Source organism: Coffea arabica, chromosome 6e (genome assembly GCF_036785885.1).
Source record: "Coffea arabica cultivar ET-39 chromosome 6e, Coffea Arabica ET-39 HiFi, whole genome shotgun sequence".
Lineage (NCBI taxonomy): Eukaryota > Viridiplantae > Streptophyta > Magnoliopsida > Gentianales > Rubiaceae > Coffea > Coffea arabica.
In genome coordinates, this window is record NC_092321.1 from 60,100,286 (window position 1) to 60,170,342 (window position 70,057).

The following is a 70,057-nucleotide window of genomic DNA, read 5'->3' on the forward strand; positions in this document are numbered from 1 at the left end:
TTTGAACGCTTCGAAATAGCTGCTGGCCCATCATTAATACATTGCCATGAATATATTACAATCGGTTCCTGCTAGTTTTGCACTTTTGCTTCTATCCTGAATCGGTCAGCAAGTACCTTCACGGCTATTTTGTCAGAGGATTTTTTTTGTCATCTAGCGCTCTCCACGCTAATTTAAATTGTGCAAGAAGGACAAAGTTATATAGTAATAATATACATCCTTCTATTATTTATTCTTTTTATCAATGCCATCCCACGTACAGAAAGAGCATGATAATACCTTGGTTACAAATAATAAAAGGGGACCATAGTTGCGATTTAATGAGCATATTTTACAATGACGTTAATTCGCATGATTTTTTTAAAAAAATTAATATATCATATTTTTTGTAGGGTAAGATCAATTTCTTAAATGAAAAAAATCGTTCAAAACATTTTTAACATTTCGCTAAATGAATTTTTTCGTCATTAAATTTTAAAATATTAATTTTATATTTCTTACAAATTCAAGTTCACAAAATTTGGTGGCCACATAGGTTTCTAACCATTTTGTTGCCTAAAATCATTACATGACAAAAAAAGTTATATCCCACTTTTTTAGTGTCAAAAAAGGAATATAGATTAGATCCTCTCTCACTTTCTAGGGGAAAAATGAATATAGTTTGGGTTAGATCTTACTTTTTTTGGGACAAAAATAAATATGGACCAGATCGTTTGTTTAACTACAAATGAGATTTAACCTTTTTACTCCTAAAAAATGGCCATATGTAAGTTATGTGATGAATCCAAGATAAAAAGTGGTCAAAATCAAGATTGGAACCAAATTTTACCGACTTGATTTTATAAGAGATGTAAAACTACCATTTAAAAGTACATGATAAAAAAAGTTATTTTACAAAATATGAAGAATGCTTTCAACGATTTCCCCTCTTTAATCTCACAATTATCAAATTTGGGGCAAGCAGTCCTTCGATCCCTTGCTAGTCTATCCCCACACAAATCTCACAATTGTTGATACTTCTGATTTTTCTGAACCAAGTAAATTAACAATTCACTGGGACAGATCAGAGTCGTTGAAGTTCAAGTTTTGGCCTAAAATTAAGAAATAGAACATGTCAGTCGAACTCCACTTAACCCCAGAATTAACTTTTCAGACATGCACACTCATATTATTTATATGCAGCACGACCAGAGTAGTATAAAAGAAAGAAAGAAAGAAAGAGACTGCATGGGAGATTGTGTATCTGAATATTAATATCAAACCTTAAATTCTGAAGCCAGTGATCAACTGGACGGCAGCAGAAACAATGTTTTATCCATGAAAAATTGTTTACCCAGGAAAAATGGGTGCTTTGAATCTACTGTTATTTTGGCAATATGCATGGCTATCAAGGCTATCACGTTTTGTTATTTTGGCATTCCAAAACTGTATAATTAAAATTTGAAAAGTAATGATATTTTTTCTCCCATATCTTGTCGATGATGTTTTTCCCTGTACTTGAACTAGTTTAGGTGTACGTGTGCTGCACATCGTACGTATTATTTCTTCTGATGCTCATGAAACAATCAGTTGACTGTACCTACTGAGTATCACTTGAGTTTTTTACTGTAATTATTGAGTATCAATTATTATTTGATAACCTAAGAGGTATTTTGATTGGAAATTAGAAAAATTTTGCCTGAAATGTCCCGTAATTTTTTATATTGACCTAAAAGTACTTTCTCTCTCAATTAGTCATTTTTAATTATTTTACCTGGCTTTTAAGGCTAATTTCTCTAAATGACATTTCAATTACAAAATGACATATGCATCCACATACATCCACATCAAAACACAGGCATAAATTAAATTATGCAAGTATGTGTCCTACTGTTCAAACAATAGGCATAAACTAATTCAAAAGTTTGTTCTACTATTTTTTTTTTTGTCATATGGCCACGTGTGGTATCCTGACTCACCAGACTAGTTCACACATTCCACACGTGTCCCACACCAACCTGCCCAAGCCGTATGGGTTGTTTCAACCGGAGATTCGATCCTTAGCAGTGGTACTCACCTAACTAGGCTACTACCACCTAGCGTCGGGGGCGTTTGTTCTACTATTGATCAACGTTTAAGTTTGTCCAAACATCTCTACAATAATAAAGCGAGAGCAGGTGGTTTGGTATAAACAATCAGTTATCACTTTTTATAATTTCTTTTTAACCCTTAAAATAACTTCTCACCACTAACCCATTTCAAATCAACCACTAACATCACACAATCAATATCTACATGTTCATCACTTAAACATAACCGCTTATAGATAATTGCTTGATTTAATTTTTTAGTTAATTTTTATGATTTTTTTGTATTAACTTTTTTAATTTACTACTCCTAGATTTTGTTGTCAAATACTAAATCTACATTCATTAGTTCAACAGGAGATTTTTTTTATCACTTGCACACACGTCGAGTGTGCATCCATCACTAGTATTTATAAAGGGCTAAAATTATGCTAAGAAACCCTAAATCACTAGATCATGTTGATATTTTTAGTATAGTATGGATATAGATTTGTCCTGTGTTATTAGGTGGTCTTTTACACGCTTTATTTAATTTTGCTAATCACTAAGGATAAGCTACACAATGGACACAAACGTTGACTCCTTCGACTTTTTGACATTCTTATTGTCACCTTGCATACTTCTTATTGTCAGCTTACAACGACGAAACTTCTCGTATTTCTTTTTCGTAATAGTCCGAAAAATTAAAAAGAGATTAGGTGTAAAAAATAGCAATTAATTGAGAAACTATAGAGAATACATGCTTTTTCCTATTATCTTTTGCACAACTAGAATGCAAATCACTAAAGTCTAAAACAAGTGAGAAAAGTGCATCAAAGTTCAATAAAAAGATTCTCTGTGATAAAGGGAAGATATGCAAGTTAACATTTTCCATTTGGAGAATGAGAATTCCTCATAATTAGTTTGTAAGTTTAATAATCTCATATGACTCTTTTTACTTTAAGATGTTGGAATTCATCTCAAATTGCACGTGTCGTGCACGTGCACATATATATATATTTTTAGATAAAAAGGAGTTAAAATGCACTAAACTATGCCTTCTATCATTGTCAAGATGCAGATCTGTTTTGAATTTCAATTGCAATGCTTTTAAGATGACTAATATTTTCATGGCATGAATAGCATAACTTGTTGATCTCAAGAAGAAAAACAAGCTTCAGCATCCTTGTTGTGGACAAAAGCCAATAGATATCAATTATTGGTCAATGGATTGTCTTCATTTTAATGGTTAAGGAGAGATCTTCACAGTTCTTTAGATAGCCTAAATTGTTAAAAACAAAAGTTCACCCCAAAAGCAATTGGGATTTGTTCAAAAAGCTACCGTTTGATTGTTAAAAAGCACATGTGATTGGAGAATCGAAAAGAAGATGAACAAAGAATACGACACAGAGATGGAAGAATATAATAGTTTTTTGTTGGTCTTTTGATGCCAAACAAGAAGAACATCTGCGCCAATGATAATTAAACATCACTATCTTTTAAGGAAAGACAATTTAATAGGAGCAAAGCAACACATTTTTTTTTTTTTTTTTTTTTAAAGATGACAGCCCTCATCGTTATTATTCAAACAGAATCATAAAAGTTACAAGATTTGCAGCATGGCCATGAACAAAAGACTTGACCTATCCTCCCCTTTTCCCCCCATTTTGCTGAACGAGTACATGGAAACATCACTAAACACAAGCACGCCGGCGCTCAAGAAGCACGGAAGTTAGGATAGCCAAGCCTATCCAACCTAAGGTCTCCTCGAACCAAACGCGGCAATTGCGCAAACGAGTTATAGATAACAGTAGAGCGGGTATCTGTCCCAATCTTAGAAAGCCGATCTGCTGGCACATTCGCTTGGCGATAACAGTGGGAGACAGCTTGAAAAGCATTCCGAAAGGCAAGCAACTCGTCCAGCTCTCGTTGCAAGGCCCATGGGCATCTACCAACCCCTGTGACCATTTGGACTAAAAGAATGGAATCAGACTCCAGGTGCAAGCAACAAAAGCCTTGCGTGACACACAACTTAATCCCAAATAACAAGGCCTTCAATTCTGAATGTAGGCTCGTCGTCTCTCCCCAATAACCCGCAAAACCAAGTCTGAAAAAACCTGCACTATCTCGCAAAATCCCACCACCTCCACTCCTCCCCGGATTCCCTAAGGAGCACCCATCAGTGTTCAGTTTTAGGAGGGTAGAAGCCGGAGGCAGCCACCTGACTAAAGTGACCCTCATTTCCTTCTTCCACCCCATCAGCGAAATGTGTAGTCGATGCCACGAATAACGTCCCACCCCCATATCCTTAAAGTGCATCTGAAGAATATCACAGAGATCCGAAAGAATAAAGCCATGTACCTGTATCGCTGACAACACCTTTCCTTCCCACACCGCCACATTTCTAGCCTTCCAGAGATGCCAACAAATAAGCGAAGGCAATATCTGATACAACAATTTCATCAACTTGTTCTTAGCCGGGCGCATCCACCATTGAATGACTGCATGTTTTACCGTTGAGACATGTGCAAAGTCTCCTGCCTCTACCTGAAAAGAATTCCATACCCACCGTGGGACATCTCCAACACACAAGACATGATCAACTGACTCCACCGCTGGGTTGACACAGCAAGAACACCGAGATGGACCGCAGACACCCCGCCTCTGCAGCGATTCCATCACAGGCAGGCGGCCCGATAACATCCTAATCATATAAAAAGAGATTTTTACAGGCAAAGCTGACAACCAAATATTAGAGGAGAAGATGGAAATGTTGGATTCCTGTCGGACCAAATTATATGCAGATGAGAAGGAGAAGGAACCAGTTGTCTCCAAGTCCCACACCATCCTATCTGGGGTTGTAGAAAAAATGTCAGGAGGGCGTATTTGCATAATCGTAGAAACAATGCTATCAGGTAGCCATTGATGAAGCATCGAAACGTTCCAGCTCCCATTCAACACGAAGTCCGCTACGGCGTGATCACCAAAATTCTCAACCTGTTGACACAACGACCCTTCACCCATCCAATTCTCATGCCAAAAGTCGACCATTCCATTCTGCAACACCCACCGGATATGGGAATCTACCAGAGCCTGGCACCTGACTAGCCTCCTCCAGGTGGGAGATTGAAAGCGCTGAAGTTCCGCTTCACACACATGACCGCCTTGGAGGTATTTATCGTGCATAAATTTCGCCCAGAGGGATAAACATTGCCTGAAGGACCACCATAGCTTCACTGAAAATGTCTCCAACACATCCGCCAGGGACCGCACACCAATCCCCCCTTCATCAAGCGGTTTGCACATAGTCTCCCATCTAATCCAATGGTAGCGATTACCCCCCTCAGACCTTCCCCAAAGGAAATTTGCAAAAACCTTCTCGAGGGTATGAAGCACACCCTTTGGAGGATCCGTGACAGCAAGGATGTGCAGAGGCAACGACGACAAAACACTCCTGATTAAAACCAAACGCCCACCAGGCGACAATAACTTTTCCTTCCACGATAGAACCCGCTTTGCAACTGAGGAGCAGATGTCCAAGAAGTAGCTACATCTCCGTCTTCCGGAATAGAGAGTGCATCCAAGATACTTAAGTGGGAGGGACTTGGCCTGAAAACCAGAAACTTGTGACACCACTCGTCGACGAGCAGGGCTCAACTTATCATGAGTAACAAAGCAACTCTTCAGACAATTTACCTGCTGCCCAGACGTACTACAATACAACCCCAAAACCCTCATAACATGCCGCAAAGTACTCTTAACCCCGTTACAAAAAATAATTACGTCATCTGCAAAAGCTAGATGTGTAATGACAGGACATGTGGAAGGAATCTTAAACGGCAGGAATCCACGCTGGCCAACCAAAGAGTTAAGCAACCTAGACAGGACCTCTGCCCCAATAACAAAAAGAGCCGGTGAAATGGGGTCACCTTGTCGGAGCCCCCTAGTAGATTGGAAAAAGCCACAAGGAGAGCCGTTGACCAGAACCGAAAACCAAACATTGGAGATTAATCGCCAAATCATATCAATCCACCTCTCCGTGAAACCAAATCGACGCAGTACTTGTAACAAGAAAACCCATGAAATGCGGTCGTAAGCCTTGGCCATGTCCAACTTTAACACCACATTCCCTCCCCTATTAGAGCGACGAATACCAGATATAAGCTCCTGAGCCAACAGAAAATTATCAGAGATATGCCTACCTTTCACAAAGCCACTCTGCTGAGGGGAAATAATCTTCGGCAAGATCCATGCTAATCTGTCCGACAAGACCTTGGATATCACCTTATTGATAAAGTTACACAAGCTAATCGGACGGAATTGGGTAAAATCCTGCGGAGACTGGACCTTCGGAACCAGCACTATTGAAGTGGAAGATATACTCCTAGGCAGCACCTCTCCACAGAAGAAACTTACCACAGTCGCATGGACATCCTCTGCCACAATGTCCCATGCACACGTAAAAAACCTACCCGAGAACCCATCCGGCCCAGCCGCACTCCCACCATCCATTGCAAAAATCACTGACTTAACTTCTTCCTTAAAAGGGATCTCGTCTAGCATGTCATTATCCTGGTCCGTCAGCAATTTCGGTATAACGTCAAGAGCATTAAAGGATGCGCTAGGGGACTCTGCCGTAAATAACCGTTTAAAAAAGGATTCGGCTTCACTCTCAATGGCATCCGCAGACTCCAGCCAATCCCCAGTGGATGATTTAATCCGATGGATTACCGACCGTTGGTGGCGCTCTGCCACCACTGCATGGAAATATCTCGAATTTCGATCTCCATCCTTCAACCATTTGACCCTTGATTTTTGTTGCCAAAACATATGCTCCACCCCTTGCGACCGCCGAAGATGAGCCCGAGCCTTCTGTAATGCTACAAGCTTGTCTTCCGATGGATCAGTGTCATAGCTCAACTCAGCGTTGAGGGCCATGTCCTCTGCCACCCGTACCGAGCCAAAGATATCTCCGAAAACCTCCCGAGACCAGGCACGTAACGCCATCTTGACACTTCGAAGCTTAGCAGCAAGGACCATTAACGGAGGCCCCGAGAAAGCCACGTTCCAGTTGCATCGGACCACATCCAAAAACCCAGGCTTAGATGCCCAAAAATTTAAGAAACGGAATGGCCTCGGCTTGTTGTCTAGTTTTGTCGTAGCCGATAATAATAATGGCGCATGATCCGAAGGATCCCTAGATAAATGGCGAATGCTAAAATCCAGAGCGAAATTAGAAGCAACTTGATTCATTAGCAACCTATCTAATCGCTTCCAGATACGCGCCCGACCATGCCTGTTATTGCACCATGTGAAGCAAGAGCCCGAGTACCCCACATAAAAAACCCCTGCCTGAGACATAAAATCTAAAAAATCCCAACCCTCTGCTGGTCTAAAAGGCAACCCTCCCCTTTTCTCCTCCGCCGACACGATGACGTTGAAATCCCCCACAATCAACCAAGGGGATTGATCCGGGTTGTCCACTAGGAGACTAGACCACAATTCTAGCCGTTCAGTGTCTGTGCACTTTGCATGAGTAACTGAGAAGGTAATAGGTCTCTCAAATAACAAAGAGCTAAGATATAGAGACATGTGTTGACTCGATTCTCCAACCAAGCTACACAAGATAGAGGATTTGTAAAGAACCCAAATATCCCCCCTACTATTACAGATGGCTTGATCCATGTGAAGACGCATCCTAATCGAATGAATATCCACTGCTTGGACTTTCGGTTCACGGATAGCAACCAATTGAATCTCATGAAGATTAACTAAAAATCTCAATCTACGAAAATTTGGGGCACGAGACACACCCCTGATATTCCAGAAAAGGAACTTAATCATTGATTTACAGCAGAGAAAGAGTTCGAGGTTGCCTTAGCTTTCGATCGCAGCGACCTATTTGACGAAATTTGAGGTAGCTTTCCTCTCTTCTTGCCATACTTAACCAACTGGAATTCTTCCCCATGCTGGAGCTTGTCACTAACCTGTTGAATAATTGGGTCAAGGTTAAAAATATCTACAACCCCAGAGGAGCCCAAGCGCTCCTGTGTCTTCCCACCATAGAATCTATCGCCATCGTCAGCCTCCCCCTCTGATAGGGATGCAAACCCACCATCCAATAATCCCTCCTCAACAAGGTTCTCCTGTTTATCCACATCACCAGCAGACTGCTCCAAAACCTCTTGGTGTGTAGAATCCTTTCCTCCTCTCAAATGAACATAGAGATTCTCCGAAACAGAAATGTCGGCCATCAGTTCATGATCAGCATTGTCATTGTCAGCTAGCAAGTGATGTTCACCCCTCACATTGTTGTGGGTCAGATTATCTTTACAGTTTGAACCATTGTCGGTCAAATGTTCTGGTTCGGTGTTAAGAGGATTTTCAATGGGAAAATGGGACCCTTCATTTTGATGACTGTCCACATGCACTGGTTCGGTGTTAAAAGGCTTCACAATGTGGGAATGGGACCCTTCAAGTTGAAGACCATGATGATTATCCAGTTGGAAGTACATTTCTCTTTGTCCCCTATGCAATGTCGAACTCATCATGTTACTTATTTCTGTTTTTTCGTTAGCATCAGCGGTTTGGTTATTGGTTGCTTCAACCGCATGATCATCATGAATAGCACAATGTTGCAGAACATTTACTTCCCCTTCCTCCACTTGCACGGCAGACCCAGCAATAGTGGTTTTTGCTGCTAAGATATTTTTTCTTTTTTGAACCGTAGCAGTAGTTCGCACTTCATGAGAATCAGAAATATTTACTGCATTTTCGCTCCCAGTTGCAGCAGTTGCATTCGCAGCCGTATCTTTCGCAATATCAGCAGCCACTTCCGCCACCCTATCGTTTGCCATAGCAGCTGGATTAGTCTCAGGTTGATGATTAACCATTTGATTTCCATGTAATTGTAGATCTTGCTGCGTATTCATGGCCTGTTTAAATTTGAGCCAAGATTCATCCTTATTCAACTTCTTCTTGCACCCCTCATGATGATGTCCTAGCCTTGAGCAAAAAGAACAATATGGAGGGATATTCTCTGTGACAATACGTTGCCAGAAACCTGATTCACCTTCGACAGCAACCCACACCCTTGGCACAACAATTTTAGCTACATCTATCTCTACACATATCCTGGCTACACTAGGACGAGTCCCAGCAGCCGTGGCCGAATCTAAGAACAAAGGTCTTCCTACTGGAGAAAGAATTGAAAACAAAGAATGTTTATCAAAGTAATGAATAGGTAGAGATGGAAGATTTACCCATACCGGTACTAGAGATGATTCTTTATGCACATGAAATTCCCTGGTCCATCGAAACACACGCATTGGATATTTGCCCAATTGCCAAGTTCCTCTCGACCAAACTCTGTTAAAGTCTACTTCAGCTGAGCATTTAATAAGGACATGCCTATAATCCAACAATCCAATGGAAACTTGATCTTTCAAGTTCAAAGAGGCAAAAAACTTTCGAATATCTTCCAAAGAAGGTCGTCCGTGAGAGAATTTGCCAACCAAAGTCCATCTGAATGGCGCCGCAAGTCTGTCCGCATCTACTCTGGAAAAAACAACCGCAGCTTCACCCTTATAAACAGAAGCCTGTCGAAGTTGAATTGGAGATGTTGCCGGCTGTGAGAAGAGCTGAGAGAAAGATTTTTTTGTTGTAGGAGAAAATGCTTGCCCCTCAGCCGACGGCTGAAGGGCTGCCATGGATGAGAAAGAAATGATTTACTAGAGCAGATGAGAGAAAGGGTGGCGTAGAGAAAAAAGAATATAGATAATCTGCCTTTATTCACATTGCCGCATAATTAAGTCACCTGCTCAGCAAAGCAACACTATTTTTAAAGGAAAGACATTTTCACAGGAAACCTATAATTCTTAACACCCATGAAGTAAAAAAAGAAAAAAAAGAGACGGATTTTATGGAAAAAGAATGCTATGACTGTGAGTAAAAATACAACCTAGCTCATTAATTGGATGTGCATATTTTCACTCGAATCCTAGTTAATTAATTATAAAAGTAGTTAAAACACACAAAAACTAACTAATAAAATACACGTAAAATATATACTTATCAAGTAAAAATACAACCGAGCTCATTGTATGTGTGTCTATGTGTTGGGGTGTTAATAGATATAAACTTTTATTAACGAAAATGAAACTTGAGAACAGATTAAAGACAAAGAGAAAACAAAAATATAAAATTAATGGTAAGAAAAGAAAAAGGCTGATTAAGGAGGTTGTTTATCCATATGTGATTCCTTACAAAGTGTAAAAAAAAAAAAAAGATTGGATTTACAGAAGCTTTATTTGACAAAGAGTACACTCAATTACATCATTGTTATTCGAACATTGAATTTTTTGCATGCTAATGAGTTTTTGTGAGGTTGGAGGAATTAGAAGTTTTCTATCCTCCCCTACTTTTTAATTCCATCCTTCCCCCTACTGGAAAAAAATAATAAAAAAAAGGAATCTCGTACAAACAACATAACATATAACTGTAAACAAACTAATGCAATAGACAGGATAACCAGACGCAACAGCACAATTGCACCAGCTCCATTCTTGAGGGGTGGGGAGGGAGGAGTAGTCAAAGCTGTTTGATCATTTTCACACGTTCCAACAATGCTGTTTTTCTCCCTTCACCATCATCTGAAGGCGACTTGGCAGCTGTTTAATAATTGAAGCTCTCTCGTTCTCTCAAGGGTTTTGATGGAAGTTGCAATGCCATAAAAATCAGAAAGTATTCCTTACCAACCCCCTTCGAAGAAGTCGTCGCAAAATCTGCTCTTACTTTTCTCCTAGCTCTGGTAAGACAGAAACCCTTGCACCGTCTTAATACAATCGTCAACTAGATTATCACACGTCTTAATGAGATGAATATGGCAGCATATCTTTTGATCTTCAGCTTTCAGTTTCATTCTACAGTACTAGAGGATATCTGTTTCAAACTTTGGACGATTTGACTAGATTTATGTCTAAAAGTCTTCATATCATCTTTACTTAGATTTTCTTTTTTAATGAACTGAGATCTAAAGAAAATTCTTCTGCTTTTTTGCTAGATATTGTTTCCCACTTTAAATTTTATCAAGATTTGTATCTTGGCTGGTTTCTTCCAGGTCTTATTACAAGAAGGCCAATTGATATTTCTCAAATGGATCTATTACCAGAAAAATTGTCAAACGAGTCGGTGAGTTTTTGAGTTTTGACTTATTGGATTACTGAGGGAAATATCTTTTTTATTTTTTTGCATTTTCTAAGCTGTGTTTAAATTGAGTGAATTGATGAAAGATTTGAAATCCTCTCAAATCACTTTATCTTGTCGAGGTTTTTGAATTTGTAATCCACCAATTATTAACAGAATTTCAACACCATATTTCAATAGGAATTGGATGAGCATACGATGAACAAAATGAAGTTAACTACTGGCCAATCAGTTAATACTTGTTACCTCTCGTTTGCGAGTCCTGCCTCCTTCAAGTACTGCTCATCCTCTCCTTCAAACTCGGGTCCTCATAGAACTTCTCGAACTACCATTCTTAAACCATCTATTTCGAAGTTCTGCACCTCCGACCAAGAAACTTTCAAAAGACCCTCTTCTCTTCCTCCTACCAATACGATTTCATTTGGGAACCTCAAATCTCCAAATTCCGGCGACCATCAGCACCACGAAGAGCTAAGTTTCAGTACTAAGACAAAGGTAACTGTGTTGCCTCTGAACTTCTCCACTGGTTGTCCATCTTACTTTGAGGAACCTGATCAATATGCTGCAACGGGATATCAACTTCCTGTCAAAAGAACTGGTACTAGGACACCATCTCAGGCGCAAGAACATCTTGTAGCAGAAAGAAAACGACGAGATAAGATATCTCAGAGGTTCGCATGTTTGTCAGCTCTAGTTCCTGGCCTAAAAAAGGTACCGGTATTATAACTTACTTACCTTTGTTTACCTCAAAATTATGCTTTTTTATACCTAGTCCTTGTCCATGTGTCTTGACTGATTTAATTTCAATAGGCTTAACATATATGTACTACTAGATTCTCACGCTCAAGTTCCATGTATCCGAAAATTTGCATTAAGGCTCGATTATCTACAAATCTTATGGACAAGATAAACCCAAGTTTTTATATTTTAAACTTTAGATTCAAAAAGTGATGCTTTATGTTGCCCATCAACGTTGTACAGTTCTTGCATTCCTAATGATAGTAGTAGAGATTAATATGCTAAAGAATACCCTTCAAATCTTGTAGCAAGTGTAAATCTCTTTTTTGGCTGCTCTCCATAATTTTTGTCTGCAGTTGGACAAGTCTTCTGTCATTGAAGGTACTATCAAACACTTGAAAGAACTCCAGGAGCGCTTGAAGGCGCTTGAAGAGGGTAGAAATAGGGAGCATGGTCAGGAATCAGTTGTTTATCAGAAAAAACCATGTATTCGTTTTCACCAAGAAGCTTCATTATCTAGCTTTGACCAGTCATTGACAAATCTTGAAGTCAGAATCTTAAAAGGAAATGTTCTAGTTAAAGCCTGCTGCAGAAGACGCTCTGGATTCACGGATGCTTTTCTACATGCGATGGAAAAGCTTGATTTGGTTATCGAAAGCTGTAGTTTTATGCCATTTGCTGATAACTTGCTCGCTATATCTGCAGCTGCTAAGGTATTTTCGCTTCACCTTCTAAGGTTATTTCCAAATTTCATACTACACTGTAAGCTTGATCATTTGGTGTAGACATGACTTTGTATTATCGAATCATCGGTAAGAATAGGCAATGAACTTTTAGGGCTTGAGGCAAGTTTGGTTATGAACTCATGCTCATTGTAACTTCAACATCACTTGGTGTTGTCATTTGGTGTATATGTAACTTCAACTTACTACATTAAGTTTGTCTCTGCATGGCTGTAGATGAATGATGGATTCTCCATGACAGAAGAGAATCTTGCAAACAACATACGCCTGGCTATTGTAAAGCTCATCCATCCAAAGTGAGGGTAATGTTCATTTGATCAAATGGAAGGTGAGGAGCTTGCATGTTTCCAAATTTGTAGTCCACTTTTGAGTCACAAAAGCAAATGAGAAGGAACCCGAGTATAAAGTACATTGCCAAAAGAGGAAAATTCAAAGAAATTAAAGAACCTAAATCTGTTGATAGTTACTTAATTTCACTGTATTTTCATGTGTATATGTCAAAGTTAACGTTGCACTTTTACATTCTCAAAAATTGTATGTAAACATAAGTTCATTAATCCACTTATTATTCGCCTTTCTTTTTGTTCACTTATTAGTTGGTTAATATAAGACATTTTTTTCAGAAGTTTGGCCCTGAGAAGGGAAATTAGACAGTTTAGGATTCTACAGAGACGGCAAAAATGAACTCCTAGCCTAAAATGTGGTATAAAAAGTCCTAATAACAAAGCTAGATCCAATTTTTAATTTACGGAAACTTGGAAAAAATTAAGTAATATACATATACATAAATATTTCTTTATCTAACAGATTTAGGGAAGAAACACACACACATATATTTATACACACACAATGTGTGTGTTTCTTCCCTAAGTCTGTCAGATAAAGAACTTAATTAAAGTGAAGTACCACACCACTAAGTGCAAATATATTTGTCCCATGTCTCAAGAACAAAACTGGTAGAATCATTAGTCAGTGATTATAAGGTCCTTAGGTTCAATTGTCAACTCTCTTTTCCCCATTTCTTCTTATAAGATTTATAGTCCCTCAATAATAGTTTAAAAAAAAAGCAGTGTTTTTAAATTCGGACCGGATTGAGCAGTTGAACCGGGAATTAACCAGGCATCCGATCCAAATCTCTTTGAAAAACCGTCAGTTTAAGAATTGGTCAAAACTCGGGTTTGACCGAGAATCGCTAGAACCAGAAAGATCGCGGTTTTCTTCTTGTTTCCTTTGTGGTACTTCATACTTGCTTCTTCATATTGGTTGTTTCTTCCCTTTTCTTTTTCCATCTTTTGATCTTTGACCAGCTCCAAGAGAAATGAAATAATAACCTAGATTAAGAGAAAAAATTCCTTCCCTAAATTTTCTAACTTGATTTCCTGCAACTTAGTTCTTGAAATATTTGAAATCAAATAGGAGGAAAAAAAAGAATAGAGCAAAGAAGGGAAGAGGAGAGAGGAGAGAAAAAAGGAAAATAACAAATATAGAGAGAGTTTTCATGTGTATTTGATTTGTGGGGATAAAGGAAAAGAAAAGAGTTATGGTGAATGGGGAGGAAGAAAAAGGAACCAGGATAAAGTGAAAAAAGCAAAGGAACTGGGGCGGCGGCTAACATCACGTTAGGTTAGGTTGCTCCAAAAATTTTCTTATAATTTCATTTTGACCCCATATTACTTTAAGAAGTATAAAATCCACCCATTATATTTTTTTGAACTACAAATTTACCTATAACCTTTAAGTGCATTCCTTTTGGACTAAATCCAAACTCATCATATATGTATATAAAGTTGTAAACCACCAATTTAAAGGGAATTTTTATATATTATTTTAATTATCTATAATTAATATATATTTATGATGTCATCCGATTCGACCCCCGGTTGAATCCGATCAAACCCATTGACTCCTGACCTTTGAATTTAGCCAAATCGATACTCGGTCTGAGTTTGAAAATATAGAAAAAAAAAAAAAAGAGGTAGATGTATCCAGGAGTTTGCTGATACTTCTGATTTGCCTTATCCTTATAATAAGTATTCCTTGGGAACAGTTAAAGCTTAAGACTATCGAGCAAGGTACATGAATCTGAAACTAAAGATGAAGATGAAAGAGATTAAATGTTAAAAATAAATTATTCCTTGAATTTTACACAACACACATGCAAACTCATATTTAAGGTATCAAAATTTAACTCATGACATGAGAAGAAGAATTAAAAAATGCATGGGAGATTGTTTTTCTGAATACTAATTTCAAAGATTAAATGCTGAAGCCATTGATGAATTGGACAGCAGCAGAACTGTATTATATAGACTTTGGAGTCTAGTTCTACAACAAGCTCGGATTTCAAATCAATGTGTGCTTTGAATCTATTGTCATTTAGCAATGCAATGTTCACAGGGCAAACACGTTCTCTTATTTTGACAACCCAAAAACTATAGTTAAAATTTTCCATCCAAACCAAAAGAATAAAGAAACAGTTGTCGAAAAACCCGCCCTTCATTTTTAAAGAAAATTAGTCTGGTCAATTCCGTGAAAGCTATTTCTGATCCAAATCACCATCTAGTCTTGGCATCATTATCAAGAGCATCTTTAAAAAATAAAAAAAAAACTTTTGTGCTCCTTGAACGACTATCAACATAAAAATCAAATTCACAAGGAAAAAAGAATATAAAAATATATTGTTTACATCCTATATTATGTAAATGTTGAGTAAATGTTATTCTTTTTTCCTCTCTCTCTCTCTATATTGATTGCTATGTATAATTAGATGCCTAATTCGCTATAATTTTATTTGGATTAACTTTTTATGCACTGATGGGACAGTAATTTATATGTATAATTGTACTCTACGAAACTAATCATCAAGGATAAACTTATCAATTAAAGGTAAATTATACTTCTTGTGTCACATTCATTTTGTCATCTTTGGTTGGCATATCAGTTGTTTTGGAGCTGAAATTTATACGTATTCCTTTTTATATAGTTCAAGTTTTTTAATTACAATGTATAATCCAGATTATGATGTTGTCTAAAAATTTTGTTTTCTAATATGAAGTTTTGAATGCAAAAACATATCGTTAACCAATGATCACAATATTACTGCAAGATATGTAATTACACTTGGCTTATGTATCATTGTGCAGCACTCTTTTCCGTGCTATCTACAGGCAAAATTTTCCTTAGTTGATCAAAGATAGCTAGTCTTTTTTTCTGGGGTGCTAGGAAGAAAATTTTGAAAAAGAATTTCCATTCTAGAGACATTAAAATGAAGAAAAAAGAATAAGTTTACTCCTGCATTTTTGGGCCTCACAGAATTTGGTTTGTATAGAATGAGAGCTCCCTGGCTGTATGCGATCAATTAGGTAGGAGGCACACATTGCATTTTAGTTGGGGATGCCATTTTTTGTATTGTTGGTGCTGTAAAAAAATTTGTGATTTTTTGAGGGTCATTTTAAGCAGCAAACTAATAGAATTAAACACTACCAAGTGTGATGATATCCTATGTTGAAGAGAAAGCACCCAAAAAAAAGGTTTGTCTTGCTACCAAAATATAAATTTTTAGTATTGATCCAAGTTTTTTATTTGATCCTCCAAAATGTGAAAAAAAAATTGTGATTTTTGAGGTGCATTTTATGCAGCAAACCGATAGAATTTAACACTACCAAGTGTGATGATATCCTATGTGGAAGAGAAAGCACAAAGAAAAAAAAAAGCGCTGAGGCAAATTTTTTCCTTTTTGTTGCTCAGGAGAGATTAAGGTAACTCATTTAGGGGTGTAGTTGAGCATTTTGCTGTGGAACTCCTTAATTTACAAAGTAGGTGAAGGGTTTCTCCACATGTTGGATGCTGACTTTGTATAAAAAAATAATTTTTATTGAAGAATTTAATACATTTCAAAGTGTCATAACAACTTAATCCTAAGATTTTTCACCTTTTTTTCCTTTAAAATTTCACAAATCCCCCGCTTTCAATTGACCGAATTAATTCAACAACAAAATTGTAGATAGCTACACCAACAAGGCACCTTTCAATTCCATGCTGTCACTATTTTGTTTTGCATTGGAGGGAACATTAAGTTCGTTTATTTTAGAATGAATCTTGTCGAAGGTCTTGCAAAGGAATACAAATGTTGTTGGGCTCTGCTTCAAAACTACAAATTGCTTTTTTCATGTCCGATATGCAAAAATTATATAATAAAATAATTTAGTAAAGCATTTATTCCATCCTAAAGTGTGATAAAATAATGTTATCTAGGGATGAATCACATTCTTTTTCCTGCAAAATTTTACCCATGCCTCACAATTTAGTTTGCTAAGGAAAAAAAAAAAGGAATTAACTTCATGTAACTAGACCAAGAAGAAGTACGTCAATTCCAAATCACAGTTACAAGCAGCATGCACATTAAGCACGTGCATATCTTGTGCAATTTATCACATACATGTTGTCAGTGAATTTATTATTTTTTTTGAATCCTTTTTTCTTAGGCAAATTTATGAAGTTAAAATGTGTCAAAGCAGATTAATAAATTTTGGGTGCAAGGCATGTAGTAATATATTTGCAATGCAAAATTAGAATGAAGAAACTTTAGCAGTCTCACTTCCGTCGAGCTTCGATCTCATAGTTAAAAACTCAAACTCAACTCACACTATTATATAAGTTTCAAGCTCAAATCAAGTTCGGCCCAAACTCATAATTAAATACATAATTATATATGATATATATTTTATAATTATTAACTAATACAAATTTATATATAAATTATTAACATTTTATGTTGTAATAGATATTATTATATATATTTGACATATATAATTATACTCATACATGGGCTGGGATTTAATCGGACTTGAATCTAGCATAGTCCAACCTCGACTCACATTTAGTTGGAGTTTAATATTTAAGGCCAATCTCTACCCAATACAATTAAAACTTAGGTTCAGTGAGCTTTTTTTGTGAGTCAAGCTCGAGTTTACCCGACCCTGTTGACAGTTCTAATTTCGGTTCCACCACTGCTCCCTTTCCTTATTTGTCAAAACAAAGCTATGTGTACTCCAAGTGAACTTGTATGTTTATGCCAACCAAATCAGTGTGGAATGACTATGAAATTGAGGAAGGGAGGAAGGAAAGGAATGTTCGGCTCGTAGGTTAGGGGAAAGCAACAAAGAGTTGGTCAAGAGGGCAGCTGTGGTTTTAGTTTTTGATGATAATTTTTTTTTTGTAGTTTTTCCTTTATTAAATATATCTTTGGCAGAACGAGACATTATTATTGATTGTGTCAAGGTTACTGTAGACATTCCGTGAGATCAAGGGAGATGGGAACAATTTTTGAAAATTAATAAAGAGTACTGCCTGAAAGTATACCATAATTTAATAATTAATCTTATATATACTAACAGTATATATATATATATATATATATATATATATATATATATATATATATAGTGGAGCAGGGAGAGAGTATATTAGGCAGCTAATAAATCAGTAAAGCAGAAAAATGGAAAAAAAAAAGGAAATTGAGGATCGTTGTTGACGGAATGAATTAGAGAATTGAATAGGAGGAATCAATTCTGATAATTGATCCACATGCAGATGAGATTGATTAGAGATCGATGTTCATCAATCGAGCTTATTACAATTGAGAGAGAAGAACAAGAAGATTACAATCATCGAAAACTGTTTCTCTTCTGCATACTGACGGTTTTTATACACAATTGTACTAACTTTTTCTTTTAAAAAATTTTTCTAATAGGAGATGAGTGAGATTTAAGAAGTGCAGTGGAAAGAAGTGGATTTGAACCCAAGAACACAACACTTCTAAATCCTGGAACCACAACCTTAACACCAGACAAACTAAATACTTGCACGCCCGGCGCACGTGCTATAACTCTTGGAACAACTTCCTAACTTAAAAATCTAACTTTCATCATCTGCTAATGAATTTCCATTAACCTCAGGTAAGCAAAAATATGATGGTGATAAACATAAGACTCAGAAACTATAGCAAGTAGTTGCCAGACGTCCAAGATTGAACCTAGTTTCCTTAAGTCATTTCTTGCTTAGGACCAGTCCTTGGTTTCGTTGCATTATGGAGACAATAATTTCACCAGCGGCCGTTGATCATTGGAAGTCAAGATGAACGGAGCGGAGCAGAGAGAACTATACTAGGAAGCATCAAATGTATCAGTTGGCTGAGAATAAACGCAGTTCTATTCTCATCAAGCTCAGCAAAGCTCCCGTTCATGTCATTTGGCCTCTGCTTAGGAGGTTTGATCAGCCCTGGAAGTGTAAATCGTTTGTCAACAAGTGTGTTTTGCTGGAAAATTTTGAGATTTGAAGTCTTGGAGTATCAAAGATTAGTTAGTTTTTATATTTTAATTTTAACAACATCTTATCTGATAAGTTATTGTATCAAACTATTTGATTTGTAATTTAAATTCTAGTTTGATAGGATTATGGGTGTGATGCATCAATTGAGATATTTACATTGAAACATAGGAATAATGAAACTTTAACCACTTAGGTTTCTTGTGAGAATTCTTTTACTATGCCAAATTGCTAATGTTCTATCTTAGGTAACATTTTCACGACTTTATGTTTTTGTGATCATTAGCAGCAAATAACTTGTTATTTTGGGAAAGCTAGTGGCCCCCTTTTTTATCAACGCATAGTATTTTAATTTTATTATGTGAAATTCATTAATCGTATTTGTATAATAAATTTTCCTAAACCTACATACTCGCTTGGTTTGTTAATTAATCCAGTCATTATAGTGAAGGACCTTATTATATTGTCGAATTAACTACAAATCCACCTAGTTTAGAACTTTTACGCTATTGATGATGTTCAAGTTTTCAAAAGAATCCTCTTCTTCCTCATTATTTTAATTTAAACATGACTGAAAAATGTAAAACTGCTTTTCCAGGCCATCATGACATATACTAAAACCCAACAGATGAAATAAAAGCTCTGAACTAAGGAAATTTTAGTATTAATTTTCAAAGACAAGCATCAATTAAAAATTAATGAGTACTAGCACCTATATGCAAACCTTCTCTTTGCTATACTCACACTACCTTTACGATATGAGTTTGAAATAATGATCCATATACTTTCTTCAAAGTTCAGTTCTTTGCAACCTATTACTAACATTAGATAGGTTTTAAAATCGTGCATAAGAAGTGCTAGTGTTATTGTGGTAGCTACATGTCTATAAAGTGTTCTCAAACTTTATAAAACAATAATTAGTCCCAAAAGATAAGATGGATATAAAATAACACAATAGTGTAGTTGAAAAGTCGATATTGATAAATAAAATATTCCAATCACTTAGTAAGCTAGGAGGTCTTTTTCCATATAATTTTGATGACATGATTCTTAGATACTTGCTGCTATTTTTCTTTCAAACACTTAAAAAAGCCTTTGCAAGACCCTCCACTGCAATCACTCGCAAATGCACAAGCATAATGTTGTCTTAGATCATTGTTGCAAGATAGCTTCGAGGGGTTTGAAACCCCGTTTGGATTGTGTTTTTTTTTAACAAAAAAATTTCATCAATTTTCATGAATATTCCTTCTACATAATTTTCAATCACCTCTTTAATTTACATACATCACATCTTCTATAATAATTTTCCCCTGAAAACTCCAAAAAATGCAATCCAATGGGAGTATTGTTGTGTGTGGCTTTGTCCTATATTGATTTTTATATAAGGGAGTCTCTCCTTTAGTTGGCTATAAATAGAGTGACATTTTGATGAGATTAAATACACCAAATCAAAAGAGTTTTAGTGTGCCATTTGGCCATTTGGGTCATTAAGCCTTTTTGTTAGTAAAAATATTTTGGTTTCTCTTGTGTATTAGTATTAAATGTTTTTGGTTTAGGAACACTTTCCTAAAGTTTTTGTACTCTTTTCTTCATAGTAAAATTTTTTTCCTTTTCCGTCCGTGGATGTAGGTCAAATTGATTGAACCATATAAAATTCTGTGTTCTTGTTTAATTTATTGTTTGTTTTGTTATTTGTCTTTTGAGATTACCAGGAGCCCTTTTGTCGATTTCTTGGAACCAAACCTAACAAACTAGTATCAAAGTTTCTTTGGAGGTTTTGGATTCTATAATAACATTGACAATAATAAATACTGTTGTTGAGAAATTCGACAGGAATGCCAACTTTAGGATGTGGCACGACGGGGCTTTTGCTATACGTACAAGTTAAAAAAACTGATTTACACCCGTTTCACTGCAAGCATACAGGTCAAATTAGTAGTTTAGGGCGTGTATCGGGTCGATCCCACGAGGAAGATTGAACAATTACCGGTGTTACTAAAACTTCTCTATTATTTAGACTATCAATGAAATATAAGAAATGAAACCTACTGAACTTATGCAAAATAATAATTGAAAGCTCCTTAGATTATGGTGTCCTCAACTACTCATGCAAGTGCTATATTTGGATCATTGAGTACTACTATCTAGGCTAGTTATAGTATAATTTCCTTATGCATATGAATCCTATTTTCGTATTGAATCAATTATACTCATAACTAATCCATACCTATTCTCATGGTTATGAAATTAGCTACAAGTTCATTTCTTCAATGAAATTACATGAAATGAATAACTAAAATCACATAGGTGCACCTCTACTCTCGTGAGTGTACTCCCTATGTTTAACACTTCTTGAACCCGTGTTAAATCTCAATTTTCATTGCAGAAACAACACCTTAGATAATCACAATTAATGGTACCAGATTAATCATGATTTAAAGAGCTAAAGTGCTAAATAACTTGCTCAAATCATAGCAATCAAATAGCCAAATAATAAATACTAACAATCATAGAAAGTTCAACCAAACCCAAGGCATAAACTTTTAAAGACACATAATAAACACAAAATCCAGAACTTGTATATTAACCATATTTAAGAATCCAATACAAAAGATAAAGAGTTGGAGAAGAGATAACCCATGTCACTTGAACTTCAACTCCTCCTTCTTCATCTCCATCTTCATCCTAATCTAGCTAATAGACAAGAAGGATGAACTAACTAGCTAAACTATCCTACACTAAGGAAATGGAAGAACTACATTTCTGCACTCTTCAAACTTTCTCTCGTATGATCTCCCATATAATCTTGCAATTGTTTTGGCTATATAAAGATAAAGGTGGTCAAGGAATGGGGCTTACACCTCCCTTTTACAGTTGCAAAGTGCTTGTCATATGTCTGGCATTACATGTGACTTGTTGGAGGTGAAATTGAGTTTTCCGCATAAAGAGCAGCCTTCTCTGACCACAATCCAGCCAGAAATCCGGCCAAGTTCCGGCCGGATTGCTACACTGACTTTTTGTCCACTTTCGGTTCAAACTTCACTGCTGCTCCGATTTTGCCTCAACTTCAACTGAACTTTTCTTGATGATAGGAGCTGATTTAACTCTTGACCAAAAAATAAAAGTAGCCCTTTGAGTTAGCTTTCCAATGCATCAAGAATCACCTCATTTGGATCTGTGTAGGCTGAGAAATGACCAAAATACCCTTGACTGCTCATTGCCTTGTTTTAGCTTCGACCGATAGAAATTGGCTACTGTAATTCAGCTTTTTGACTTGGAAACCCTTTAAACTGGATCGGATGTTTTCACCGAAGTTGTAGATTTATCTCTTATCTTTAAATTGGTTCAAGAATCATCTCAATCCGATCACTATAGCTCAAGTTATAGCCGAAATACGAAAATGTGTCAAAACTATCAAAATGCACAAAATTCAAGTAAAAAGTGATAAAAACCTCATTTAATCACTTAAAAGCATTTTTCACCAATTATAGTCAAAATGATTCATTTTCTTCTAATAATATAACAAAAGTGACTAAAAATAATATAAAATGTCATACAATTATTACGTAAATTAGTCACTTATCAAACTCCCCCACACTTAAATCATTGCTTGTCCTCAAGCAATCCACACATAATCAACTACAATGATTCAAGAGGTGAAACAATATATGCACTTTTATCAAATTTAATTTCTCATAACTTGGAAAACAATCATTATACAATTATTTAATTTACACTAAATACTCCTAATATCAAGTAAAGGAGAGATAATTATACCCTAATTTCAACAAGTTAAACTTAATCTCTCACCTTAACCTAATTTCACAAATAAGCAAATCACATAGTCGATTTATAGCCTTCCTCCTCCTATAATCATCTTTTTCTCAAAATTTTACAACTAAGAGAGATTTATTCATACTAATTTTACTTAAATAGTGAGAATACCTTTTTACGCGAAAATCGACACTTTTAGGTGAAGATCCCCGGTTACTCAACATTTCACCTATTCAAGTTACTATGCATACTCTTAATTCAAGTACCTTTTTACGTGAATGTCAACATTTGTAGATGCCAACCCCCGATTACTTGGTACAAGAATCATTGGAGTAGAACAATTTTTATTTACTTTATTTTCTTTTTCAAAAATAAAGGACAATAAATAGATATTCCCTCTTAGAAAATATATAAGAATAATCAAAGGAGAGTACAACTTTTATTAACTATATGAATCACTTACTTGCTAAATTAAGTAAAGAGGAGAAATCTCATTAAACATGCACAATTTTAGACATAATTTTCTTCACTTTACCGGATATACTTTCTAAAATGCAAAAATCCTAATTGCATAATAATCATTTCCAAGTTAAATGAGGATTAAACCTTCCAAAATATATATAACATTTCAACAAATGGAAGAATTAGACATTTAAAGTTGGAACAAATTGGCCCTTTTTAAATAAAAGTGCAAAAATTTGGAGAATTTTTTGGGCCACAGTGAAATATTGGATAAGATTTTAGAAAATTTTGATAGAGTTTCCCCTTATAAATGGACGAAACTCCCTGCCAACAAACCCATTTTCAAGCCAATTATCTACATGGCAAAATTTTCAAGCAAAATTCCAACATTTCTAAGCATTTAGATCCACAAATATCATCACATAGCATTAAAATGCAAGTTCAAATATTTCCCTCCCCCATACTTAAACTTCACATTGTCCTCAATGTGAGAAAGGAAAAATAACAAAAGTAAGAGAAAGTCTGACTCCCCTAATGAACTTGCGCTATCCAAATCCATGGCCAAGTGATGAATTTCCAACTTTGTTTGAGAAAGAATGGAGAGTTCAATTAATGCACCCTAAAAAAGACAAAATCAAAAGAAAACAACTTCTTAAGAATAAAAGGTTGCAACCAACAAGAAGAAAACATGCAAATCAAGGGAAAAGGGGAAAAAGATCAAGCAAGTGGAACTATACAATGTTCAAGGGATAAAAACATGAAATGAGCTAATCTTTGCTAATCAAATTTATGCATTAGTCTCCAAAGCAAAGAGAAGCTAATTTCACAAAATAATTCCACCATCATTAACAAAGTAATTTCCATTTATACATTTTGTCATCAATGATCAAGTCCCCTCAAGTATAAAAAGTAATCTCAAAATGGAGGCAAACACACCAAACCAAAATATAAATGACCTTCGTGAGAATTCATGAAATACCAAAAACCATTGAACCACAAAGATTATAAGTGCATTTATGAATTTCATCAATTAAGGCCATCTTCAATTCACCACTTCTTTTAGAATTACCTAAGAATTCAAGAAATCATTCAACCAAACACCTTTTCATTCATTAGGTAATCTAAATTACTCACATGAATATCAAAAACTCCCACTCAACTAATTAAAATGCTACATTGGCCACTTAATATGCAACTTTGTCACCAAGCCAAATTAAGCATAAAATTAGCAAAAATTCACCAAATAATCACAAACCCATGAGTTAAACATCACCAATAATCGTTAATAAGCTCAATAAGTACAATGTAAAGCACCAAACTTCACAAAAGGAAAAAAATTCAAAATTACCCAAAAATTAGAAAAAATTGATAAATGGCAAAATTCAAATGACAACATTTGGTGAAGATTTGTTACTTCAAACTTGTTTGTTGATGATTATGGATGCAACTGGTGAAGAAACCCCCAAAAATCTCACTCCAATTCGGCCTCAAATGGAGAGTTCAAAATTTGAAACCCTTGTTCTTGCCAAACTCAAATCTGAATTAAAGCTTGTTTTTGAAGAAATTTAAGCTATGAAATCATCTCTAGAGGTAAGGGCAAGTGTTTTGGTAAAGTTAGTTTGAAGATTTGATGGCGAAAAGAGGGATTTTGGTGAGTAGTATGTGTTTTGGGATGTTAGTGTGTGTGAAAGTTGAAGAAGAAAGGAAGGAAAAATGTGAGAAATCCGTTCACGGATTCCTCTTATGCTGGTTACTGTTCATATCCGACCAGAAATTGGAGGGATTCTGGCCAGTGAGCCAGAAAAATTTTTTTCGTCCTCTCCTATTAATCTGGCCGTGACTCCGGCCAAAATTTGGCAGGATTTCTAGTCGGATTGTGCTGCAAAAAAAAAATTCTGATTGCAGAAGTAGATCCGAGCTCGGATCCATTGAATCTGCACTTATTGCACAAGTTTATGCAATTTTCAGTTTGACCCCAATTTGAAACACACTCTCCAATTCGTGCTCTACAATGAAATTTTGAACAATTCAACACTTCATGCACATGAAAAGTGACTTAAACATGAATCTCAATACCTCAAAACAAATTAAAAATATGTAGCAATTTGAGGGTTGAAGTTCTTGGATCAAATAGTCCCCTCAACACTTCGAATGCACATGATAGTACTCAAATGGTTCAAAAGAGTGCAAATAGATCATAAACACATTTAAACACTTGAATGCACGTCAACTTCATGCAAATGTCTAACTTAACCTCACAACATGAAATTAAGCATTGTAAACTCAAAAATAAAGGTTAAGCTTCCCTTTTTTTTCACATCGGTCTCCACTCCTTATAAACTCCTTTGCACTTGAAATGATTTGCATGAACCCTTGTCATTCCCACTTATAAAACACACAAAAACACTAGTTTAAACAACTTAAAAGCTACTAAAAACAAGAAATCGCTGGGTTGCCTCCCAACAAGTGCTTCTTTATAGTCATTAACTTGACTATATCACCTCATTTTTTAAGGAGGTTTAGTTAACGAATAATCCACCATTTTAGGCCGTGGTGGATCATTAAGAGGTGACTCGATCACATGAGTCACGTGTTCTAATGATATAAGAGGTGGAAGTAGCTTACCTAACTCAAGTGAATCGTAGATATTACCTTGAACATGCACCACTTGAGTACTCACCAAAGGAACATCTACATCGCTTTCTTGGGCTATAATACCTTTAGAACCTATACAATAACCACATTCCTCAAGAGGGGTGAAAAATGAGTTGTTAAGTCTCATCTCTTGAGGTTCAATGTTAGTTTCAAATGTACTATCTTGTGAAATGGACATTTCCTCATTGAAACACAAATTAGATTTATCATTTTGATCAAAATTTAATCCATTGCCACATACAACATTCCCACCATTCATAATAGAATCATTTTGCATATCATTAGAATAAATAATTTCACACAATGCATATAATTGGTCTTGTATTCTATCAAAGTGAGAAGTTAATTCATCTAACATTTTCTCAACCCTATCAAAACGGTTGGAGGTTGCATTTGCTAGCTTTTCTATGGCTAAATCAAATTGATTAGAAGAATTTTCTACAGCTAGCTCGCAAGATGCATTAGAATCATTAGCTAATGGTTCACTTTCTAATTTTTAAGGTAGAGGTGCATTAACTAACTTCTCTATTGCCAATTCCCAAGATGGTTTTGATTCATAGTGGATACATTCGGATTGGTAATCATATAAACAAGAAGAAGCACTATTAGCATATTGATTATCCCAATCATAAGCACAAGAATTGCCCTAATTAGGATCATATTGATCAAGATAAGGATTGTAATGCCCAAATTCATCATAATAATCCACATTTTGTGCTTGTCTACATGTATGAGTAGCATGATAACCTCCACACAAGTCACAAATCACATGATAAGAGTTAAAAGCATTAGCATTCCTGATTTGCTCAATTTCATGCCTAATTGTGTCAATTTGAACTTGTAACATAATAACATCAAATTTTGCCTTTAAGCACTTCAAACTATTTTCAAAAGACATACCTTTAGTGATTTCTTGGTTACCTCTATTGAGAGAGCTTTGCACTGGAAAACCACCCATTGCCAATCTTCCATTTCTCAAGCATTGTCCTCCAAATTGGCCTACCCTCCTCATTACCTAAAATTGTTTTTAAACAACTTAAAAGCAAAATTAGTAAGAAAAATAGGTAATAAAACACATACACACAATAAACACTAAAATAACATAAAATAAAACTCACACTATAACTAATAAAATGTCTAAACTAATAAAGTTGCTCTTCACACCGATATTGCCAAATCTTCCCCGGCAACGGCACCAAAACTTGACGAGGCTTTTGCTATACGTACAAGTTAAAAAATCTGATTTACACTTGTTTCACTGCAAGTATATAGGTCAAATTAATAGTTTAGGGCGTGTATCGGATTGATCCCACGAGAAAGATTGAACAATTACCGGTGTTACTAAAACTTCTCTATTATTTAGACTATCAATGAAATATAAGAAATGAAACCTACTGAACTTATGCAAAATAATAATTGAAAGCTCCTTAGATTATGGTGTCCCTAACTACTTATGCAAGTGCTATATTTGGATCATTGAGTACTATTATCTAGGTTAGTTATGGTGTAATTTCCTTATGCATATGAATCCTACCTTCGTAGTGAATCAATTATATTCATAACTAATCCATACCTATTCTCATGGTTATGAAATTAGCTACAAGTTCATTTCTTCAATGAAATTATATGAAATGAATCACTAAAATCATATAGGTGCACCTCTACTCTCGTGAATGTACTCCCTATGTTTAGCACTTCTTGAACTAGTGTTAAATCTCAATTTTCATTGCAAAAATAACACCTTAGATAATCACAATTAATGGTACCAAATTAATCATGATTTAAAGAGCTAAAGTGCTAAATAACTTGTTCAAATCATAGCAATCAAATAGCCAAATAATAAATACTAACAATCATAGAAAGTTTAATCAAACCCAAGGCATAAACTTTTAAAGACACATAATAAATACAAAATCCAGAACTTGCATATTAACCATATTTAAGAATCCAATACAAAAGATAAAAAGTTGGAGAAGAGATAACCCATGTCACTTGAGCTTCAACTCCTCCTTCTTCATCTCCATCTTCATCCTAATCTAGCTAATATACAAGAAGGATGAACTAACTAGCTAAACTTTCCTACACTAAGGAAATGGAAGAACTACATTTCTGCACTCTTCAAGCTTTCTATCGTATGATCTCCCATATAATCTTGCAATTGTTTTGACTATATAAAGATAAAGGTGGTTAAGGAATGAGGCTTACACCTCCCTTTTACAGCTGCAAAGTGCTTGTCATATGTCTGGCATTACATGTAACTTGTTGGAGGTGAAATTGAGTTTTTCGCATAAAGAGCAGTCTTCTCTGACCACAATCCGGCCAGAAATCCGGCCAAGTTCCGGCCGGATTGCTACACTGACTTTTTGTGCACTTTCGGTTCAAACTTCACTGTTGCTCCGATTTTGCCTCAATTTCAACTGAACTTTTCTTGATGATAGGAGCTGATTTAACTCTTGACCAAAAAATAAAAGTAGCCCTTTGAGTTAGCTTTCCAATGCATCAAGAATCACCTCATTTGGATCTGTGTAGGCTGAGAAATGACCGAAATACCCTTAACTGCTCATTGCCCTGTTTTAGTTTTGACCAATAGAAATTGGCTACTGTAATTTGGCTTTTAAACTTGGAAAACCTTCAAACTGGATTCAGATGTCTTCACCAAAGTTGTAGATCTATCTCTTATCTTCAAATTGGTTCAAGAATCATCTCAATCCTATCACTGTAGCTCAAATTATAGCCGAAATACGAAAATGTATCAAAACTGTCAAAATGCACAAAATCCAAGTAAAAAGTGATAAAAATCTCATTTAATCACTTAAAAGCATTTTTCACCTATTATAGCCAAAATAATTCATTTTCTTCCAATAATATAACTAAAGTGACTAAAAATAATATAAAATGTCATACAATTATTACGTAAATTAGTCACTTATCATGGCAGTTTAAAATGAACGCCATTTTGGTTTAAGATGGAGTTGATTTAGTAATACAAAGAGTTGAGAAAAAGTTAGAGAATGTGATAGATGCAAATTTTGTTGAGATGAATAAAAAAGTTAGGTGCAATATTCTCTTAAATCTCTGACGAGTTTTTACAGGAGGCAACCATTGAAACTTCAACTAAAACCATGTGGGACAAGTTTTAAAGTTTTGTATATGAAGAAAATATTTAAGAATCGACTTTATTTAGAGCAAAGTCTGTATATGTTTCGGATGACTGAAGTCTGAAGGTACATCTATACTCTGACATCTTGATAAATTTAATTCCATTATTATGAATTTGGAGAATATAAAATTGATAATGAGGATCAGGCTCTATTACTTTTGTGTTCCAATCCTTAGTTCTTTAAATACTTTCACAATACTATGATTTACGAAAAAGAAACAATTTCATATCAAAAAATTAAATTTGTATTAAAATTTAAGGAGCAAATAGATAGGGATATCACTAGAAAAATTAATGGAGGTCAAGCGAAAGGTTTGGTTGTTAAGGGTAGAACTGATAAAAGAGAACAGTCGATATGCCTCTATCTAGATCTAAATCCAAATATAGAAATTTGGAGTGCAATTATTGTCATAAAATAAGGTACATTAAGGCAAATTGTTTTAAATCATAAAATAAATTAAAGCAAAAGGAGAAACCTAGTGAGAAAAATACTAAGGCTAATAAAACTCGTGTTGCAGCTGATGAGACTGATAAAATATTTTCTTTATGACTAATGATGGAACAAAATTTAAAAATGAATGGATTTAGATTCAGGGTATTCTTATCACATGTGTCCCAATAGAAATTTGTTTTCCACTTATGAACCGTGTAATGGTGAAATTATTTTGATGGACAATAATATCGTTTGTGATATTGTTAGTAAGGGTACAGTCTGAATTAAAATGTATGATAGCATTATGAGGACACTCATTAATGTTAAACATGTTCTTGATGGTTCGGTTGCGGTCTCGTCATTATCTTTGATTCTGATATCACTAAATTATGGCATATACATTTGGAGCATATGAGCGAGAAAGGCTTGAACATACTAAGAAAAAGGGAATTTTTTTGCAGGTAGAGTACTGGACCATTGGAATTATGTGAATATTGTATTTTTGTGAAGTATAAAAAAGTTAGTTTTAGTTTAATAACAATTCATTAGATGAAAGGTACTCTTGATCGCATTCATTTAGATTTATAGGGTCCATCTCGTATTCCATCTAAGGGTAGTGCCAAGTATATGTTGACTTTCATTGATGATTAATTAAGAAAAATTTGAATTTATTTTCTTAAATATAAGAATGATGTTTACCTCACTTTCAAGCAATGAAAAGTTTTGATTAAGATACAGATAGGTAGACATATCAAGTAGTTTAGAATAAATGATGGCATGGAATTTTGTAAAGGTGAATTTGATGAATTTTGCAAGAATAAAAAAAAATGTTCGGCATCGCACTATCAAAATAACGTCTCAACAAAATGGTGTGGTCGAACATATGAACATAATACTTTTGAAGAAAGTAAGGTGTATAATTTTTAATGCAAGGTTGATAAAGGACTTTTGGATAGAGGCAATCTACATGGCTTGTTACATTGTCAACCGTGCTCCTTCTGCAACTCTTGATTTCGAAACTCTTAAAGAAGTTTGATCAGGTACTCCTATTGATTATTGTAAGCTAAAATTTTTTGGGTGTCCAGCGTACATGAATGTGAATAAGGAAAAATTGTAATCTTGAGTTAAAAAATGTATTTTTCTTGGGTATGCTTTTGGAGTGAAAGGGTACAAATTGTGATATTCTAATACCAAATCTCTAAAATTTATTATCAATAGAGATGTTACTTTTGACAAATTCTCTTTATTGTCTTCCAAAAAGAAGTATTCTGTTTTTTGTCATGCAGATGATAGTGCGCAGAAGCATATGGAGCTTGAAATTGGTAGTTATGATCCTTCTCAATTCGCCTATTCTATTTAGCAAATGTCAATAGATGCACTGGAATCTACTGATGAAAATAATTCAGAAAAGGAGGAGCAATATTACATAGCCAAAGATAGACTAAGGAGAAATATTCGACCACTACAAAGATATTCAGATTTGCTTGCATATACTTTTTATGTTGCAGAAGAAATCGATGGAGTTGGAAAGCCTACTACCTATTCAGAAACAGTTTCTTGTGATGATTTTACCAAGTTGATTGTGATGAATGAAAAAATTCTATCATTCCACCAAAATGTAATTTTATCTTGACAAATGAAAGTATTGTTGGGAAAGGGGTACCAGTACAGGCACAAAATATCAGAATTAGCTCAGGACAAATTTCTCTTTCCCCAAGTACCAGTTAAAATAGGAACAAATCAAATCACCAAGTAATAATACCAGCAGTGATAATAAAATGCAAGAAAAATAAAAGGCACAGGACACCAAGATTTTTACATGGAAAATCCAAATTGAAAATAATCACGAGATCTAGTCCAGTCAAAAAATCTCCACTATCACAATAATAGGAATACACAGGTCTATTCGAAATATTCGAATGACAATAATAGTATCAATATTAACCAAGCAAATCTGCTATAAAGTCACCCCCAAAAACCACAACTGTCAAAGAACTGGGTTTGAAAAAGTGTTACCAAACGAAAAGAAAATCAAAAATCTGAATCAGTAGATAAGTAGAGACTGACGAGAGGATCGCGTAGGTAAAATTTCGTCTCAATCGGATTCCGAATCACCCTCCAATCAAGATTTTGAAGTTTCTCTCTCACTAGCTCTTTCTCTCTCTTTGTATTTGTCTCAACTAGCAAAAGTGGCGGCTGACTTTTTCTAACACCCGAAGAACAAATACTCTCGCGGCTGCTACTTTTCTTTTTATGCTTGAAAAAACCCTCAAGCTCTCTTTATTCACTTGTGTGTTTGGTTGGCCCACAAATGGGCTGGCCCACACCCAACAATCTCCCTCTCCAACTCATTTGGGGGGTTCCACCAACCCTGATTTTTGAGACGACATATAAGATTTTCCTTACCACTTTCTTTGAACCCCTCCGATTGCTCCATGTAGATCTTCTCTTCCAAGTCGCCATGTAGGAAGGCTGTCTTCACATTAAGTTGTTCGATCTCTAAATTCAAACTAGCTGCAATACCAAGAACAACTCGAATTAATGACATTTGTATCACAGGAGAGAAAATTTCTTCAAAATCTACACCCTTCTTTTGACTAAATCCCTTCACAACCAATCTTGCTTTGTACTTTAGTTGTGAGCTGTGTTCCTGAGTCTTCAACCTGTAGACCCATTTGCTCTTCAGAACTCTCTTACCCTTAGACAGTTTCACTAGCTCATAAGTGTGATTCTCATGCAGGGACACCATCTCCTCTTGCATGGCTCGCAACCAATCTTCTTTATTCTCATGCTCTAGAGCCTCACCGTAGGACTCTGGCTCTCCTCCATCTGTCAACAACACATATTCATGAGGATTATATCTGCTAGAAGGTCTCCCTTCTCTGGTAGATCTCCTAACCTCATCTTGTGGTAGCAGTGGTGGAGTAGGTGGTGCCTCATGCTCTGGTTCATCAGCAGTAGGATTATCACCGTCATTAACATCCTCTCTCTGCTCTGTCTCAGTTCCCCCTTGATTAAAATCAACAGATACTGGAATTGGATCTGGATCTGAATTTGAGCTAGCAAGAATGTCATCTGAGGATTTTGAGTTGTCATCTTTATCAATGTCTTTAATGGTTTGATCTTCAAAGAAGACAACATCTCTGCTCCTGATCACCTTCTTCTCAATAGGATCATACAGTCTATAACCAAAATCTTCATGTCCATAACCCAAGAAAATTCACTGTTTTGATTTTACATCAAGTTTTGACATTTCATCTTTGGGGATATGAACAAATGCCCGACAACCAAAAACTCTCAAGTGTTTAAAGGACATATCTTTTTCGTCCATACCATCTCTGGGATATCACCATCTAGAGGAACTGATGGAGAAAGATTTATCAAATCAATTGCAGTCCTCATTGCCTCACTCCAAAAGGGTTTTGATAGTTTAGCATTAGAGAGCATACATCTGACCCGCTCAGTGATGGATCTGTTCATTCTCTCTGCTACTCCATTCTTTTGAGGAGTTTTTAGTACAGTTTTCTCCAATCTGATTCCATGGGACTTACAATAGATTTCAAATGGTCCTCTGTACTCACCACCATTATCAGCACGAATACACTTTAACTGCTTGCCAGTCTCTTTTTCAAATTTATTATGAAAATCTTTAAACACATCCAAAACCTGATCTTTGGATTTTAAAGCAAAACACCAAACCTTTCTAGCAAAATCATCAGTAAAAGTTACAAATAAATAGCACTACCAAGAGACTTATCTTTCATATAGCAAACATTAGTGTGCACCAATTCTAATGGATTCAATTTTCTAGATGGAAGAAAATTTTTAAAAGAAACTCTGTGTTGTTTCCCATAAATGCAGTCAACACAAGGCTTAAGTACATTACCTCTAATTTCAGGTAGGAGTTGTTTGCGAACAAGTGTTTGGATTCCTTTTTCACCCATGTGTCCAAGTCGTCTATGCCAAAGTCAATTGATGAATCACGAACTGCATTGACTTCTCCCTTCCCCAACTTGGCTTGCATCAAGTAGAGAGTACTTTGCTTCTTTCCTCTAGCAACAACAAGATTTCCTTTGCTGAGTTTCCATTTGCCTCCACCTTGCAAACTATGGTAACCCTCATCGTCAAGTTTTCCTGTAGAAATAAGATTAAAGCGAATATCAGGGACATGTCGACCATTTCTTAATATCAGCTGGCACCCAGTATTTGTATCCAAATATATGTCTCCCATGCCAACAATTTTGCATGAAACCTCATTTTCCATCCTAACATATCCAAAATCTCCTTCGGTGTAGGTTGAGAAGAAATGTCTGTGAGAAGTAACATGATAGGATGCACCCGAATCAATTACCCAATCACTACCATAATGAATAATATTCACCTGACAAATGTCACAGAACACAAACATATCATCATGAGCTGCCACAACTATTGTAGTGTTCTCATCATCTTTTTCCTTCGCCTTACCCTTTTTCTCAGCCTGATCCCGTTTTAGAATTCTGCATTCCTTCATATAATGCCCATTCTTTCTGCAATAATAGCATGCAACATTTTTTCGTAATTCAGACCTGTCTCTAGATTTGTCATTCTTGTTGTGGGGACCTCTATTTTTGCTTCTTCCTCTTCTTTCTTTCTTTTCTGTTACTAGGGCCTGAGTCTCATAGACAATTTCTTGTTCCTTCCTCCTGAACTCTTCATTCATCACGGCTTCTTTTACAATAACCATGGTCAACACACCATTCGGAGCTGAATTACTGATGGAGACCACCATGGTTTCCCAACTATCCGGTAGTGAACTGAATAATAATATAGCCTGCAATTCATCATCCAGATTCAAATTTAATGTAGTTGCCTGGTTTATCAATCCCTGAAAATTACTCAAGTATTCAGTCATATCTTCCCCATCCTTATATCTCATTTGAGTAATCTGCTTCAGACAACTAGCCTTGTTCAAGCCTGTCTTTCTTTTATACATACTCTCAAGCTTTTTCCATAATATATCAGTTCTGGTGTCATTAGCAAAATGTTGAAAAATATTTTGACCAATCCATTTTCTAATATTACCAACAGTTTTTCTGTGCATATTAGTCCATTTTTCATCACTCATATCATTTGGTCTACATTTATCCCCTAGAACAGGTTCAAACAAATCTCTACAATACAAGTAGTCTTCCATTCTGGGCTTCCAAATTAAATAATTAGTGGCATTCAATTTTATCATGCAACCACTATCCGAATTAGTCCAGGACAAATTTCTCTTTCCCCAAGTACCAGTTAAAATAAGAACAAATCAAATCACCAAGTAATAATGCTAGCAGTGATAATAAAATATAAGAAAAATAAAAGGTACAGGACACCAAGATTTTTACGTGGAAAACCCAAATTGAAAAAAATTACGGGATCTAGTCCAGTTAAAAAATCTCCACTATCACAATAATGGGAATACACAGGTCTATTTGAAATATTCGAATGACAATAATAGCACCAATATCAACCAAGCAAATCTGCTATAAAGTCACCCCCAAAAACTACAACTGTCAAAGAAATGGGTTTAGAAAGGTGTTACCAAACGAAGAGGAAATCTGAAATCTGAATTAGTAGATAAGTAGAGCCTGACGAGAGGATCGCGTGGGTAAAATTTCGTCTCAATCGGATTCCGAATCACCCTCCAATCAAGACTTTGAAGTTTCTCTCTCACTAGCTCTTTCTCTCTCTTCGTATTTGTCTCAACTAGCAAAAGTGGCGGCTGACTTTTTCTAACACCCGAAGAACAAATACTCCCGCGGCTGCTGCTTTTCTTTTTATGCTTGAAAAATCCCTCAAGCTCTCTTTATTCACTTGTGTGTTTGGTTGGCCCACACCCAACAAGCATTTGGTATTAAATGTGAATGCATAATCTTGAGACAAATATCTTACATATATAAAGCGTCCAACGCCTTGTGAACAGTGCAGGATGAGCCGGTTATGCCGTGATTTGTCTGGCTTTGAGGGGCCTTTTGGTCATTTGATGATGGGTGGCAGTGGTTTCGTTGTACATTCTCACTTATGTCCGGGTGGCTCTCTTCTAATTTACACGCGTGGTTGTGCACAGTATTTGGTGGGTTGGTTATACTGTGATTTAGGCATCATCTTCAAATAAAATTTGCAACCTATTACTAACATTAGATGGGTTTTAAATCGTGCATAAAACGTGCAAGTTTTATTGTGGTAGCTACATGTCTATAAAGTGTTCTCAAACTTTATAAAACAATAATTAGTCCCAAAAAAATAACATGGATATAAAATAACACAATAATGTAATTGAAAAGTCGATATTGATAAGTAAAATATTCCAATCACTTGGTAAGCTAGGAGGTTTTTTTTTTCATATAATTTTGATGACTTGATTCTTAGAAAGTTGCTGCTATTTTTCTTTCAAACACTTTAGGGGCCTTTGCAAGATCCTTCTCTGAAATCACTCGCAAATGCACAAGCATAATGTTGTCTAAGATCATAGTTGCAAGATAGCTTCGAGGGGTCGATCACAGCTTCACATAGCAGAGGCAGCAGAGTGTATTTCAAGGGCAGTTACGTGCAGAACAGGAATCTTTCAAAACTGTGTTTGACAAGAGAAAGCAACGAATTTCCATGCTTGATGAGGACTAGTAGTGGACAAGAACAAGAAGATGCCGTTACTAGTAAAGTTCTGTATGATTGTTTCTCGATCAAGGAGTTCAGTTTGAGTTGTGTTGTTCGTGTTAGTGTGCAGAGAATGAAGATAGTTGCTCATCCCCCCACTTGTATTGCCATTTTTTTTGTTGTGTTCTAAGAAAGTTCAACAATAACATATATTTTGATTGCACCTGTTTATATTGCGGAGATATCACCTACTGTTGCTAGAGGCTCACTTACCTCCTTTCCAGAAATTTTCATTAATATCGGAATTCTTCTTGGTTATGTCTCTAATTATGCATTTTTCGGGCTTCCAGCACACATAAATTGGAGGATAATGCTGGTTGTGGGAATTGTGCCCTCAGTTTTGATAGCATTTTCTTTATTTGTAATCCCCGAGTCACCAAGGTGGTTGGTTGTGCAGAACCGAGTTGAAGAAGCTAGGTCTGTTCTGTTAAAAACAAATGAAAATGATGCAGAGGTCGAGGAGAGGTTAGCAGAAATTCAATTGGCTGCTGGAAATACTGATGCACAAAACTATGAAGACAAGCCTGTCTGGCGTGAACTTTTAAGCTCTTCTCCTGCACTGCGCAGGATGTTACTCACCGGGTTTGGAATCCAGTTTTACCAACAAGTTACTGGTATTGATGCAACTGTTTATTATAGTCCCGAGATCTTTAAAGCTGCTGGTATGCAGGGCGAATCAAAGCTTCTTGCTGCTACAGTAGCTGTGGGCGTTACAAAGACGGTATTTATACTTGTAGCAACTTTTTAAATTGACAAAGTTGGAAGGAAGCCTCTGCTGTATGCAAGCACAATTGGGATGACTGCATGTTTGTTCATAGTGGCAATCAGCCTCTCATTACTGGGACATGGATCTTTGGGGATTGCTTTGGCAATACTGTCAGTTTGTGGAAATGTAGCATTCTTTTCTGTGGGGATGGGTCCAGTTTGCTGGGTGTTGACATCTGAAATATTTCCTATAAGGTTTCGTACTCAAGCATCAGCGCTTGGAGCTGTGGGTAATAGGGTGTGCAGTGGTCTAATTGCCATGTCCTTCCATTCTGTTTCTCGTGCAATTTCCGTGGCTGGAACCTTTTTTCTCTTTAGTGCAATTTCAGCTACTTCTGTTGCCTTTGTTTACATGATTGTTCCAGAAACGAAAGGCAAATCTCTCGAGCAGATCGAGAAGATGTTTGAGAAAGGATACGAGTCGCAAGGAGGTGAAGTGCAGCTTGGAGATGCTGAACGTTTAATGCAGAAACAATAACATTGGATGCATTCTTTGCTTGAGCCCTACCAGAATGACTGTTGTGGATAATTTGTAAGCTGCAAACCTGTCAAACTACAACCTGGGATTTGTCATCAGTTCCTTGCAAACAGGATTGATGGAGAACAATCCCTTTTGGGCATCAAAGCATCTGTAGTCCACAGCATTGGTAGATTACTCAAAAAGATCATCTATTATTTGGTACTTCCATGAATTTATGCTTCACATGAATGCAATCACATGTTTTTGTTAAAAAAAAAAAAGACAATAACATATTTTCATCCAAAAAAAAAAAAAAAGAAGAATGAAAGTGTGGGGACAGAAGATGGAAAAAAGTAAGAAGTTGTTGGAAACCTTAACTAGAAAACTTGTAAGAATTTTACAAGTTCTGCAATCACGTTGTTTATTAGATACACTTTTCTTAATGTTATAGTTATCTCTTATTAAGTACAGTAGAAGGAGAAATACCCTTGAGGATTAAATGGTGTAACAATGTTCAACATAGCTTGTGCTTGTTTCTTAAACCACTAGAATAAGAATGATGAACTTTTTTCAAACAAACTAAGTGAAATGAGATATAGTTTTCTACATTAAACCAAGACCCATTTGACCTTTATAGATTTAGAGAAATGTTAATTAGGAGAAATCAAGAATTTGTTGATACCATGAACTTGTGCAACTATGAACTTGTTTATATTATGAACTAATTGTACATACAATGAACTAGTTCATTTACTAAATTTGTAGATGCATGGAATTCCTCTAAAGTCACTACTTTTCAATCATACAGATGAATATACATCCACTTCCAAAAATCATTGAAAAATTTCCAATAGAACAGCTGTAAATGCATTGAAATGATAACCTCAGGAAAGTGATTGTTCAACATTTGATTGATCCTCCCTGGAAATAGTTTTCCAAAACATCTATTTAGAAAATTGCCCATCAATTGAATTGGTCTTTTTTTTGTCAAATGCATTTTTGTACATCACTAGACCAAAGATACACATGAACTCCAGGCATGACATGTTCAAGATAGCATGCGGTACGTGTAGAATCCGTGCATGTTATATTGTTATGTACAATATCATTTACATGGTGCAAACTAAAATTGTTTTTCATTCCTTTTTCTGAAACAAATGCACGATTAGGATGTTATCCTGTACAATATCAAAATTTGGGTGTAATTTAAGAAATGAGAAGTTTGCATCTAAAGTCGGATTTGATGAAACTGATTAGGTGATATTTTGTCAAACTCTGCATGCTGTGAATCTTGATAGTGATTGATGTTTGCTTGGTTAACTTCAGCATTTTTTTTAAATACATCAATTGTTTTATGGGATAATTTCAGAAACCTCCTCGAAATTTTTGACAATTTGACCTAGTACCTTTGAGATTTGCAATATTACACTTAATGCTCTTGGCCTAACAAAATGGCCATAATAGCCTTAACATATTAATATTTTTCATGCAATTAAACAATCCATTCCTAATTTTGTTCATATAAATGCATCACAAATATTTAATAGAAATGAAAATAAAATTCACTCATGGAATAACCAATTATGTCTTAAACACAAATTTAACATATTACAAATTAATTTTAGCTTTGTTTGGAGGATTTGGAGATGAATAGAAGAAGATGTAAGTTGAAGGTTTAAAAAGGATAGGGTTGATATTGGTACCCCAACATTTGAGAGATAGGATATTACATTATTGTAGTTATTGAAATTTTTTTAGATCAACAATGTTGATTTATTTATTTTTTTATAATTTCGATTGAGGTTTTAGAATTTAGAAACTGATGGTGGTAGTGGTCATGGTGATAATAGTACTAATTTGAGATATGATAATATGAAATGTTTAAAATAGCAAAAACGAAAGTTGAAAATGGATTTGAGATTTTGTACATATTTCATATTTTTTAAATAATTTTATAAGAAAGTAAAATGAATTTCACAACTTCATGAGAGCATTTTGGGCTATTCATTCAAAATTGTAACCATTAAATAGTTTTTGTTACCAAAATTATAAACTCAGGGCAGGTATACGTAATTTTTCAAATCTCAAGAGAATTAGGTGAAATTGTTATAAACCTCAAGGGAGGTTCCTGAAATTATCCCTTGTTTTATATTTGGTAACTTTCTTAAGAGACTTTGTACTTAGATACTACCGGAAAAGAATTTATACCTTGTAAACGAATTTATGATTTGTTAGAGCCTTATTATACTGCGAATTAAACAATTTCATCGAATTGAACATCATAATTGAGAGAGCTTCAAAGAAGAACACACCATGATATCCAAGACGGAAGAAAGAGCATCCTATTTGAAACGTGAACCTTCCTGTCAAGCAACTAAAGTTGTCGAAACACTAACCAACTATAATTATGGTGACAATTGCACTAGGTCCTATTAATAGTCAACTTACGATTATGATGGCCGACCTAACTCTAAAGTTTGTTGATGAATAAAGCATCTCAATTCCTAGTATAAAATATATTGATAACTAGAAAGGTTTTGATTCGGTGGTTTCACTGTTTTCCAAGAACTTGTGAGTAAATATTAGAATTTTTGTAAAACTGAAGTATTAATTTAATTTTGAAAGTGCAAAAATGGAGGACAATATTTAGAATGTCATCTATTGACTCCTTTTTGGATTACTTTTTCTGTCCCTCTAGTGGTCTTGCAACTAAAATTATCCGAGAAAAGATTGAAAATTTGGTGGGGTTTATTGTGTTTTACCCTAAATAAACTCAAAAGTAATACAAGGCAGAGAGTAATTTTTTTTTGCAAAACTCCTATTACAAAGATTCCAAAAGTAAAATAAAACTGTATGTTGTCAGCCTTTACTTTCGCATTACAATGAAAATTCACTCCTCCCTTGTGAACACAAAAAAAAAATGAAAAAAAACATAAAAAACAATAAGTGCCTAAAAATACAAATCCTGGAAATATGAGTTTGTCTTATCATTCTTTTTTTTTTTTCAACCAAATGGTATTAGATTTCTTAGGGTAATACACAGCAAACCCCTTATACTTTTCAATATTTTGTTTTTGTATTTGTCCCACTAAAACCCCTTCTTCTTTAGGTGCAACATTTGATACCCCTTAATTTTCAACTTTAAGCAAATAAACTCCAACAATTAATTGATCAAACATATAGTCTTCGTAGCCACAATTTGCCTTACAGCCAGCCCTATATTAACTTATATCAACCTTCTAACTCTTTTGACATTAAGATCTAGCTGACAAAAATAAAAATAGAAAGATTAGCATTCACTTCGACTAGACTTGGGCATAATCATGAGATTTCTCATGGCTAGATGTTTAGTGAGAACGAGGCAATGAGACCTTAATTTAGGTGAGTTTAAGTTCGAGGCGATCCTAACTTGCCTTTAATTCTACCTCCCTTCGATCTCTAAAACTCTTTTTTTTTTTTTTTTTTTCCTTTTCTCTAGAACTCTTTTATCAAGATTTTTTTCTTCATCTCTTCCATGGGAGAGAGACCAACTCTGGTCTTTCCCCATGGGAGAAAGTACTCTTGATAGTTTAGATTCTCCTCTCTTAAGATCTTCTAGTGAGAGTTTCTTCTCTCTTAAATTGTTTTAGTGAGAGTTTTATTCTCTTTTCGATATTTTCTTGTGAGAGTTTTTTAGGTTTTTATCTTTGTGAAATTTGAGTTTTTGTAGATTTAGAATCTAGTTTCTCAGATTTGCAATTTCTCCTTTATTGTCAAATCTAAATTTTTTTTTGGACTTGAACCAGTTTTAAATAGATCTTATTGTCAGCAGACATGCACTAATGTATTGGGGTACAGTGATGCATCTGGATGAAAGATATATAGGAGTATCAAATTTACCTTTATTTGTATTATTTTCTTAAATCTGTTATATCTATTAATTTTATATTTATATATATTTGTGTCATGTTTGTTTGATATATTTTCTGCTATTAGTGCAGATTTAATTGAATGAAATAATCTTTTCTATAAAAAAAGTCCGAGGGCAATTTTAGTGGTATGGACGAGTTCATTTCATTGATTGAAAAATGACTAAGAAAAGCAGTGTATCTCACTTAATTTGAAAAATTAAGGAGAAGTGTTGCAATTAAAAGAACAGGGGACCAAACTGGGATAAGGAGATAACTGAGGGAGGTTTATCCTATTTTCCAGTACCAAATATTTTCTAATAAAAAGGCAAAATCTAAATTTGGAAAAATGGCTAAAAGCCAAAAAGAAAAAAAGAAAAAAAGGACAGAGTAGAAACTGGCAACGTACTGATGAAAGTGACTCCAGAGCTCAACAACCAAACCAATCTGTGACCATACTCTCCCGCGCTTATTTGGATGTTTCTGATCTTTTAATGTAATAACTTTATCTAAATCTATTGCCCAAAAATAGAAGCAAAAAAACCTTAACAAACAAGAAGATTTTGAATTTACCTCAAAATCTGCTAACCGGATAAAGGATAAACTCAAGCCGATTACAGTCGTAGTTAGGAATGGATAAGAAAGACAAATGTAAGCCACTTTTAGATTACCCAATTGGGCCTATTTTAATGGGATCATTGATTTCTTTCAAAATTAAGTCCATTCAGAGTCAAGACAAGCTGTCAAAAATTTTATATGGTACAAAGGGTGGCCTAACTTGATTGCCATTTTGGGTGGAAAAAAAATATAAAGATACAAAATTGGACTTGGGTTTTTCGTGTTTGAGGTTTTCAAGATCGGTTTTTGAAGAATTCAGGAAATATTCCAGAAGAAATGGGAGGATCACCGAAGAACTCTCTCGTTTTTGCCTATTATGTTACTGGTCATGGATTTGGCCATGCCACTCGTGCTGTTGAGGTATTTGTTACTGTTTACTACAGTTTTCAATACATTTTTTCTAGAAGTTTTGGTATTTTTGGAGGTTTTGTCTGATGGATTTTTGTTGCATTTCGTGTTTGAGTATTTGGGGTTGCTTATTGCTGAAAATGTTCATTGGTGGGAGGGTTTTTTGGGTGGATGATAATGTGGATTTTGATCTTGGCCAGAAATTAATCCTGTTTATTCAGAAGTTGCAATTCTGGAAGCTTGAGTCATATGATCAGAAGGGATTATTGCAACTGGTTTTATTTGGATCCGGACACCATTCAAGGGGGGATTTCGATCTGTGGAATGGACACTATGCATCCTGATTATGGATATGTGGGATATGATCACTGCAATTCATTTTGGGGTTGGTGTAAATTATAAGGGAAAATGGGTTTGTGGGACTATCATGATCTTGAGCTCACACTATGGAAGTGAAACGGGGGTGTACTTCTTGATGGAGTTCCAATGTTGCAAATTCAATGGTAGATACTTATCTGTTAGGGATGTGCAATAGTATTTCAATAAGCAAATCAAGTTGGACGTGCAGTAGTAATCTACTTATCTGAATGTAGAGAGTGGGAAAAGCCAAATCTTTTTTTAATTTTCTTGTTATGAATCAACCCTGCAAGTGCTTGCTTCTTTTTCTCAGCTGCAGTTTTTCTGGCCAACAGATTTAGACAGGGTCTCTTCTTGTATTGGATAGTAGAGTCCTTGTTAAAAATTTTGATTGGTAGGTTACCAAGTACAGTTCTATATTGAGAGTTTTCTTTTCTTTACTTGTTGAAAAAGATGCACTTATTGTTGTTGTTTTTTTTCGATAAGCAATCTTAATTAATATTGAGACAATTTGTTCTTATCCGTATCCTTTTTAAGAAGGCTTCTCATTGGTTTGTGTTAGAACTGCTTGTGTGAATTGACAGTAGAAGCTGATGAATACTGATTCATGGTGAACTTTTAGTATTAAGTCAATAAGGGTTTATAGAGGAATTACTTTATTATGTGCTTTCTTCTGTTGCCAATCTATGAAAAGCAAAACTGGAGTGATTAATTTGCACAATGCAAACTCAGAATGTGTTAACTTGTACATTGTCTAGCATTCAATTTTATTGTTTTGTTTTGCAAAAAAAAAAAAAAAAAATCCTGATGTTGCGTTTGACAGGTGGTGCGTAATCTTATACAATCTGGGCATCATGTCCATGTGGTTTCTGGTGCTCCTGAATATGTTTTTACAACTGCAATACAGTCACCCAGGCTTTTCATTCGCAAGGTCAGTAGATTGTGTTGCCAACTCCTCATTAGGTTTTAATTTGCACATATAATGTTTGCTCTTCAGTTAGTAGTTTTCAAGTTGAACTGACAATTTTGTTGTATTTGAATTTACATTATATGGATGGCTCTCTGGAGTAAATTTTTCATACATGACTTGATTATTTGTTCGTGATCTTTCTTAATTATTTTTTGTTTTACCTTTTCTGCCTTATTCTGCAATTCAAGATCTCAAGCTTTTATGAACCTGCCAGGTGCTGTTGGATTCTGGGGCTGTTCAAGCAGATGCTTTGACTGTTGACCGCCTTGCCTCCTTGGAGAAGGTATAATCAACCAATGGAACATTTGTGTTATCCTGTCTGTGCCTTCATTCTTTCCCTCAGAGAGCAAGCAGATTTACTGTTTATTTTCTTGATATGGTAAATGTAGTACATTGAAACAGCAGTTGTGCCACGGGCTTCCATTTTGGCAACAGAAGTAGAGTGGCTGAAATCTATCAAGGCTGACTTGGTGGTAATCTCTTGTTCAGTTTATGGTTAAATACTTGTTGTTTGACATCATTGAAAGGGTATTCCTTTTATCTGAAGTTCATGGTTAAAAGAAACTGTAAGGCAACACAGGTAATGTCAGTGTGTTAATAGACAAAAATAGTTCTCTATGTCACACATTCATGTGGGTTTAAGGTGCCTATTCTGATAGGTTTTAGAAAAGTTTACTTCCTATGAAGCCCCTTTCAGATGGTTTGATTTTGTGCAAATAGGTTTCAGATGTCGTCCCTGTTGCATGTCGTGCTGCTGCAGATGCCGGAATTCATTCAGTTTGTGTAACCAACTTCAGGTACACTTTGGTGTTCTAATGTTTATTTTCAAGAATGGTCTCATTATCAGAGAGGTTTGCCTCATTCAAATCTTAGAGCAATTTTGTGTAGGATTTTTAAGCTATCAGTTTTATATATTTGAGGTTTCCTTAGATAGCAAGTATAAATTCAAAGATGTTTGACTTCCCAATGTGTCTGTCTGTTTGAAGTCCAAATAAATGTAGAGGATGCTTCTGGGAGCACATGGGCGTAACCACAACTGTTGCATCTTGTTAAACAATGGTGCATTTTGCTGCTGTTGATTTGTCGGCTCTTGAGCAATTGCCTCTGTGGTTTATCTACAGCTTATGCTCAAGTTTTTTTGGTTATTTTATTTTGTTTTATTTCTGTTTTAGATTATAATCAACTGAGCTTAGTTTCAAAATTTAACAAGCTGACTTTTAGACTTGAAATTAGAGTCCTTGTTGCCTTCCTGCCTGGGATGCTGGTGGTCATTTTTGAGGATTAAGCTGTAGGGATGGTGCTACATAGTGTTTTATATGTTTGAGGGGATCAGTTTCATATTCTTTCTAAAATGCTGATGTCAAGAAGGAGACATGACTCAACCATAGTTATAGTTTGATTCGTTAGTAGATTTTTGCACGAGTTTCTCTCTGTTTTTTGCCCCCTGCATCATGGTGAGAGATTTTCAGATGCGTCCTGGGTTAATATTCTGTCTTTAGGTCTTCAACCAAGGATTTCTCTCTTCTTCTGTTTTGAATTGTTAGGAATAGAAATGTAATGTGGCAATTCAATGTCTGTTTTGTCGCCTTTATCGCTATTCAGGCATTTCCAATGAGGTGACTGGGCTGTTCGCAACCAACATATATATCTCATAAGCAATGTCAACAGCCATGGTTCTTTTCCCTGGTTGTGATTCAACTTTTGCTTTTAAGTTGTAAAATATGTTGGCAATTGGAGTTTGACTAGTGTATCATCGTCAATTGGCATTAGACAGGACTGTTTTAGGTGTTTATTATATTTTTCGTTTGCTCCTGGCAGTTGGGATTTCATCTATGCTGAGTATGTGATGGCTGCAGGATATACCAACCGTCCAATAATTTGGCAGGTGATTTTAATCTGCATTGGAACTTATCTGCTAAATCTTTCTTTTAAGGGGCATACTGGGGGTCATTTGGGGGGAGGCACAGTAGAGGACAAATATCATTCCCCCAACCAAAGAAAACAAAAGGGAACTCAATAGACCACCTTCCAAATCATTTTAGATTAGTGAGTCATGAAATTCAAATGATCTCTTCTTATTTCCATCTTGGTATTGGCATAGAATGAAAACCCGATTTTCTGTCTGCTTGCAAATGACTATGTACTTGAGAAGTTGAAGAGTGGGTAATGGTCTGGAAAGCTTTAGACTTTACATGCTAAATCCTTTAAGCAAACATCAAAATGGGGCAAGCTTTTCCTGGTTTCCAAAAGCAAAACTGACGAACTAATGGGAGTAATGGAAATCTGTTGGTTTCGTATGTGAATCTGTTGGTGGCATTCAGTGGTCAGATTGGAAGAATAACATCGGAATGCCTAAGCAATCAGGTGTAGAAAAGAAGTTTAAAATGTACTTGCACCAAAATATCTGGCTGTCAATTGTGATTAAACATGTATATGTGAAGTAGAGAAGGTTGCTTGCTATCCTGTAAGAATCTTACGAATGACATAGGATCTAGGAACTACAAGAAGCTTGGAGTTGAGCTGAGTGTGTTTTTGTTTTTCAACAAGCACACAGTTAACACAAAAAGAATCAGCAATATATGTGCAACATTGCAGTGAAACAAATATCACCACTTGTAATAAACTCCTACTGGAAGGTGATATCGATATCCTTGGGAAAGCAAGTGGTCAAATGCCATTCTTGAATTCATCACATGTTGCCTTGATGTAATTTAACTTTTCTCCAGATGTGACAGACCTTACATTGTGTTCACATTATAGGAACTTCAAGTAATTTATATATATTTGTGCATGTCATCAGTTACAATGGACTCATATTAAAAACTTTGTTTTTATCAGGGATTTTGTTAATTTATTTCTTATCAAGCATTAGGTTGGTGAAATATCTTTTCCAATTAAGTGTCTTTTGGTTTTGGTAACACTAAATGGATTTATTAGTAGTTGCAAAAAGAATTCTGAGATAATTTACTTAAGCTTATCATCTTTGTGCGTGTTTTATGGATATTTTGAGCATAGACGTTTTAATATCTACATTCTACTTCAATGAGCTTTTGATTAATCTCTTTGTTTATACAAGTATAGTGATCTTGAACCATCTAATTTTACATTCAACCTGACATATGCAGATAGCTGAAGATTATTCTCGTTGTGAATTTCTAATTCGTCTACCTGGATATTGCCCAAGTATGTCCTGTCCATGCAACTTTGTTGCTTTTCATTCGTTCTATATTAGTTTCCTTTACTTTAGTATCTTATAATCAAACATAGTTGGAGTTTCACTCGTTTTCTGATACCGACATTGCATTGTTTGGATCCCAATATTTCATACTTCTTCAAATTGATATCTTGTGTTTTATTTATTGAAGAAAAGGGGAAAAGAGAAACCTTAATCTTCTGTATTAATGTTTTATTGAAGTTAACTTCTGCTATCTCAAATTATGTAAGAAATGATTTTCAGTGCCTGCATTCCGTGATGTTGTTGATGTGCCTCTTGTTGTGAGGAGGCTACACAAATCCCGAGCAGAGGTTTGGCCTTAAATCTGTGCATGTTCATGTTTGCACACCATATGCTCTTGTGTCCTCAAGTATTGCATTTTGTAGGTTAGGAAAGAGCTAGGAATTGGGGACGACAAAAAAGTTCTTCTCTATAATTTCGGTGGGCAGGTAAAGTTAATGTTTTTCGGATTTGTATCTGACATTTCTCCTATTTTGGAATGTAGCCCTGAAATGACTCTGGTTTCCCTATCAAATAATAATATGTTCTTTCCACTTTTCTTGTTCATTTCAGAATTTGAGTTCATGACAACAGTCATGAATGCATCATGCAAATTAAGTAGAAAACTTTTGCAGAGGCTCATCTTTTTCATATCATTATCTGAGTACATCTATGAGATTATTCCTATTCCTTTTTTGTGCACTGACATAGTAGTAAATGATGCCATGTTTCTTAAAAGGTGTTTGGTGCACTCTCAAGCTATTATAACTAATGAGAATTTTGTCTCCTCTTGCCAGCTATCAGGATGGAATCTGAAAGAGGACTATCTACCTTCTGGATGGATATGCTTGGTTAATCTTCTTGAGCATTTGATCAGTTTTTTCCATCTTTTGCACTGTGGTTTAGACATACAGCGTGTGTTTGAAATTCAAGTGCTCTTTGATCGTGTAGGTATGTGGTGCTTCTGAAGATCAGGAGCTTCCTGGAAATTTTTTTAAGCTCCCTAAAGATGTATATACACCTGACGTAGTTGCTGCTTCGGACTGCATGCTTGGTAACTTCTTCCAGAATTAGGTTTCTACAATTAGTTTTCTTCTGTGGCCGCTAGACATATTATCTTGTTTCTATTGTCTCCTCAGGTAAAATAGGATATGGCACAGTTAGTGAAGCTCTAGCATATGGAGTGCCATTCATTTTTGTGCGCAGAGATTATTTTAATGAAGAACCATTTTTGAGACATATGCTTGAGGTAAAGTATTATGCTTGCTTATTCTGTAGGCTTGTTTTCTGACAATAAAAAAGATTTGAGCTCATTTCGGAATATCCACCTATCTTGTGAAACAGCACTTTCAGTGTGGTGTTGAGATGATTAGGAGGGATCTTCTCACTGGACACTGGGCCCCATATCTTGAACGTGCTATAACCTTGAAACCCTGCTACAATGGTGGCATTAATGGTGCTGAGGTAGATTCTTTCTTGTTTTACTTATTATTGTAAAGCGGAATGTCACCAAGCATAAAACTGACATATGAAAAGATTGAGTTGTTTCCTCCCTTTTTCCATAAATCTCTTCTAAGTCACAGGTTATTAAATAGCTAATATTCTTGGGTTTGTACGATGTAGACAACCTCATCACTTTCAAAGGCAATTTGTGCCGTCGAAGCGGTTTAATAATGAAATGAAGAAAGGTTTACTTGGACTTTTGATATTGATTATTGAAAAAAATGAATACCAAAGTTCATGTTGAATTCTGATTTTAGTACATGCAATTGGTAATATATTAGCATACTGAGATATACAGTATTCCTGGTTTTTTGAATTCTTTGTGACAAAACGGAAAGTGATTATAAAAGTTATTTTCCCCCTTAATGAAACATGCCCAAGAATTGAGGTTGAAGGTGGAAGTGATTGCTTTCCAATCATGACTATCAGAATTAGCTTGCTTCCAGTGTTCTGGTGCTCTCTCTCTCTCATGTGTTTTCCTTGCTCAGCAATCTGCTCAGGTTTCTTTTACACCTCGTTTTGAAATACCTGGATTAACTGTTGATCTCTTGCTGTTACCTAACGACTCCTCAGGTGGCTGCCAACATACTACAGGATACGGCTTCAGGAAAAAGTCATGCTTCTTGTAAGGTAATGTCTGTTCAACTTAATAACAATCAGACTTTCATTTGTCCAGGTTTACATTTTGGTCAGGTGCGTGGTAGTCACAGTTGTTTGTTTTAAGCTTAAGCTTATTTGAACCTCAGATATGTCCAGTCAATATGGCAATAATCCTGGCAACTGAATCTTTCTTTGCAACCAATATTTGTCAATAATAGAGGGCAGACATATGGTACAAGACCATTTCTGTCCTATGGTACCTTCTTTGATTCACTTTATATGTGTGAGATTTGGCTCCAACTTGGTCAATGTCAATGATAAGAGACACAGCTTTAGATTTATGGACTTATTGGAATCCATTTAAGAATGTAGTACATGCATGTATTACAATGTAGTCAATTGGAGAAGTTAGTATCTAAAAGCAAAATGGTTTTCCTCTTTCTTTAGATCTCTCTTTAGCAAAATGACTTTGTTTGCAAGGTCGCAATGTCCAGAGTCTGAATTGTGTTTGTTGCTGATCATACTTGGAACCTCACAAGGTTTATTCTGCATGCTTTTTCCTGATATAGCCTAGTGGATCGAGGAGGTTGCGAGATGCAATTGTTCTTGGGTATCAGCTTCAGAGAGTTCCTGGTAAAGATGTAGCCATCCCTGAGTGGTATGCAGTAGCGCAAAATGAACTAAGTTTTCGAAGTGCATCGCCAAATGATAAATCAAGTCCAGCTATCTCATGTACAAAAGAGTAAATTCCCATCCATTTTCTGGCTTATTCCCTTGTTATCTAATACAATCTGGAGTCTTTGCGATACTTATAAAATATTGCTTTTTTTTGGTAAATGGGATATGTTGTAGAATCGAAGACTTTGAAATTCTTCATGGAGATCACCATGGTCTGTCAGACACAATAAGTTTCCTTAAGGGTTTGGCAGAATTACGTGCCTTAGCTGATCCTGTGAATCATAACACACACCAGTCCCGCGAGAGCCTGGCTGCTGCAGCACTCTTTAACTGGGAGGTATGGGAAATTTATTTTTCCCACTACTGTATATTTTAGTGAGACAACAAATGAAAATAAATTTAATGTCCTGACGTGGTTTAATTCAATTACAAGTATACAGGTCTGCAGAACTCTTTCACAATAAATGGAGTTTCATGGAATTTTCATTTCTCTAGAGTCCTTTATCTCTGTGCTTATTTATACTAATTAGGTCCTCGGAATGTCTTTTGCTTCTTTATGCTCTTGTTTTAGTCAATTTCTGTTTCTACAGGATGAAATATTTGTTGCTAGAGCTCCAGGAAGATTAGATGTAATGGGAGGGATTGCAGACTATTCAGGGAGTCTTGTTCTGCAGGTGGTTTCTGCCATTTGTTTTCCTCCGATATTCGCACTACTAAGCTTTATTCATGTAAAGTTCATTACATCATCACAGTTTATCTCTAACTGTATTGGATGCTTCTGATTTCTCAGATGCCTATTAGGGAAGCATGCCATGTTGCCATTCAGAGGAATCATCCGAGCAAGCAGAAGTTGTGGAAACATGCACAGGCCAGGCAGCAAAAAGAAGCACGAACCCCTGTAATCCAGATAGTATGTTCATTGATTCTGTTTTACATCATTAGTAGCTCCTTGAATTTTGCATAGGAAAGTTTAAGTGAATTTGCAGTATATGGTTTAATCCTAAGCTAGCTAATTTGGAATGTTTCTTGTGCCCTCCCTCCCCCCCCCCCCCCCCTCTCTCTCTTTGAGAGAGAGAGAGAGATCTTTTATTGCTTGAACTTGCAATGAATATTTTTCTGTATGCTTTTGACCTGTAACATAGTTAAGAGACTGGCCTAAACAACACTAAAATTTTATGTCACTATTAGAGATCTTTTATTGCATTTTCTAACAAAATCATCTGATTTTGGCGGAGATGTGCTTTATTTTTGTTGCAAAAATCTGGCCTCTAGGGAAGTCCTTAAATTGGTTTACGATCTATGTGAGCTGTAGAGCTATTGCTTCATACATTTGTTTCAACCACTGGCTTTTCTTTCCACGTGGCCTTTAACCAATAAGCATCATTGTTAGAAAGTGCTCCTTTTTGTCTTTTTTTAACATATTGTACTTATCCTGTGAGTACCATCTAAGTCACGAGAAGAAAAGCATGTTATTTTACTTATCACTTTGTTTTTGTCACACGTCCATTACTTTCTCCGGCAACTCATTTTTTTGAAGATAATCAAATTGGGTGCCTCTTGGATGGGGCCTTTAGTCTTTCCACGAAACCCAAGGACATTTTGACTCTCATATTATTCAAGAAAGAAGAGCTGAACTCACCATTTACTATCGTGTAATCAGTATTATAATGCAAAGAACTTTTCATGATTCCTCCAATGTATATTAGTGCATGCTACATGGACCTGGCAACAGATGTTGGTTATGATTATGAGCCTATTTGTCTGATTTGTTGATTTTCCAGACCTGTGATATCGGGAAGCCACATAATGGCTCAACACGGGTACCTGGGTCTAATTTGTATCCTCAGTTGTAATTGACATATTAAGTAAATATGACGACAGGAAACCAACTTATTTTAATTTACCACTCATGTTCACAAGTGCATATTTGTTGGTGTGAAAGCATATAAGAGAAGGAAAGAAAAGAGTCATGATAATTAGAGGCAAAATCTTTGACATGCATACATAGTGATTTCAACCAGAAGTAACATATTCCAGCTATTCTCTCTGTATTTCTTGTGTTTGTTAACCGTTGAGGAGTCCAAACTTCAAATGAAGTGTGGGACAAAAGATCCAATATCATTACTGGATTTGTATGGGTGTCGATGGGGAGAAGAGTCCACGAAACATGTCTGTCTCAGACTTTTGGATTCTTATTCTGCATGAGTCCATCTCTAGTTCATTGGATGTGGTATTGCAAGATTATTTGGTTGCAGATACAAAAAATCATGAATAATCTCCTTTTATTTTCGATTTTTGTTCTTCGTGAATTCATTTCTTGATCATTGGATGTGGTATTGGAAGATTATTTTCTTACAAATACATAAAATAGTCAATAATCATTACTTGCTGCTTGAAGGTATCGTTAGGATCAGAATTGGGCAATCGTGGACCAACGTTTGACATGGACTTGTCAGGTTTAATAGATAGTGGCAAACCTATATCATATGAAAAAGCACGAAAGTACTTTTCGCAGGATCCATCACAGAAGTAAGTGCGTTTTCTATCATAGGACTATGTACTTTCATTGTTATCAGTCACCAGTCTCGTCACTTTTCAACAACCCTTTCTAGGTGGGCAGCATATGTTGCAGGTACAATTTTGGTGCTGATGACTGAATTGGGTGTTCGTTTTGAAGACAGTATCAGCATACTGGTATAAATGCTTTTAATTGTTTATGGATTTCATGTGTATACATTTGATACTAATGTTTCTTGGAAAAATTTATGCAGTCAGCACATGCTTTAGTACCAATGCAAGAAAAAGATTATTTTATTTACTTATTTTAGATAAACAAAAGAATTGATCCAAAGGTATTCATTTGATTGTGGAACACTCTAATAACAGGGATGCCAAACATGCCATCAAATATCTTCCAAGAAATAAAGCAAGGCACCATAAGAAGTAACATGTTAATCACAAACTGGGCTAGTTAGTGCTGCCTGCTGACCCATAAATTATTCACAACAGATTCGTTGATTATGAAGATTTTACAAACTAAGAATAACAGCGTCGGATCATGTTTTGAAGAGCAATAAGCTTTGGTGATAATTGGAATTGAATTTAGTCCATGTAAAGAAGTTCTATATGTTCCATTTCGTTTTGAATTAAAAATATGGATGTAGCTATCTAGAGGCAGGAAATTAAACAGTAAGAAACACCTAGCAAGAAATTATGCAGAGGGGGTTAATGAGCCAAAATAAATATTAGAAGCAATAAGATGCTGTTAATGGGGATGGGCTTCACTTGCCAAAATAGATGACTCAAGATTTTAATCTCGATCTGGTTTCTCTTAAAAGTTTAAATTTCCTATAGTTTCTAGGTGCTTGAGTTGCACCAACGTATTGCTAACAATAGTTTCCACCCAGGTAAGCTCAGGGGTCCCAGAAGGCAAAGGGGTATCCTCTTCTGCTGCAGTAGAAGTTGCCAGCATGTCGGCTGTTGCTGCTGCTCATGGTATATGCCATTTCAATTTCCTCTTTGATGTAATTTTTGGTGATGAATGCATCCAAGAATTTATGTCCTAATTTTGACTGTACAAACTGTTTTAATTGCTCTTGCTTCTGTTGGGTCTAGTGTAGCTATTACCTATAAGTGGAGTATGGCCATTCAAAAGTAGATGTTGTAAAATTTCAGAATCATCTTAGTCAAAAAGAAATTATAGATATTCATTCTGCACAGTTGGCATTTCTATGTACTTAATAATTGATTATAGTGTTGGTGCTGTTAAAGTTCACTTACTTTAGCTGGGTTACATAATTGTCCAAGTGATAGCGTGATACTTCTCTTTTTAATGTTAATACTTTTAATCCCCAAGATTTTGTTCTTTTCCTTAAAGTTTTTTAAAGGCTTAGGTAGGGAAACTTCAATTTTTATAGACAAGTGACTAATAAGGTTAAATTGATGGTTGTAGAAGCTGAAGATGTAAAATGTCACAAATTTGGTTTGCATATTTGGCTGAGGTGGTTCTACAGTATGATTTATGTGTTTATCTGCCACTTACTAAGCTATTAAAATGGCTAACACCCAATCAAAGTACTCATGATTATGCCTGATAAGTTATCCTCATACTTGATAAACATTAATTTTTATGTGTTACACCTATTCTTGCAGGATTGACCATTGCCCCGAGAGATCTTGCTTTGCTTTGCCAGAAGGCATGCTCCTCTAAACTTCCTTTTGTCTGTGCCTTACTTTTGGTTATATATTAGCTTTTATACCACCAATTTTCATTTTAAGTTCCCTCTTCAAGCTTCTAACAGGTAGAGAATCATGTTGTTGGTGCCCCATGTGGAGTGATGGATCAGATGGCTTCTGCATGTGGTGAAGCAAACAAACTTCTGGCAATGGTTTGTCAGGTAAGCATAATCTGGTGTGCAGCTTTTGCATCTTTTATGACAATCCAATTAATTCTAAACCATACATTGTTCCTATGCAGCCTGCTGAGGTACTAGGATTGGTAGAAATCCCGCCCCATATACGTTTTTGGGGGATTGATTCAGGAATACGCCACAGGTGTTGCATCTGAGAATGCTTTCCCTTTGATGCCTTCTTGTTTTTTTATTCTTGCAATTGGCATTATTATGATATCAAAGGAAAGCACTCAATCTTAGACTTTTTATGTCATGCACAAAAAAACTAGGGTTATTTACCAGAATATTTTAATTTTTGTGGGTTCCCGACTTAGAGAAATTGATTTCTAATTGATTTTGTTTCATTCTTTCTCATTTTTCTTCTTCTTGTGCGTCCTTTGTTGTCAAACTCCAACTCCACTTCTCCACTCCTCCCCCTCAAGTCTTTTGTCCAGTTCTTCCAACCAAACACTCCATTTTGTTTTCATGCAAAACCACCAAGGCCCAACATCTCTACTAGTTCTAGTGTTGTAATCTTCCACTTCCATGGCCCTCATCTCTTCTTGTCGATTTGAATTGTCCCTCTTCTTCTTCTGCTACTTATGGTGTTTGTTGGCTTTGGTTTACTCCTGCTGACGATGACGAGGATGAGAATTACTTCTGCTGCACTCTATTTTGGCATCTTTATCATCATGATTGTCTGGCCACTGAGATTTGGCCAACACAGCAGATGAAAGAAGGCACCTCTGCATGGTAGTTTGATATGACGTTGATGGTAGTTGTGGTTGCACAGAGGGGGTTTTGGCAGTTAAAGATGCCAGAAGAGGCGTGTTTTAGATGGTGTGCTTTTGTTGCTGCTCTTCCTTTTTATTCTTCTCTTCTCGTGGGAGTGTAGAGGAGATTTATGGAGAAGGATAAGAGGAGAAGGAGAGGGAGTAGACCGAGGAGAAAAGGAACAAGATTAGCATAAGACTTAGAAGCAATGGATAAGGAAGAAGTTGATTGTTTTAAAGATAGACGTTAAGGCTGCTGATTGTTTTAGAAGTCAATTTCTCTTTGGGAACCCATGTGAAACCTACAAGGCAAAGCCAAAGTTGTTTGTGCCAAGGCAAAGCTACTTATCAACATATTCTGATTATTTTGCTGAGTCACTTCATAATTGTGGATTTATCCTTCTGACAGATATTCGCCTTTCTCATTTTGTGGAAAAGTATTTGATATTCCTTATGTTGTCCTTTTTGTGGTTATTTTGTAGATTTAATATTTGTTGGGGAACTACAATAAAAGGGTCCTTTCAAGATAAATACTCAATAAACCAAGTTAAAGTACCATGTTGGTACAAATGTACCTGAACAAGTTTTTTGTTTTTATGCAGTGTTGGTGGTGCAGATTATGGATCTGTGAGGGTTGGTGCTTTTATGGGTAGGAAGATAGTGAAGTCTACTGCATCTGCACAGATTTCTTGCTTGTTAGAAAATAACTCTTCCCAGCAAGTCAATGGGAACACCTCAGATGAAAGAGAGAAGGATGGAAATAATTTACTTGAAACTGAGGCTTGTCTTGATTACTTGTGCAACCTGTCACCTCATAGGTAACATAGCATCAATAGATTCAATGCTCTTTGGGATTGGTTGTTTGTTTGTTCAGAATCTCATGATACGCTTTTTCCTCAATTTTAGATATGAGGCTTCCTATGTTGATAAGCTTCCAGAGTATTTGCAAGGGCAGGAATTTTTAAATAAGTATGTCAATCATGAAGATTCTGTAACAGTTATAGACAAAAAGCATACCTATGCAGTGAGAGCACCAACCAGGCATCCTATATACGAGAACTTCCGAGTCAAGGTCAGTTTTTATTATACACCATAGATGTTGTATGAGCAGGTATTCCTTGATTGTAATCTTCTAAATTTTGTCCATGTTGATCTAGTAAAGTTCCAGGCTACAGCAATGGAGTCTTAGTCAGAAAAATTTGTAATTACCACCCTTAGGTTCCAAGAACCAGAGTATGGATCTGTGAGGGTTGGTGCTTTTATTGACCACAGTTTATAAGAGATTATGCATTACCAAGAATACAGAACGCCAAAGAAGTTTGCGGCAATTCTTTCTTCTTTTTTCGTTTTTAACTTTAAATTTGCTTTCCTAATTATTATTTTGAAAATGTCTATTCTCTCTCTCTCTCACACACACACACATAAAACAATACATTCCATTATGGAATAACACAAATGCACAATGCTGACAACTATCTTTAGAACCAGAACTTCAGATTTTAAGTCCGCTTCCCTGCAAATTTTGCCTATGTGCTCATTAATTATCTATATTCTGATGAAATCTTCTGATGAATCCTCTTTTATACATTCTTCATTTTGAATTAGTTCAGCAATGCTAGAGATCAACCATTATGATGAAGTTGTCTGATTACGAATTTTGCTCTTGCTGTCACCACTGTGGATTAAAAAATGCAGGCCTTTAAAGGATTATTATCTGCTGCTCCCACTGACGATCAGCTTTCTTCTCTGGGAGAAATAATGTATCAGGTACTTGACTTTTTTTTTTTTTTTGTCTTTTTCAAAAAACCTATAATCAGATTCTTATCTGAGTTATACATTTTGTGTATTTATATTTACTCTATGCTGTTATGATGGTTCAACGTGAAAATGAACAGTGGTATAAAGAGAAACAATACAGTTTTTCCAGCTCATGATACTCTAAAAATGGACAAAGACAAAAACACAGTCAAGGGCTTTAGTTGAAATTTAAACTATGGCTCCAATTTTTTCTACTTCTAACTGACACAGTGCTATGTACAGTGTCATTACAGCTATAGCCACTGTGGACTTGGCTCGGATGGGACAGATAGGTTGGTGGAATTGGTACAACGACTGCAGCATTCTAAATCGGCAAAATCTGAAATGGGTACCTTGTTCGGGGCAAAAATTACTGGTGGCGGCTCTGGAGGAACAGTTTGCGTTATTGGGAGGAACCTTCTGAGAAGCAGTGAACAAATATTTGAGGTAAATTTATAAAATCTTAATCGTTTACTTATTCTACAGAGATGACCATCTTTTCCTTCCATTTTCTTGTCCCTCAAAAAGTTCACCCTTTGCTTGCTTGTCCTTATGCTGATGTTGGTGTATGTCAATAAATGGTTCTTAAACATTCATATGATCGAAGAGGTTGTGACTTTACAACTTTGGTTGGGGGCGAGTGCACTATCCATTCGTTATCCCTTCTGCGTATGCTGATGAGTGTGTCTTTAACTTATTGTTATGCGTATCCTTGAATTGAAAGAACTATTGATTATTTTCTGCTCGAGCACTTGCTATCAAATATTTTCATCTTGTTTAAAGAATAGCACTATCGTTTAATGAAATTTAGAGATTGTACTTCTTAAGGATAGATAATGATCTGCATCCTCATATCGACCAAAGACCGAGGAATTTGGATGAATTTCCTTGTAAGCATGAAGCAGAACATCTACCATGTAACCATATGCACTTGATGTCTTACATTGCTTTGAAAGCTAAACAAGACTGACTTGTTTCTTATCTTCTTCTCCCTTCATATTCCTTTTCCTTTTGTGGTAACATTGCCTTGTGAGATATGTGCACCAAATTCCTAGTCCAATTGTTCAAGGGGTCTCGTAGTATTCTCTGATTATCTTCTAAATTCTTGATGATTTTTCTTTTTCTTATGTAGATTCAACAAAGATACAAAGCTGCCACAGGATTTTTGCCATTTATATTTGAAGGCTCGTCACCTGGGGCAGGAAAATTTGGTTATCTGAAAATTCGTCTCAGATCCCGTTCGCAATAATGCTATTCTTCAGGATTGAGCTTTTCAAGCTCTAAAATAATTGCAGGAAGGGTTATGGCTCAGAACCTTTCAATGCAATTGGAACACTAAATTGCTTCTCCATGGGGGAAGGGATCGGTTGGGTGGTTCGGAGGAAAGGAGTATAAGTGAAAGGTCCCGAGTTCAAGTTCCCCCACATACATTAAGAAAAAAAAACCTAAAAAAAATGCTTCTCCATATTGTCATGTCGGTGAATTTGTCTCTTTTTTTTTCCTTTTTTTTTTTTTTTTTTATAGAAGTTCATTCCCTTGATGCTGTCTTAGAAACAAAACAATTTCTACAGTTTTCATCTCTTTTCCAAATTTTAGTTTGGGTTAAAATTATTAAGGAAGGCAGCTTGCAAAGTGCATGGTAAATAAAAGAAAACTAAAAGTGATTCAAGAAACCAAGTGTCTATACCTTTCGGTTTTTTTAACATTGGATACTTTTCAATTTGATTTCTAGAATTTTACGTACATGATGATATGAGAGACCGAATTTATGTGCATTTTAATTCCTTCAGTATTGTATATTGTGCAAGATCTTATGCTTCAGTTAGATATTTATTTGAAAAAACATATTTTCTAAAATTGAAATACTGCAGACTAAATTTGACAACATGAAAAACATAGAGAGAAATTGTATTGAAAATGAACCATGTTAGGGAGCCAAATTGTGCTAAAATTATTAAAATTCCACAAACATGGGACAGAAACAATGGTGAATGATAATCTTTAGACATCTGAACAACCTTCAAAACCATCTAAACTTTTATCAAAACAAATTTGGGACGAGTTTCCTTTACAAAAACATTGGTTTTCTTTCATAATTGGAAAGAATACCACAAAAAAGGGATAATTTACGGAACCTCCCTTGAGATTTTTGATAATTTTAGCCACCTCTCCTAAGATTTGAAAAATTATATTTACCTCCCTTGATGTTATGAAAAGTTTATGATAACCTTACTTTACAAAATTTAAGTGAAAATGAGTTTAAAGAGAAAAATAGAAATTCCTTTTTGGTAATACTTCTTTATCCTAAAACTCTAACATCATCTAATCTAGTGCTCTATCTTCATTCCCAATTTTTTTATTCTAGATTTATTAATCAATTTACAAAAAGTTGACCAACCAAATAGCGAGGCATTTGTTAAAATAAGTATCTTCAAAAGTTACTTAACCAAAAAAAAATGTTCAAAATACCAAAAAAGAAAACTTTCAAAACATGGCTTAAATTTTCCTAAAAAAAAACTAAATTAAAATTTTCACCTAACAGATAATTAGTTTACTTTTTAGCATTTAGTTTGTTTTACATATCAGATAAGTGTAATATTGGGTATTCATAATATATATATATGGCGTCGTGCACGACGGTCGTTCGTTTACGTCGTTTTTGTGTGTGCTGCGTGCCTTACGTTGCATGATCTTGGCATCCAAGCTGGCATCGGTGACCGATTGGGGTTGTCGATGCACGGCGTGGGTGCTCAGACGGTGCAGCCCGTGACGGCGCGTGGGTAGCGGTGGGCATGTTTGGGCTGGTCGGATCCCCGCTGGTGCGGCGACGTCTTCCCTCGCATTCCCCTTCAATCGTTGGCGCAAGAGCAACATCGTTAGCCTTGGCCGCCCACGGGTTTCCTGTGTTGCATACCTATTAGAAGGAATTCGGATGCCCCAACATTCAACGTTCTCCCAACGCCGTCCCGCCCGATCGGGCTGCGGCGGCGTCGGGGAACCGCAAAGGCGAGGCCGTGTTCCGAGTCGCAGCCAAGCGATGCGTCTCGGCCCACGAACTGTAGCCTGAGCTCTCGGACGCGGAACACCGGGAGGGCAGGAGATCGTCGACCTCTATTTGCCCGAACTTGGCGTCAATCGCCCGCATCGAACGACTGCCATCGTCGCCTCGAGACGTCACGTCTCCTTCGAGAGGTTTCCATAATTTCCAAACCTCAAGAGGCGGCTGCAATTGTCAAAAATCTGATTTTTGAAATTATCCCAAAAAAAAAAAAAAAACAGCAACAACAACAACAACAACAAATGTATACCCTAGTAGACAAATATTTGAACAACTTGTCTCACGCCTTTGCCTTTGCCCGTCATAAAGGAAGCTGTCTACTCAAGCCTGCAAATGTTTCTTGGTGATAAATAGGCTTTATACCACATGCAATGGGCAAATTGCTTGAGATGACTATTCCAACAATTTGCACCGAATTCAGTTGGATTTAGACAGACGGGGCCAACACCTGTCTTGAAAGGACAGTTATGGAATTATCGGATAACGGCCACAATTTGTTTTGCAGAGAGTACTGTCAAATTTTTTGACAGGATAATTTTTCTTGGTAGAGTCGTAAGTAACGCAGCGTGCAATTTGTCATCGCTGTATGCCATGTGCAAAACTTTGTGTTCCACATGATGCGAATACGATTTGAGCCATTGAAATTTGTTTGATGATAAGATTATCGTATCAAAGTTTAATTATTAATAAAAGTCTAAGAGTAAGTTTTTTTAATACACTGTCAGTGTATAATTTTTTTTTTTTTTTGGTGTTACGGCTGCAGGTTTAGATCATGTTATAATACTGTGAATTTAAAATTGAAATTGAAATTATATATAGGTGACGTATCTCACTATAACTAGTAGTGTAAAAGAATCACTATACGGTTAGCGTATAAAAAGTTAATTCAAAGTTCTAAACTTATAGCATTACTTTTAGAGATAATAAAAGTGAATGTCCAATTTAATCATAAGTCGGTTTATCTAACGGGTGGCCATAAACAGTCATTAAGATATATTTCAAATGTTATATTTTTTAAAATATTAGATTAGTTAGAGAAAGTAAATAAATACAAGAAAAGGTAAGTAAGAATAAATAAGGAAAGTATATAAATGTAAGAAAAGATAATAATTATTAGTATGTATGTGTTTGTGTGTGTGTGTGTATATATATATATATATAGTAGGTTGGATTAATATTAGGTGTGCTAATGGATGCCGCGAGAAAACCCATCAAAAATACTTTCAATGTAGTTGAATGTTACTTGACGCAATTAAGTAGTACCTGAAAATAACAAAGCAACAAAAAATGAGCATTATTTGCTTGCTCTTTACTGAGCTAAAATTAGTTTGTTATAGATGATAGTAACATGTAACACCCTAGTGAAACACCCCTCCCTCGACCCCCAATGGCACTGGATCCACTTGCCTCCAACTCCCTGGATGGTTGCATTTCCAAACAAAGCCAACAAAATAGACTACCATTTTAAAGATTGATCGAGGGTTTTCATAGATACAAGCACACCAAAATATTAGTCGAAAGTAAACAAATGTTTCAAGAAACTTGCGTTTGGATTGGTTATTTTTTGAAAAACAAGATTTTCATATACAGTGGTACAGTAATACATAAATAAAAATAATCACAAAAATATCAAAAACAACCCCAAAAACACAAAAAAAACCTCAAAACACTAAAAATACCAAAAACAATCTCAAAAGTACTAAAAACAGCCTCATCTACAATAAAAGTTTTTCACCTACATTGTTGCGGTAAAACACCTTCAAAAACAGCTAATCCAAATAGACACTAATTCAAAACAGGAAAGATTTGAGTACATAACAAAACTATTGGAAAAAAAATGCTCATTCTCATTTCCCTTTCAGCATAATCTTGGATACATGTAAAGTCCTCCTCCAAAAGAATTGTAATATCAATTTTAACATTATAACAGAAGATTGTCTTTGATATAGAGCTAATATAAATTAAACCTATAGTTGAAATTGTACCATGAGTGTATAAGCTAGGGCTTAAATGTACTAAAGAAGCTTATGTGTTGCTTCTTTCTACACGTTGGTATATCTAAGCTAAAAATGACAGTTAATTAGGAGAATTTTACTGGCTAAATCTATATATCTTATCAAAAGGCTTGATAAGATTAGATGGATTATGTTGTGCTTATTTGAGAATTTAATCTTGATGTATTAAACTTTTATTCAAGCTTTTATATTTAATACTAAAAAACCCTTAAATCATATATAGTTCCTAGCTGGATGGCATATGATCCATATGAAGATGCCCTGCCTTTCGGATACATCTACAAGAAACACTTCCTCAAAGAAAGCAGTAGTGTCTTCTTGTCTGCAGCAGCTGTGGAAGGCAAGTAGGGCCTGTGAATCTTGGCTTTTGCCCAAAGTTGTTCAAAACAGAGAATAAAGTAAGAGATCGCCTTATGGAAATATACAAAGGCTTTTGTGAAACATCACGTGCTGTGCCTAGGTAAAATTATTGCCTTCTCTCAAAGAAGTTGGCCAACATTCCTTAAAATGGTAAAACTGTTGAATGCCATAACTTTCTAACTTTATCAACAAAAAAAGAAAAAGCCTTTAAACTAATATTAAGTTGCTGTATTTAGTGATAGAATATTTAGCATGTAAGCAAAGCTTTGTAAGTTACTTAAAATCTCACCACGTTTTAACAAATTATGGACGTCTACACAGTCAGGTCCATTTTTTTTTTCTTTTGACTCTTCTAACGGGTGCTTAATGAATACTGTTTCAGTACATATATGATACTTCAACGTGCATCACCACTTGTAATTGTTGCATTTTAGATACTCAACCAATTTATTTTTTTTCCCAAGAAACAATCATTCAAAACTCATCTTAACTAGATTGAACACCAGTTAAAAAGTATTTTAACTTTCTCAATATAACAAATATTTTGGAATATTTTAAAATGAAAAATAAAAATATAGCACTTTCAATAGAACGGAAGTAATAACAAGTTTCCGTTTACTCAATGATGAATTTAACACGCATGTTCAGCATGCGGCGGCTGAACTTGCTGAACATTGTCAAAATGTCTTAATTGATCATTTCAGTATAACAGTGCAAAATCCCACCCACTTGACAGTATATCACCAAAACAAAACAACATCATCAAAAAGCTAGGGATTGCACTTTTAACCTGAAAAATGAAAAAGAAAGATTGTCCACTTGATCAAAAAGAAAGATTGGCCACTTGATCCCTTTACAAAAGAATATAAATGGAAAACCCTTTTTGTTGCCAGCTTTGTTGTCTTATATATAGAGAGAGTTGAAGTCATATGATCAACACGGCCAGCCGCATTTCATTGAACTGTGACTTCTAGAGAGTCTTGCATGAAAATGCAGAGAATGGACTGCAGCCAAGGATGACTTGCCGGAAAGTCCTCTGCAAATTTAAGATTTGCTTTGTTGAATAAAAGCCGGCAAGTTGTCCTTGGCTACGTTTCATTCTCTTCTTCTCATGTGAGGCTTTGGAGATGAAGCTACAAAATTCCTTTGTTGCCTCGTTCCTTTAAACTCTGTGTATAACTCCTAAAAGGTACAATCTAATATTCTAATTGTCGCTTTTATTTTATGTATATATTATGGTTACTCTTTTATATCTTAGATTTATGTTTAGGTCAGAGTTAGGGTTTAGTGCCATTGATCTTCAAAGTAGAGTTTAGTGGCAAACATTTTTTTTTTGTCACAATCACTTGCAGTTTTTAGGTAGCTATACATTTAGAGAAATGACTCTGCCCTCTGGGCAGTTAGATTAGTACTACCTAAATTTTGTTTTGCCTAGTGTAAGATGTGTTATTATCACCTTTTGTAATTCCATTGAAATTCAATGACGTAATTTAGTAGAGCCTCACATTTTCTTAGAACAGAGGTATGTACCATGTTTAGAAGAAATCATCTACATGATGTATATTGTACAATCTATTAATTAGTAGTAATTGATAAGGACCTTTTTTTTTTTTTGCAATTTGAAATTCAACCAGAAAAAGAAATAATTGGGAAAGATTTTTTTTGTTCTCTTTTGGGAAAGAAATTGAGTATTGCTTTCACGATTTTTGACTATGTAGGATTCCTAAACGGCTGCGCTGTGTAAGTTCTATTTCATTTCCCTCTCTTTTTTTTAACACCTTCTCGTGCCCTTCACATATCAAACTATCATATTCAAAGTTTTGTATATCGTTAGTACTTAATTTCGTTCAAAAGATTCAAGATTTTGTACATCGCTAGTACTCAATTTCGTTCAAAAGAATGTGATTTTATGCTAAATAATCCAGCAAACCAAATCAATTAGTAATTTTTTTAACGTTTTAATAATAAAATTGCAATTTGAGTAGAATCATAGTATTAGTTTCTGGCTATCTTTACATAGGCATACATACTCTCTCCTGCTGTTCTTTTCTAGTACATTGATTTTGAGCCTCAGAAAGGAGGAAAATGATTACTCTTGCATGTGCAGTGCTTGTCACGATTCAGGCAGGACAAAACATGTCCATCTACGTAGCCTTTCTGATGAGACTGGAAGAAAAAGGTGAAAGGAACAATGACGAAATTTGAGAAAACCGACAAAGCAATGTTGCTGTATTCCATCGCCAAAATCGATGCTAAGTTTAAATTAAACATGTCAGAAATAGAAAATTAATCAACTTTTAACCTAGTTAATTAACTGCTGTCTTAGTAAACTGACAACATGGTATGGAGAAGAACATGTAGGGATCTGCATAATGGTATTTTTGCAGCAGAAAAGGGTGCACATAAATAACTTGTCTGCATAAATGTGTCCATTTCTCAAATCGAAAATTCCAAGAAAGTTGATATTCCATACGTTTTCCATAAGTTGGTTGGTTGTCTAGAATAATTTTCTTGATCACAGACTTTAAATTATTTATAAAACTAATATCCTACCATTTGCATCAACTGGCTAATGTCCTTCTCTCCACCCTTAACATAGCTGTCGAATTTATTCGCGTGAACAATAATAGCAGGTGGATTCAACATTCCTTTAAGTCAGCAATTAATCTAGGGTTGGGCGGCTCTTCAATACACATTTTCCTTTTAGAAGGTCCCACCTGCTAAATTAATAGGTAGATCGACAACTAGGTTTAGTTGTTTCTACCTTTTGAACTTAGTAAACGTAGGTTTGAATCTCAAACTCTCTTCATTTTGCTTCTCTCTTGTTAAACTTTGTGTTTGGATTGCATTTTTCTGGATTTTTTGTAAAAAAATTACTATAGTGATTTGATGTATGTGAGGTAAAAAGGTAATAGGGAAATGTATTCACGGAAAACGTAGCAATTTTTCAGCGAAAAATGGCTGTCCAAACACCCCCTTTAATCTTTTGCATTGAAAAAGAACCATATCTCAAGGCATTTGGTGCTCCAATGTAATTTTCCTAGTTTGGCAAGAGAGAGAATAGCATTTTTGCCCAACTAAAACTTGAGAATTACTTTCACAATCCAGATTTTTAGTTATGACAATTATTAATCATGAATTGCAGATGAAAACAACTGAAAAAAAAGAGCAATATGTATTGGATATCATTCAGATAGTAGTTTTGATATTTTGCAAGAAACTCACAAAGAAAATATTTTCTAACAAAACTACAGAAGTGAAGCTTGTATTAGGTAAACATAACACAAGCTCTTTCCATGCTAAAGTTACAGATTGCCTAATGTCCAACTCTCAGTTGCCAAGGACATATTGTAAATGGTCGATGAGGTTTTGATTTGACTCTGAAATCTTCCTCTTCCCTATTTTTGCCTTTAATGCTAGAGCCTCCACTTGAAAAAAAAAAAAGAAAGAAAATTCTAAGCCTGTTAGACAAATAATTTTCTTTCTAGTCTTCCACCGACCATGATGAAAATGGCCAAGGCTCAAGTTTTTGTCATTTGAAATTTTGAACTTCAGACCATGTGATCTCAACCCTTTGACAAATGGGATTCCCCTTGATTTCGATTAGCTGCTAATTAATAATCCAGCTGCTAATTTTGCAAAAATTAAAACACATAAAACTTAATAAAGACTACTTTTTGGTCAGTCTTATTTGAATTTTTTTTTGGGCCAAGTTATGAACTTTTATTAATAAGATTGAAAGTTTAAAAGGAGGATAAGGCCTCATTTTCATAAGAGAGGTGCTTTCACCTTAAACCTCCCATTTAGCCTCCAACTCTCCATTCTTTTTTTTTCTGTAATTTTTTAAATTTATTTTAATCAGATAGAACTACATTAAGTCTTTGGATAACATACTTCCTATGTATGCAATTATCAATCAGCTTTCCCAACACATGTAAGGAAAAAAAAAATCTTGGAAAAATTCGGTTTCTTAGTAATTTTAGACTATTTTATCAAGAACAAGAAATAGCTCAAACAGAACAGAAAATTATTAAATAAAAAATTGAAACAGAAGTAATGACTAATGAGAGCGTAGGGCTTCTGGAGCAAGCAGCTCCATTCGCGCCTGTACAAGTACATTATCGCATAGTAATTTCATTCCCTTTGTAAGAAAAGCTTTAAAAGGTACTGAAGGAAAGAATGCTGAAGATTTCACAAGAACAAGAATGGAGTGATCAAGAAATATTGCAAGTTTTGGAGCTAAGAAACATTGACAAAATAAACTGGCCAAAACCTATGTCTTTGAGAAGGCCAACTCTACCCATTCTCGAACTCCAACCATTGAATTAGAACTGAGTTTCACCAATTTAGCAGTTATCTTCTTTAGCTGCTCATCAGTTGGTGGTAACCCTATTTGAGCAGCCAGCCAGTCCGAGCGTATAAACTGTAAAGTACATGTGTAAAGTACCCAACATATTGTGGCAAAAAAAAAGAAGAAAAGAATCTTCAAAAATTCTTTTGCGTTTATTAGCATTTGAATCATACCCAAACTTAAAATGTAGGCATGTCAATGAATCACGTCTAGTTGGGTATCAGTTAAAACCCAACTTATACTCATCATATTTCTGAGATAGGATATGAATTTTCAAAACCATACTCAATACAAGATTGAAGTAGTAATTCTCTTGTAGAATATGCTCACACTATATTCTTAAGTTCCAATTGATGAATATAGTTATTAAGTTCGGCGTCCAAGCGATGGCACTGTATTAACGAGTTAAGTAAAAGGCTCATGTAAGTAGTTTTTTTTATATACATGTTTCCATTTCTTAAGTCAATTAAACTCTATATTCACTTGATATATTTTTTTTAGTGGTGTTAATGGGTAAAATTTTATAATTTTCGGGTAAAGTATGGCATAAAAAATTTTCAGAATAATTCAAAATGCTTGTACCTTTTTTTTTTAGAATCTACAAATAAAAATACGAATTATACAAGTATTTAAACAACGTGATCCATAAAATATGTCTTAGTATTTTCCTTTTCTATTAGAGGTTCAAATCGTGGGAAAATAGATACTTTTCTTTGTTTGGTGTCCAATCCAATTGAATAAAGCCATGTATAATTTAATTTGACGATCAATAAGCAATACCGTATACTCCAAGGGAAATTTGTGGGCATGGTGCTACGGAATGGCGGTTTCCTTCGTAAGCCAGCAATGTTCGTCGACATCCACCAGCATCTTTTTCTCTAGAAGGCAAAGTCATCTTTCCCGACAAAAGCCGAGCTACCCACTTGGCTTGTAATTCCACCACAAGAAAATTGATGGTCTTTTGGTCAGAAAATGTCGACATTCATTAATGGAATCGAACCTAAATCTTCTCTAGTTTAAAGCTAACGACATTTGTTTCACTAAGAGTGTATGTCTAAGAGGGAAAGACTAATAGAAATTCTTTCACGCGAATTAGATCAGTGACATAATTCTTACTATATGACAGAATAGGGAGAGAAATTGTGCATACTCTACCTTTTTAATGTTATTTTCTTTTTAAGCATAAATTATTTGATAAAAATACATAAAAGGTAGCTTGCATTTGAAATTTTAAGTCCTACGCAATGTTTTTGAACCCAAACTGGAGAGTGAATTGGAAGAGTTTCCGGTTTGCCGTTTAATCGGTAAGATCGGTTCAAATATTTGATTATTTTTTATTTATTTTAGTTTTAAAAATTTTGAATAAAATCAAAATATTGTTTTAAAAAATAAAAAATCAGTAAAATCTACATTGAAACTCTTGATTTTTACTGGTCCAATCGATTCTTGACTCAATTTGTCTGATTTAATTGAATTTGTGAGTTAACTATTGAATCGAATCAAAGGTACGACCGGTTCAAAGTTGAATCGGTCAAATTAATCAGCCTGATCTCATTTTCAAAACATTGGTCCTTAGTCTATGGTACAGGTCTGGCACTACAAGTTGTGGTGGAAAGACATTCCCGTACAATGGCCTAACACGGTTCTCATCAACAGCAATTATTCTACTTGTTTTCAAGATTGGAAAATCATAGTTACACCTCTCAACAACATTAGCAAGATTTAAGCAAAATCCCTGATGTGTATAGCTAATGCATTTTCTTATCAAATAAAGAGGAAAGACTCAAAAGCACTGATTGATTTCTACCTGGTACAGTGAATTATGATATCTGCAGCAATCAACGCTCCATCCTCGAATGCTACCTCACCATTTTCGTAGCAATATTGGATCTAGTATGTATACATTAACACAATTAGAGTTTGCATATTAAGAAAGGTGTACGATAAAACTCATATTTATTTTTTATCAAAAAAAATTTTGGAACTAAAGAAATCAAAACAGCCAAACTATTGACCAAGTCAGGTACCATGTTAATCAAATATCTTGTGAACAAGTTAAGAATAAGATGCAGTTTATCTCAAAATCAAAATTGAGGTATGACATCCGAATGCTGCTGCCATATATTTTCGTAGGTCTCAAGTTTTCTAACCTCAACTTGTGGGAGTTTTGATGAAATGTGAACTTCATTGGCTACTTTAGCAACATCGAAGGCTATCTTGAAGCCACTTGGCCCGTGACCAATCACAACTACAACCTGCAACATTTTCGAAGGCAAGAGAGAGGGTTCACTGAGACATGATACAGGAAACAGTAACTACGACTTAGCAAATTTTTCACTAATACTTGATCCTTGTAAGGCTGAGGAACACAGGAATTATGGCTATGAATTTGCTTTCCGGCCCACTTTTTGATTCTTGGCAATTATTAAAGAAGTGAAAAAAAGTTACCAAACAGGAGTGCTAATAAAAGCACCAAGCCAACTCTGTAGATGCAGTTGTGCTTAAGGTAGTTATTCCACTGGTAGTGTGAACCCTAATTTTTAGTTTTTTCCTTTTCTTTCCCTTCCAAAAGTACATAAAGATTTCATTTAAAATGGTCTAATCAAACGCATTAGGCTCACTAAGTACTCTTACAAATTATAATCATATAGTACGAAACTAGACTATATGCCATCGTTCATCTGGTTGTACGGTTATATGCATCAAACAAAAATTGTTCTTACATGTATGGTCCATCACCCATCCCCCAACCCCACTCCGGGAATCATATAGTACTAAGCTACATTATATGCCATAGTTCATGTGGTTGTACAGCTTTATGCATCAAATAAAGGTTGTCTTTTTTTTTGGTAAAACAAAGGCTGTCTTTTATATGCATGTATGGTCCCCTCCCTCCTCCTCGTATGGTACTAAACTACATTACGTGCCATAGTTCATATGGCTATGCATCAAACAAAAATTGACGCTATATGTATGCTTCCCCAGTCCCTCCCTTCTTCGGTTTCGAAGGTGGTTTAGTTCCCCTCTGTTCCTAATGACTCCGTTACATTTGTTCCCTTCCTCCATGATATAAGAATAGTTATAGTTTGTTAATGGCTGACAAAAAAAAAATCCCTCTCTCCTCCCCCCTTCCCGAACCAAGGTTTAGTGGGAAGAATGAATACCCGGAGCATTTGCTAATTTTGGTTGAGTGTAATGACCAATACAAACCACGACCACGTCAAAATGTTCTTCTTTCTTGAATTGATCATCACCATTTGTTTTCGACTCAACAATCCACTTCTATTCTTTGCTTAACGGAAATGACTTCAGCATTAAACTGAATCAAGTCATCAAGTCCAAAGTCTCTAGCAAAATCATTCAAGAATTTGAGGACCTCATGGTGATCAGGAAAACATAAATATTTACCATTTTTCTCGATTGTGAAGGAGTAATCTGTAAATTCCATAAGTTGCATAGGAAGATTTGTCCGAAGTGAATCGTAAATGCTGCTATGAACGATTCTTCTATTAGGGTCGAGGCCAAGTGGATTGACTTCAGGATCGTACACTCACAACCCTCCAATTTGGTTTGATCTCTCATAGACCACAATCAGCTGGCCTTCTTTTTGAAGCTCTCGGGCTATCAAAAGGCCGGAGACACCAGCTCCGATCACTGCCACCTTCAGAAGTTGACGTCCCGTGGATAATGATA

The 70,057-nt window shown here is 35.5% G+C and overlaps 2 protein-coding genes and 2 pseudogenes across 5 annotated transcripts; 3 read left to right on the forward strand and 1 right to left on the reverse strand.

Annotated features, from left to right (window-relative positions):
- The first annotated feature begins 10,679 nt into the window (after positions 1-10,679).
- On the forward strand, positions 10,680-13,151 carry LOC113696924 (transcription factor bHLH19-like). The gene is made up of 5 exons (XM_027216309.2): positions 10,680-10,854; positions 11,164-11,234; positions 11,430-11,960; positions 12,344-12,700; positions 12,947-13,151. Exons 2-5 carry the CDS (start codon positions 11,199-11,201, stop codon positions 13,028-13,030), a joined length of 1,008 nt encoding a protein of 335 aa, XP_027072110.2. The 5' UTR covers positions 10,680-10,854; positions 11,164-11,198; the 3' UTR covers positions 13,031-13,151.
- Positions 13,152-36,175: 23,024 nt separating this feature from the next.
- LOC113696925 (probable polyol transporter 4) lies at positions 36,176-37,604 on the forward strand (annotated as a pseudogene).
- A 4,135-nt stretch (positions 37,605-41,739) lies between these two features.
- Positions 41,740-58,253, forward strand: LOC113697184 (L-arabinokinase). Of its 4 annotated transcripts, none has more exons than XM_027216676.2 (29): positions 41,743-42,309; positions 43,478-43,585; positions 43,839-43,907; positions 44,014-44,097; positions 44,345-44,421; positions 45,443-45,509; positions 46,750-46,807; positions 47,082-47,149; positions 47,225-47,287; positions 47,636-47,689; positions 47,790-47,892; positions 47,978-48,087; positions 48,183-48,302; positions 48,915-48,971; positions 49,511-49,683; positions 49,794-49,956; positions 50,210-50,293; positions 50,410-50,529; positions 52,018-52,148; positions 52,232-52,313; positions 53,027-53,114; positions 53,772-53,815; positions 53,921-54,016; positions 54,097-54,173; positions 55,386-55,601; positions 55,690-55,855; positions 56,479-56,550; positions 56,824-57,027; positions 57,713-58,253. In XM_027216676.2, exons 1-29 carry the CDS (start codon positions 42,226-42,228, stop codon positions 57,827-57,829), a joined length of 2,955 nt encoding a protein of 984 aa, XP_027072477.2. In that variant the 5' UTR covers positions 41,743-42,225; the 3' UTR covers positions 57,830-58,253. The 4 variants fall into 4 exon arrangements, with proteins under 4 accessions (XP_027072479.2, XP_071912004.1, XP_027072477.2 ...); XM_027216677.2 differs by lacking the exon at positions 41,743-42,309 and adding an exon at positions 42,661-42,800; XM_027216678.2 differs by lacking the exons at positions 56,824-57,027; positions 57,713-58,253 and having other exon boundaries at positions 41,740-42,309; positions 56,394-56,531.
- Positions 58,254-67,056: 8,803 nt separating this feature from the next.
- Positions 67,057-70,057, reverse strand: part of LOC113696926 (flavin-containing monooxygenase FMO GS-OX5-like) — a 3,050-nt pseudogene continuing 49 nt past the window's right edge.

Bases quoted from the DNA above. Each gene is read 5' to 3' on its own strand.
- LOC113697184 (XM_027216676.2), top strand. From the start codon at position 42,226: ATGGGAGGATCACCGAAGAACTCTCTCGTTTTTGCCTATTATGTTACT. The intron at 47,288-47,635 runs GTAAAGTTAATG...TCCTCTTGCCAG, and splicing joins TCTATAATTTCGGTGGGCAG to CTATCAGGATGGAATCTGAA. The intron at 55,602-55,689 runs GTAACATAGCAT...CCTCAATTTTAG, and splicing joins TGCAACCTGTCACCTCATAG to ATATGAGGCTTCCTATGTTG.
- LOC113696924 (XM_027216309.2), top strand. From the start codon at position 11,199: ATGGATCTATTACCAGAAAAATTGTCAAACGAGTCG. The intron at 11,961-12,343 runs GTACCGGTATTA...TTTTGTCTGCAG, and splicing joins TAGTTCCTGGCCTAAAAAAG to TTGGACAAGTCTTCTGTCAT. The intron at 12,701-12,946 runs GTATTTTCGCTT...GCATGGCTGTAG, and splicing joins CTATATCTGCAGCTGCTAAG to ATGAATGATGGATTCTCCAT.